This window comes from Vitis vinifera, chromosome 18 (genome assembly GCF_030704535.1).
Source record: "Vitis vinifera cultivar Pinot Noir 40024 chromosome 18, ASM3070453v1".
Classification (NCBI taxonomy): domain Eukaryota; kingdom Viridiplantae; phylum Streptophyta; class Magnoliopsida; order Vitales; family Vitaceae; genus Vitis; species Vitis vinifera.
Genome location: NC_081822.1, coordinates 30,674,327 through 30,746,415, shown reverse-complemented (window position 1 = coordinate 30,746,415; position 72,089 = coordinate 30,674,327). Strand labels below are relative to the sequence as shown.

Genomic DNA, 72,089 nt, shown 5'->3' with positions numbered 1-72,089 from the left:
ATTGATACTATATAAGAGCATGCAATAAATAAACGTACACTTACACTTTCAGTAACTTCTTTGATAATGAATTACTTACTATTTGAACCTGTTACAAAAATAATATATTATCAATGTAAAATGTTACAGATTTAATTTTTTTTTTTTTATACTAAAAATGACACATATCCATAATCAACTATCAAGTCATATTTTCAATAATACATTGTAACTTTTCCACTAAATATTCATCTCCATTAAATTAAACTAATAATCCAAAAAAATGTAACATTTCAAGTATGAACATGTGTATTAATATATATTACATGCTGAAAGTCATTTATATAACTTACAAATATTAAATTTAAGTACTAAAATTTTAATTTATAAATACTAAATGTCAACTAGCTACAACCATAAATTTGATAAATACTAAAATTTATCAAAAGTACTAGTCTTTTTGTTTGCATTAATAGACTTATCCGTAGTTGAAGCCGTGGGACCATAAATTCATAATTTAGTCCAAAATATTTATAAAAATATTATATCAGACTATATATTGAATTGACAGCTTTTGAGTTATTTTTTGACTGTGAAAACCACCATACATGGGATTTGGGTAGTTGGGTTATGTACCTCATGGTGAGAGGAATGGCCCCACTTTGAAATAAATATTTCTAGCTTATCATTTCCAAAGAGTTCATTAATAAGTATGTAATTGGTTGACATCATAATCATGTTAGGATAAAGTAAAAGGTTGATGAACACGATCATCTAAGACCTCTACTTGCCATGTTATTTTAATGGGTCACGTTTGCCCACAACCATAGAAATACAAGCTTGATTGGCAAATGTATTAAATATGAGTTTTTCACTCTCATCCTTAATAAACCAATGATTAAGTGAAGGTTTGATATTGTTGTAGCATGTGGCTCATATTTGAGTGAAAGACATGTGGCTTAGGGGTATTTTTGGAATTTAATTTCTAAGTGTTAGTTTTAACAAATATCACCTAAATTAAGGTACAAATAAATTAAATCCAATCGTAGATATTTCTAGCCAGCCTGGAGAAAAATAAAATAAAATAAAATTTGAAAAGACAATTCTATTTTAGTGATTCAGTGAGTAAAATGCCCAAGTCCCCACAAAGGTGGGGCAATTCAAAGGTTGTGCTGACCCGAGTCACTGCACTTTGAAATTGCGTTTTCAAGGTAGTACCAATAGAGAAACCACATGGTCCTCACCTATGTACCTAAGGAAATTCTAAGGTCTGGAAGTCATAAAAGAAGAAAATGATGGTTGATTTTCAAAATAATGGAGAAAATTGAAACGAATCTGGATTTTCTTTGGTTGAAATCAATGTAATGGTATGGAATTGGTATTCTAAGTGCAGGATTATACAGCAACAGGCCATTGATGGGCTTGTCATGACAGACAAGAGGATTTTTAGACACACAATTACAAGAGAGATAAAGGCGTATGCAATATGATCTTCATATTGATCAACATTTCCACTTAAAAAGAAATCACGAAATCAAGAAATCACAAAATCAAGAAATCAAGAAATCAGGAAATCAAGAAATCAGGAAATCAAGATCCATTCAATTTTATACCCACTGATCCATTCCAATTTTCCCATCACATTTAGACCCATTCAAAACTTCCACCACTGGCAATCGAATCGCAAAGGGAAGAACCTTAAGCACGGCGAGGTCGACCACGTCATCACCGCTGTTGGCCGATTTTTACACCGCCTCTATCATCCATTTCCCATCAATCACGCCACAGATCAGTCCCAGCGAATACAACTTGAACAACCACTCCAGCACCGGCTACATGACTTTCGCGGAGGCTGAATCAAGAGCCAGCAGAAGAGGCTGCAAACGATAATCCCAACATCGGCGAGTTTGAATTCGGATCTGATGAATCTGAGAGGGTTTCGATCTTGTTAAGCACAGATTTACAATCTCAACCAAATAGCACCCATTCTCCTATAATGCATGCCTGGACTACTTCCGAAGGAGCTACGAGGATCTCTGGCCATGGGCGGAGACCGGAATCACCAAAGAGATGATGGAAGTAGTGAATGACCTAGCATTCTTCAGGCCAATTATATTGGATGGAAAGGTTCACATGGAGAAATACAATGGGGCATTTCAGATTTCAGACAAGGAACATGTTCACCATATGGGGGATTTTTGTACCTTCATTCTCACACAATTAGTCATTAAAAATCATTCATTTTTTCATGTTTTTCACTATTTTTTAAGGACTTGATCATGTGTTTGGTTTAGATTAAAAAATCAATTAATCTACAGTTTTTTCTTCTATGCTAGAAGATTAAACCTAAGTTTTTCTTCCCCACAACTCAAGAAAACACAATTCACAAAAAACATAGTACAAAGATGTTGAAACAATTAATATAATGACATTAATTAAAGAAAAAAAATGATAGATCTAAGAGATTTTGTGTTACCTGGGAGTCCACAAAGTGAAGAATGTCGATTGTGAGCGTGTTGACTATGGTTGAGAGAAAATGTAGAAGAAGATTATGGTTTTATATATAGGGTTTATATATTGAGATTTTTTTTATTGTAGGTGTGTGGACCCTCACCCGATCCACTCGGATGGTGCGACTTGCTATCTTTTTTTTTTTTTTTTTAAAGAGTGGTGTGGAATGGAATGGAAAAATGGTTTTCGAGTTTTGAAAAAAAATCCGTCCCCAATGAGGAATGGTTTTGTTTGGAGTCGCCACTTACTTCTTATTTTTGTTTTTTAAAGGGGAAAAATTAAGTAAGAATAAAAACCCCTGATGACTCTAGTATGGAAAAAGTGGTTTACGAAACTTAAGTCTTGGTCCGGGGATCAGGTTACCTATCGGGAAGGTACCTCATGTGAGGTAGCACCTCTCTAGGCCTGAAACTCGGTCTCTACTATTGAATTGGGCATGTGGGAGTATATAGGTCAAGGATCAAATAGCCTCTTAGGCTAATCATAGACAACACGAATCACACAAACCTAATCGATATCTAGCATGCATAGGCACTCAATAAATCAACAAATGGCATACCTGAGGTCCCTAGCCATGCGCTGTAGAAAAGATCAGTCAATAAGCATCAATGCACAACAAGAATTGCAATCCAAATGCCATGTGGGCAAACTAACACAAAATCGAACAATCAAACACATACCTGTGGTCCCTAGCCAAGCGCTGCATAAATGATTAGCCAATAGGAATAAATACTCAACAAGCATGCATGGCAATCACATGTCAAAACATCAATCACTAGATACCAAGGCCTACAAATGAGCTCAAACCATGGGTCAAAGTACGTACCTTGGGTCCCTAGCCAAGCGCTGCAATGAGGGGTTAGTCAACACGTGGCAAACATTTTTTAAACAAACATCAAAATGTGCCCAAGCCAAACATTCACAATAACCGACCCCCCCCCCCCCCCCCCCCCCGATCTTCCTAGCCAATAATACCCTTAACTCATAGGTGGGCCCACATTAATTCAAACCAAATCTGGTTTCAAACCCTAAAGGTGGCCTACAAGTGCCTTGGAGCCTAAGTGCCCAAACCATAACAAAAATAGGGGCCAAAACACGCTGAAACTGGAACTACCTAGCAGAACCGGTTGAACCGGTTTCCAACTGACTCAACTGGTTGATAAAAGATCTGAAACTTTACCAAAATATTCCTCAGAGAATAAGAAATCCAAAAAAACAAACGGTACTCAATTCCAAGCCCGGATGAGGGAGAGCCGGCCGAAACAATGCAAAGCATTTAAAAAACAGGGCTGCCACCAAGCCACCTGTTGAACCGGTTCCCAACTGGTTCATTCGATTGAAAAAAAATTTGAAACTTTACCATAATATTCCTCAGAGAATAAGGAATCCAACAAAATAAACAACACTCAATTCTGAGCCCGGATAAGGGAGAATCGGCAGAAACAATGCGATGTGTTCCATAAAAGGCCAAACCCGAGCCACCCAAAATGCATTGTTTTCTCGAAAATTCGCCACTTAAGCCAATGCTTTAGTAGATGCAATTTTTCCATAAGCCTTTAGCATGCATGCCTAAAAGGGCAAGGCCACAAATGAAAGGGCCTACTTCCCAAACAAATTAATCGTATTTCCTACAATCAAAGGAAATGAACACCATGTCCCCTCCCTTGCCAAATCTAGGACCAACGAGGCCCCAATGGCTGAATGATGAGCACAGTGGCTCAGCCAATATGCCATAACCTTTAATCCTAATTGAAAAACTGAAATGGTCTACCCCAAATTCCAAACAAAACAGTCCAAAGAGACTTTTTCTCAAATAAAAACTAGTTGCTAATGAGAGAAATACTTGCTTTGTTCACAAAACAAACCACACCATACATGGGAGCTTAAGCATGCAATAATGAAAATGCAAGGATCCCAGCCTTATCTTTCATATACCTCCAATGACCGTTTTGAATGCTCAAAAAATAACAGACTCACTCTCAGTTGAATCAGACATGCATAGTCTCAGACAACTTACAAACTTGACCCAAAGACTAATCAGCAAAGGCCCTCATTTTCTTGTCTGAACAGATTATTGCAACAAACCTCAAAAAGAAAGAGAATATAAAATAGTAGAAAGCAGGATCAAAGAGTTACCTATGCATGCGTTGAAGATGCCAAGGTAGAAATGAAGTCATTGGGGTAGCAAACGTCCAAGTTCCGCTTCCAGAAATCAAGGTCTTCCTCTTCAACAGCACGAACAAGAAACTACTCCCTCTACAACCAGAAAATCTCTCAAAACCTCCGTCTCCTTCACTCTTTCCTCTGTTCCTTTTTTCCCATTTTTTTCTCTCTTCTTTCTTTTCCTTTCTCTCCCAACACACAGAACTTTCTCAGGTCCAAAACTCTTCCCCCACCCTCTCTCTTTTTTTTAAGCTCTCCATCCTCTTCTCATTTGGCTTTCACTGTTTTGACAAAGTTTCCTCCTAGAATCTAGAGAGAAGTCCCCCTCTTCTTCCCCTTTTTTGGCTTTTATATCAGACCCCTTTGTTCCTCCAGCTTCCATTCATTTTCCTATGCATTCAGCTCTGGAAAACAATCCTTCAACCTCGAAACCACACTCCCCAATAACTCTCCTCACCAATTCTCCATGCAAGCTGACACCTTTAAGTTTTCAGCTTGCTTCACCACCAAGGATCCATATGGATTCATGGTGGGCTACAAGGAACCCAAACCATGGCCCAAAATGGACCCATAATATAGCCCAAGACCGATCCGGAGCTTATGGGCCCAAGCCATGTAGGAATTAGGCTTCAAAATCATCAAAACCAATGCTCCATACAAGCTAGCTTGATGAACCGGTTGAATCGAACGCCAACTGGTTGAACTAGTTGAGAAAAATTATGAAATTTTGATAGAATTTTTCATGAAGAATAAGGAGTTCACAAAAAAAAATGGTGTGTGATTCCGAGGTCGGATGAGGAAGATATGGCCAAAACAAGCTCGAGTGCTTCGAATTCAGACTTGCTCCCATGCATTCTGCCTAAATTGAAACTTTGGGGACCGGTCGAGTTGGTTGAGAAAAATTATGAAATTTTGACAGAATTTTCCCTGAAGAATAAGGAGTCCACAAAAAAAACGGTGTGCAATTCTGATGTCGGATGAGAGAGATATGGCCAAAACAAGCCCGAGTGCTCCGAATTCGGACTTGCTCCCATGCATTCTTCCTAAACTGAAACTTTGGGGACTGGTCGAGCCGGTTGAGAAAAATTATGAAATTTTGACAAAATTTTCCTTGAAGAATAAGGAGTCCATGAAAAAAAAAAAAAAACAATGCGCAATTCCGAGGTTGGATGAGGGAGATATGGCCAAAATAGGCCCAAGTGCTCCGAGCTCAGACACACTCCGATAAACTCCAACTGAGCTAAAACTTTGGGATGGCCCCACTTCCTTCCTATGGCATGATGCCAACAACTAAGAAAATGGCCACGATGACACTCCAAAATGAACCATACTCGCACCACAATGAACCACATACAAACCTAAACAAGGCTAAAAAAAAAATTGACTAAGCCCAAAAGGAGGCCCTAATAGTGCCATATGAAAGCATGGGTGCATGTGACACTTACAGGATAAATGCAAGTGTCAAGGGACAAAATTGAGGGTCTACAAGGTGACATATGGAAACAATGGACTTTTTATATATTATCCCTCATTATTAATTCTAAAAGTGAGCTCATTAAGTTATAATACTTAAAAAAATTTATTTTATATGATGTCACTTCCCGATAAATGACACTATAAATATAAAACTAACATCATCTAACTACCTCAATTGAAGATTTTTTATATGATGTGTCACCTTTATTAATTATAAACTCTATGGTGTCATTATTTTAAAAGTGACACCATAAATAGTGACACCATAAATTATTTTTGTAGTAGTGTTTTTAAAAGGTGAGTTTCTCGCACATTCTACTTTGCACAAAACATGATAGTTTTAGAAATATTTTAAGGCGAAGATTACTTTTGTTGTAAAGGTAGAGAAATTAGGGAGAAGAAAATAAGAGAGCGTATAAATTTCCAACCCCTATTCATAGGGTTATGATCATAATGAATAATAAATGCTTTGATAATTAGAGTTACATGCATAGTTGAAAAGTTTAATATGAGAAATGGTGACATCTATAATTTTTTGTACTTATTTCTATTACCGGAGAGTATGCATTCTCGTAGTCAACACTTCGTTTGTACAAGAAACCTTAAGCTATAAGTCACACTTTATATCTTGTAATTTCATTTTTATCATTATACTTTCTTACGAATACTCATTTGTATTTGACTGGCTTGAGAACTTGAAGCAAACTACATGTCTAAATATTTCTCATTTTGTCAATGAGTCTAATTCTACCTAAGTAACTTCTTTCCATTTTAACCAACCTTTTCTTTGTGGACAATGTTTCAGACGTAGTTTAGGGTCATCATTTTTAATGATATCAATAGTCACTTGAAAAGAGAATATATTATCAAGAATAAAAGTATTTCAATTCCATTTTTCTCATCAATGTAAATTGTCAAGTAACTATACCTTTTCAAGAGTTAATTATATAATTTGTGCATTTTTAGGGCCTATTTGTTTAATCTATTACTCTTCGGACTAATCAAGATTAATTTTTCATTTTTAATTTTTAGATGAAATTTGTTTTATGAAATATAAAAGATTTTAGGTAAGCAAAAAGTTAGAACCACAATCAAGCTAAAATCATAAGAGAAAAGATAAAAGCACGATTACTTAGGTGACGTTTGTTTTTTTGGCTTAATTTTAAATATAACTTATATTTAACTTAATACTAAATAATGCTTAATAGTATTAAGTATTAAGTTGTTTGTTTTTTTATATACTAAAAACCAATATCTTAATATTTTAATGTACTAAAAAAATATAATTTAACGTATTTCTAAAAAGTTCAAAATAATAACATTGTTATAATAAATAACTTATCATTGTCATCCTTACAAAAAATCATTAATATATTTATTTTTTATATAATTAAAATAAAATATTTAAACTTAATAATCTAAAAAATAATGGATTGATAAAAGCTAAATTAAATTAAATAAAAAACATAACAATTCAAGTACATATTTTCAAATATCCAAAGACATCACATTTTATGCTAATATCTAAACATTGCATTTCTTACAATGGTAAAAAGCTAAAAATGGCAAGTTAATTAAATACTTGAAATGATTCATTTGTGATTTGGTCTCAGAACTGTTGCATGAATTCTTGATCAGATGCTGCAAAGAAACTGCTTGTAGTTGAGTTTTGATTTTGATTTGCATTGCCACTTTCCAATTCCACTTCATTGTCATATTCAAAAAATAATCTATCCGCAATTGAGATTTTTCGAAGAAAATTGTGAATGGAGAAGCATGTCATGATAATTTTTGTCTGAGTAGTAAACGAATAAGGTGTCATTCTCTTCAATATTGGGAAATGTGCCTTAACAACACCAAAAGCACGTTCAATGACATTTATTAATCTTGCATGGCATTGGTTGAATATCCCCTCTTTTCCTACAACTTTACCACTACTACAAAAATCACTTAACTAATAGCGTACATTACAATATGGTGCCATAAAACCTCGAGTGTGTGTGTATACTGCATCTACTAAATAATATTTTTCTGGAAAAAAAAAAATTGTGTTGATTATTATAATGAATAAATAAAAATTATATTAAATAAAATGAAAATAAAATATTTACCCAATGGGGGCATTGGAAAATTATGTTGTGGGTTATGGATAGTTTCTGTCAAAACTCTTGAATCATGAGTTGTTTTTGCCATCCAACAACAACAAACCTAAATATCATGTCAAAATCACAAACTGCCATAACATTCTGAAAACATTCTCCTCTCCCATGACCTCGATAAGGTACTTGTTGATTAGTAGGAATGCATGCATGGATAAGAGTTCCATCAATTGCACCAACATCCTACGTGGTAATAATTCTTTAAAATATAGATAATTATTTCTATATGAGAATAATACAAATATGATATCAATAATTAGAAATAAAAAATAATATACCTTAAAAAATTTGTCTTAGCCGACAATTGGAGATACCGTTTGAACTATCATTGAATGATGAAGGAGTGATCATCTCTTTTGAGAAATTCACCATGGCCACTAAAACCTCATGGTAGTATTTGTGAATTGTTTGACTTGAGTGTTGGAATCTATTCTTAATCAATCGATTCCAAAGATTATGACTAATAGTCATAAGAAACATGACCATTTTCTCTTCAACATTCAAATGTTTACTGTCAACAAGCAATCATTTTTCTTGAAACATGTGATATAGAGAAATAAATCAATGTTTTTCCACCCGCATTAGTTCATAACATGTGCTAGATGAACCATCTAAAAGCTCTTGAGTGAAAAGTGAACCTGTAAATGATGATGTAGAGACTTGTTCCTTATTAATAGATGAGTCACTTAATAATTGGAGCAACAACACAACCAATTTTTTTTAAAAACTCTTGTAATTTCTAACTTTGTATCTTCATCTTCACTTGATGATGATGAACTTGAACTATTTGAGTGATGTGAAGGATTCTCCATAAGAATATCTATTATAAAAAAAATAATAGTTATGAAATATAAGCATAACAATATAATCAAATAGTTATAACAATATATGAGTAACAAATATCCAAAACAAATATCCATAAAATGTAGAGAGAAAATCTTATAATTGGAAAAGTTTAAATGTATCAAATATAAAAAAAAAAAAAAACAAACCAAATGTACCAAATTACAATCATCAAATAAGCCATATACCATATGCATTCCACAAATCTAAAACAAATATTTAAAAAGTTATTTTCGCAAGCTTTGAATCCATTCCATTCGCTCTTTGTCACTTTCCATCTCCACCCACACCTCTCTATACTCTTTCTTCTTGCAAAACGCATTAATTGCTACATAGTATAATGGATCCTCATAAGTCAAGTGCCTCTTCAAAATCTTCATGCATTATTTGACTGAGGATCCTTCAAAATTCTCCAACACATTCATTATTCTATTCATTTCTTCTTGAGTTTGCTATTTCTTTCATTTCTTCTATTTTTTCTTAAAACCTTCTGCTTCATCATTAGTATTTTTTGGCAAATTCTCATCTTCTTCTAAATTAGTTGAAGTTTCGCTAGGCATAGATGTAGAATGTGTTGATGATTCCTCAGCCCCAGAAGCTATCACTCCTCCAAAGCTCCAATTTTTAGACCCAGTAGCTAGCAATCCTCCAAACAATACCTCTAATTCTTCCACATTTGCTAATGGTTTAAAACAAAATTGTTTAGCTTCTAGATATTTCTATTTTACAAGATAAACAACAAATTAGTCATGCATACATATATAAGACAATTATTTTTAAAATTCACTCAAATCCATAAGAAAACTACCTATAGATATTCTTCCCATTTTTCAGTTGGCCAATCAAAAGTTTTGGTTACAGAGTTGTAACCATGTCCTATCATAGTCATCATTTTACTCCAAATTAAATATTGTCTTTTCATGTAATCCTAAAACAAGATATGAAGAGAACATTACAAAGAGGACTTCTTATCATTCTCAAGTTTTTGAGAATGTGCTTAATTGCCATAATAATACCAAACTCAAGAAAACAAGGGGAATTACCTTGGAAGTCTCCAACTTTGAGAGATTTAATTGCAATAATTGGAAATTTATCAGCATTATCCAACAATTCCTACCCTACATTAGTAGCATGATCATTCCACAAAGAGACCACAACACTCTTCTTCCTACAATTGAAACGTCCATAAGTTCAATATGAAGCAACATTAGACCAAAGTGACCAGTGCAAAAAATAAAATATACACTCACGTCTTGTCCGCAATAGTAATATCACGCTTAGGAACAATCTCATTGTTACTCTTCCTTCGTATGCTCATTGTAGGAGAGACACTTTGAACAACTCCACTAACATCTGGAATTAATAATGATATGGGTCATATTAAACAAAAGAACAAGTGAACAGGAAAATAATCCTTCGTTGATTCTAAGATTGGTTCTTACCTACAAGCTCCTTCCCATTGACATAAGGACCCAACTCTTCAATGTCAACAAATTTGAATTTTGCTTCAGGGATAAAAGTTTCTTCATTACTGGCCTCCTCAACCTCTGAATTTTCATTCAGGGTCATTCCATAATCATTTTGTACAGTTTTAAACTGCTTGTTGGCTACTTTTAGAGCTCCTTTTCATATGTAATAGACCTTCCCCAATTGTCTGTGTTTTCTCTATATGATCATCCATTGAAATTTTGGAATTTCGGTTACAAATTCCTAGTATTGCCAATATAGAAAAACTACAAACCCCATCCATCATAAAAACAGACAACTCTGTTCAACACACCTCAGACATGTCTCTCTATTACCATAGGAAAACAATCATTAATTAAATCAAAAACGAAAAAAATGGGAAGGGATGCAAAACTTTGCATTGGAATCTAGAATGACCTAGTTGCTGAGTATAGCTTAACATATTAAAAAAGGAACCAGGAGGGAAAAAATGTGGGTATAAAGACCTGGAAAGATTGATCACAACTGCCTCCACTCTTCGCCAGCATAAACCGCTATTTCCCCAAGCTCTTCTTCAATCTGAATCAACTGAAAGAAATTTAGCAGTTAATTTCATATTTTCCTTGTTGTACATCTAAACCACATGATTTCACAAACTTGCGTTTGTGATCAAAAGCTAAAAACTTTTTGAACTGTTGACTATATTAGCTAAAAGACTAAAAGATCATGAAAGAGCTGAGTTTTGGGGTTTCATGCGATTTTTTTGTTCAGGAGTCAGTGATTCACGAATGTATACTACAATAATGACTAGGGAGAAACTAAATCAGGATATGTTAATTAGAGTTCTTCCGACATTGCATTATATTCTCCTGCTCATTTGGAGCCTGCTTTTCTGTATGTGCAAAAGCTTTATCTCCCTCTAAAGCTAGGGAGAAACTGCATTGTCAAAGCATTTTTCAACCCAAAAAGACCCAGTAAACGCTCCGCTTGTTTTTATGGAAAACAAAATCTTGGAAAGAGAGGACACTATGCCATCAGATGAGCATTATATCACAACTATGGTAATATCTGCAAGTTACTTGAATATTTGCAAAATATTACACAAATGAATTATGAACATCCTTCCCATTTTCTGGAAAGCAGTCTCCTAGATAATTAGTTTTTTTTAAAAAATCTAGAGATCAAGAGAAAGCATTCTTTATCCTAAAAATAACCTTGACAGTTAACATAACCTGGAGAATTATGTAGTAGTGCAATATACAAAACTACAAATTAAATTAGCAAAAAATACAAGGGTCAGAAAGGAGGAAGATGCATATTATTTTCCAGTTGAAAATGAAACAGATGAAGGTACATGACTAATTATGCAAAACAAGTACTTCTTAGTTTAAATCACCATCAATTTCATGCCAAGGAAGAGCAAATCAGAGAAAAGTCAAATTGTTATAGGGTGTAACATACCTTTGAAATAGTGTAAACTGCCAAGCTTAGTACCGGTAGACAATTCCCACATGTACACAAGTCCTTCATGTGTACCAATGATCCCATGACTAGCTGAAGCACCAATAGCAGCTGCCCTGCACAGTGAGATGATTTAAATACTGACTACATCAGTCAATCAGCCTTTTAAAATAAGAAAATAAGTTGTGGATTCCTGGCCAGACTTCAGTTGAAATAATAGTTTCAACACTAGTTATTGTCCATCAGAGCTTCAAGTGCATGATACGTTTTAGGTTCATGCTTAATGTTCCAGAAGTATATTCCTCATACTAGTTTCCCAGAAAAGAACATTCACTAGTACTTGTCTTATTAACCCATCTCCTTGTACTAAAAGGATTTAAAGTAATGAATAATAATCTATTAAGTGGGGGCCACTTAAATGTTCCTTGGAAATCAAATCCACCTTTAAGGTGAAACCCATAACAAGACCAAAGTGGCACAATAATGATTTATGTTTCCAAAAACCTGGACTCACATCATTCCTGAAATCTTAAATATCATCCTATGCATGCCATGAAACAATTTTATTACAAATGCTATTAAAACATTCAGAAGGTCATGCAAAAACACAATGGAACCACTTCTTTTCTATGGAACATTTAAGTGCCCCTCAATGTTTAGAACTAGGAAGCCTTCATCCCAATGCTTTAAAAAGACATAAAGCAGAATCATTACATGAGATACAGTATATGTTGTATTTAGATACTGTTTTAAAACACTAGAAAGCACCTTGGATCTAATGCACTTCCCAGGATGACCATATTTTTCACCAGGAGAGCTGGTCTCCACCATCCAACTGGATTTGTTTGGCAATCATTCATTTGATTGTCATGCTGAGTGTCAGAGTCAGAAAGAGTTGCAACAAGAAGCCACACAGCAATGCTTTCCCCCCCTCATGGAAGAAAGGTGTAATTTTCATTGTGCTTTGAGAACCACATTTTTGTTGCAGCCATTATTTTGTTGATGTGAAAATCCACATCAGGATAGCTGGAAAGAGGAACCTCACTTTGGAAACTAAAGAAGCTGATTGGAATGAACTCGAAAATTGAAATGCTTGGCATTGCGAACCTTGATATGAGGATGCGTTGGGAAATGTCCCTGAAAGAAGTAAAAACAGGTGTGCATCATCAAATAACAAGAATAACAAGAATTACAGGACAGGCTGATGCAGCTTAAATGTTGATAAACTTTGTAATAAGAGAATTTAATGAAAGTACAAAAAAACTTTAAAAAAAAAATTGGAATTTATAAGAACCATGAGTGGCAATAAAAACTAAATAGTCAATCACATTAAACTCACCTGGGGAAACGTTGTAATAAGATACAAACTGATTCCACATTCCAGAAATTGTAGAGGTAGTAATTACAATGAAGCACCAGAACATAACAAATTGGATGAAACAAAAAATACTAGCAAAAGATAACCAAAGAACAGAAAATAAAATCCTGGAGTGCCAGACGTAAAAGGCCATATTTTGACTAAATTTTTTTTAAAAAAAAAAATTATCATGAGAAGGACTTGTTGACCCTTAGAATAATTGAATGCTGCTGGTTGATGGTTATTCCGTGTTTGTGTGTGTTCCATCTTTGTTTCCAAGGCTTATGGTCCAGGACTTCCTCACTTTAGAAGAGGGAAAAAACAATTCACTAGTCACAGTGGCTGACCTTTTATCAAGCTTATTATAAGTTCACATTTAGATCAAGTTAAATCCTTTTTAAATGACTGATCATTACAGGCATTTTCCTTCACACAATTAAGAGTATCTTGATGATTTTTCATGACCTAGTAATACGTTTCAGTTTCCACTAGAAACAAAATTAAGTAATAGAAGCCTGATCTTTATAATTTATAATACAGAAGAATCTGCAGATGATATGAATATGATAATAGAAGTTATAACATTAAGAAATTGATCTAGACAACAGAGTTCCTTAACTTTTCAATTTCAATGAATTGACAGATATCAATTAGAGCCCTATAACTTGGTAGCGGATTGGAAATTCAAAAAAATTTCAATTGCACATGAAGGAAAAAAACAAATATCACTGCTCACCATGTGATTTAAGCATACTGGGCTACACCTATGCCTAATTTGAAATGCAGGAAACAGAAATAATTGGATCCATTAAGGTAAGACAGGGAAACTAAGAAGTACAAGAAGCTGGTTACCACTCAAAAAATGTAGAGACAGTTCAGTTAGCAATCAAAATTCCGAACCAAAAAGAAATTATGATAATTTGATATTTGTTTCTATTCAAACCATTTCAAAACTTTATTCACGCATTTTCCTAAGGACAATCTTAAGTACTTTGCCGAGACTTGATATTAAGTATCAAGTGCAAATAAGTCAAAACCAGTGCAGAAAATCAGATAGAACCTTTTTATCCAGATAATACTAATGATGTATCTTAATAAACCTGAATTATGCTAGCCAATTAATTCCCATATCAGTAGCCTTTCAATGGATGGAAGAAACTAATATGCAAGCAGAGAAGGCAGCATACCATAAACTAAATTCCCCAAAACCATGCTGTCTGATGTGAAGCTCTATGCATTAAAAAAGGAAAAACAAATTATAAACTTAATTTTTTTAAAAAAATTAAAAAACAGCTCTTTAGGTGGCAGGGGAGGTGGGTTTTGGTTCAAATAGCTTATACTGCCTCTGGCATCTGTTCTTGAATTCTCCAACTTTGTCTCCCAAACATGTCCTAATTCCCAAGAGCTCATATTGTCGGACCTACTCATTAGGGTTTGCATCAGTTTCCATTAACATTTAACTAAAAAGAGTTAAAAAATTCAATCAAGGTCAAACAAAATCAACCATCCCACAGAGCAGAAGTTACATAGATATTCGAGAAAATCAGTCATGTCACAAACTAAGCAACTAATCACACAGCAGAAGTTCAGAAGTTCAGCTTTCCTCAATCCAACCAGCTTTGAATACATGTTCACAGGCTTATATAATCTGCTCCTTACCACCTTTAAACAAAACCCTCGAACGAATTAAACCAAAAAACCCAGAAAAAAAAAAACAAAAAAAATAAGAAGAAGCACAGAAAATTAGGATTACAATCAATCAATCCACACAAAGTGCTAAAAAAACATTAATAAACAAACACCCAACAAAAAAACAGCAAGCTTTTATTAAAAGAACACAAAAACAAATAAAATAAAAACATACCCACAACTTTATCTTACCTCAAGAACCGAATCCAAGAGCGAAAAAAGAGTTTAAAAATTCAATCAAGGTCAAACAAAATCAACCATCCCACAGAGCAGAAATTACATAGATATTCGAGAAAATCAGTCATGTCACAAACTAACCATCTAATCACACAGCAGAAGTTCAGCTTTCCTCAGGTGCTAAATTGCAATTAAAAATAAAAACAATAATTAATTGTCAATCTCAAGAGAACCTAAATTCCAAAAATTAGGCCAGAAACCTAAATTACATGCACTCAATAGTTCCAGATGCATGAAATCAATGAAAAAAATTCCCAAACAAAAATAGTAATCAGGAAAGACCAAGTAAAGAATACACAAAAATGTACATATTTATCGTTCGTTCGTGTGGTCGCCGGAAGAAAAAAAAATGGGAATAAAGAACAAAGCTCGAGATTTACAGTTGCGCCTAAACATTTGCTCTCTTTCATTGCAAAGAAACCAACAACAATACAAAAAAAAAAAAAAATCATATAAGTTTTGCCTCATATTTTCCTCATTTACCTCAGTTTTCTGAGCAACCAAACAGAAGCTAAAAGAAGGACTAGAAAGCGAATCTAACTTGAATAGTGTAAGAGAGCTCATAACAGAGTGGAAATCTCTAAACGAATGCGAGAACCTGGAGATGAAATCACTTTATCTGAAGAAATTTGCGGATCAATAGTACGGCTACACGCGTGAATCGATTACAGCTTACAACCTTTCGATTTTTCACTGAGAAATTCACACAACAGAAAGAAAAGAGAGAGAAGAGAGCGAAGTGACTTTCTCTCCTTTTGCCCTAACCTGGGTTCCCCAAATTTTAGAGTCGGGTGTTGCGTGGGCTTTATCTGAAGAAATTTGCGGATCAATAGTACGAAGACACGCATGAATCGATTATTCGATTTTTCACTGAGAAATTCACACAACAGAGAGAAAAGAGAGAAGAGAAAGAAGCTAAGGACTCTCTGTGACTTTCTCTCCATTTGCCCTAACCTGGTTTCCCCAAATTTCAGAGTCGGGTGTTGCGTGGGTTTTGCTAATTTGTTTAAGATTTTTGTGTTTATTTATTAAAAGCACAACCGTGACACGGAGAGGGAGATGGCTGCTGACATGGATGTGGAGGGGTAATTTTGGAAATGAAATTATAAAACAGTACATAGTGCATAAAAAGCATAATTTTTTGGGTAATAGTGGACATATATTGGGTTATGCAAACTTGGGTTCTGAAAAAACTATTAAGATTTTTGTGTTTATTTATTAAAAGCACAACCGTGACATGGAGAGGGAGTTGGCTGCTGACATGGATGTGGAGGGGCAATTTTGGAAATGAAATTATAAAACAGTACATAGTGCATGAAAAGCATAATTTTTTGGGTAACAGTGGACATATATTGGGTTATGCAAACTTGAGTTCTGAAAAAACTATTAAGATTTTTGTGTTTATTTATTAAAAGCACAACCGTGACATGGAGAGGGAGATGGCTGCTGACATGGATGTGGAAGGGTAATTTTGGAAATGAAATTATAAAATAGTACATAGTGCATGAAAAGCATAATTTTTTGGGTAACAGTGGACATATATTGGGTTATGCAAACTTGGGTTCTGAAAAAACTATTAAGATTTTTGTGTTTATTTATTAAAAGCACAACCGTGACATGGAGAGGGAGATGGCTGCTGACATGGATGTGGAGGGGCAATTTTGGAAATGAAATTATAAAACAGTACATAGTGCATGAAAAGCATAATTTTTTGGGTAATAGTGGACATATATTGGGTTATGCAAACTTGGGTTCTGAAAAAACTATTAAGATTTTTGTGTTTATTTATTAAAAGCACAACCGTGACATGGAGAGGGAGATGGCTGTTGACATGGATGTGGAGGGGAAATTTTGGAAATGAAATTATAAAACAGTACATAGTGCATGAAAGCATAATTTTTTGAGTAACAGTGGACATATATTGGGTTATGCAAACTTGGGTTCTGAAAAAACTATTAAGATTTTTGTGTTTATTTATTAAAAGTACAACCGTGACATGGAGAGGGAGATGGCTGTTGACATGGATGTGGAGGGGTAATTTTGGAAATGAAATTATAATACAATACATAGTGCATGAAAAGCATAATTTTTTGGGTAACAGTGGACATATATTGGGTTATGCAAACTTGGGTTCTGAAAAAACTATTAAGATTTTTGTGTTTATTTATTAAAAGCACAACCGTGACATGAAGAGGGAGATGGCTGTTGACATGGATGTGGAGGGGTAATTTTGGAAATGAAATTATAAAACAGTACATAGCGCTTGAAAAGCATAATTTTTTGGGTAACAGTGAACATATATTGGGTTATGCAAACTTGGGTTCTAAAAAACTATTATAATTTTTTGGGTAACAGTGAACATATATTGGGTTATGCAAACTTGGGTTCTAAAAAACTATTATATGCCCAAATGGGCGGGCCAAAACACAACTTTCCCGGAAAAATATGTGGGCACGCACTTTGATGCAGACCATTCAATAATGCGCTATTGCAATATTTTTTTGACTAAGCTTAACATTGAGGTGACCTGAAAGTTCTCATTCTGAGCTTGTCCAATCCAGAGATCCAACACTGAGCAACAATGGATGATGCAATAGTCCTGTATCCAGGTCCAGGCATCGGCCATGTGGTGTCCATGATAGAGCTAGGCAAGCTCATCCTTCGCCGTTACTCCCACAGATTCTCCATCATCATTCTCCTCTCTACTGGTCCTTTTGACACCCCGGCCACCACCTCTTACATTGACCACATCTCCCAAACCAATCCTTTCATCTCTTTCCACCGCTTCCCCTATCTATCGGTTGACACCTCTTCTTCCACTTGCAATATCGTCGCTGTCATCTCTGAGTTCTTCCGTCTCAGTGCCTCTAATGTCCTCCATGCTCTCCAGCAACTCTCCAAAACTTCCACCGTTCGGGCATTCATCATCGACTACTTTTGCGCTTCAGCTCTTCCTGTTGCTCGTGACCTTGGAATTCCCACTTACCACTTCCTCACCACCGGTGCTGCTGTTAATGCGGCTGTCCTTTACTTTCCGACAATTCACAAACAGTATGAGAGCAGCAATAAGAGCTTCAAGGACATGCCCACTACATTTTTACACTTTCCTGGGTTGCCTCCGCTACAAGCCACTCGAATGCTTGAACCATGGCTCAACCGAGACGACCCCGCCTATGATGATATGCTATACTTCTCAGAGCTTTTGCCAAAATCCGATGGACTTTTGATAAATACTTTCCATGATCTTGAGCCAATAGCCGTTAAGACAATCAGGGAGGGGACATGTGTTCCCAATGGGCCAACTCCGCCAGTTTACTGCATCGGCCCTTTGATTGCGGATACTGGTGAAGATGAAAGCAATATTGCTGGTAGTGTAGCTCGCCATGGTTGCTTGTCCTGGCTTGACACACAGCCAAGTCAGAGTGTTGTCTTCTTGTGCTTCGGGAGCAACGGAACGTTCTCGCCCGCTCAGGTGAAGGAGATAGCTAATGGACTGGAAAGAAGTGGCAAGAGATTCTTGTGGGTGGTGAAGAACCCACCATCCAACGACAAAAGCAAGCAGATTGCAGTGACGGCCGATGTTGATTTGGATGCTCTAATGCCAGAGGGGTTCCTGGAAAGAACCAAAGATAGGGGAATGGTGGTGAAGTCATGGGCGCCGCAGGTGGCGGTGCTGAATCACCCATCTGTGGGAGGATTTGTAACTCATTGCGGGTGGAACTCAGTATTGGAGGCAGTGGTCGCAGGGGTTCCAATGGTGGCCTGGCCTCTATATGCTGAGCAGCATATGAATAAAGCAGCTCTGGTGGAGGTCATGAAGATGGCTATTGGAGTGGAGCAGAGGGATGAGGATATGTTTGTGAGCGGAGCTGAGGTGGAGAGGAGAGTGAGAGAGTTGATGGAGTGTGAAGAGGGGAGGGAGCTGAGAGAAAGAAGCAGGAAGACAAGAGAGATGGCTTTGGCAGCTTGGAAAGATGGGGGTTCATCCACCACTGCCCTTGCCAAATTGGCTGATGTCTGGAGTCAAGATTGATTGGAATGTGTCTGAATCTAGCTTGCTTTTATCTTTCTAAGTAGCACAAATCTATGTTTGAATCTTTCTTTCTACCTATTAATGTATTGGAGCAGTTGGACGAGAAATATTGTGTAACTCATCATCAAGAAAAGTTATTAAAAGACTCAAAACACAACCACTTCTAAAACTAATGATTGGTAATGAATGGCAAAGGAGAAGATCATAGGGTAACTCATCATCAACAAAAGTAATTTAGATTTTCAAATATTATTGACATTTCAAAACATGATATTTCTATACAATTAGTAGCTGATAATGGATGATCAAAGGATAGTTTGACAAAGAATTGATAAAAAAAAAAAAAGGCAAGTAAGGTCTTCTAAGGATAATTATAAGGACTTTGGTATAAAAGAAATGGTTAGATGGGCAAAGGATAATCACCCTTGGTCTTGTATCAACTTTATTCCAAGGATAATCACCCATATTTGTCAGACTTTATAAAGTTGCTGGAATAAAGGATGATGACCCTTATAAGGCTGATAAAGAAATGGGTTGATGGCAACAATGTAGGCTCGGGCGAGTCGTCCCGTCCCACCACATCCCACCTCAATTGTTTAGATCTATTAGCTCATCATCTCGAAGAAATAATAATAATAATAAACACAAGGTAACACAAGTTTTTTCAATTCTTTTTTTTTTTTTTTAATTTTAACTAAATTAAAAATAAATATAATTGATAAATAATAAATATTATAAACTTTTTATAACTTAATTTTATGAGAAATACTTTTTTATTTTATGTGTTAAAAAAATGAATTAGAATAATTTTTATTTAATTATATATATAAAGAGGGTGCAGAGGCATAGGAAAATGTAATAATTAAATCCATTTCAAACTTGTCCCAGATTTGAAAAACTTTCCTACATCCACTTTAAACTTGTTTATCTTTATTTCACTTTAAATTTGTTTATCTTTATTTCAAACTTATATTATTAAGAATAGGAGAAAGAGGGTAGAATAATTGAATTTGCCATAGTGTATATAACATTTGTTTTATCTTAATAGTGATGAAAAGAGATGATATTTGTGTGCTGTTTAACAAGACAGGTTTGGAATGGTTTAAATGGCTTAGTGGTGGGTTAGTAATTTCCCTATATGTTAGGAATATGGTTTATTTATTTCCTTGTACACCTCATCTATATTTGTATATAAAGTTTTAAAAGAAGTAATAGAAAATATAACTTTAATTGTCAAATTATCAAACTTTACAAACATACTAATTTTCATAACCTAAAAGCAAATGACGTTAAAAATTAAGCTAGTGTGATGAGCAATTTCTCATGCACTGTCGTAAATAAATAAATAAATAAAAACCCAAAAATAAGTAAAAATGATTTTAAAAAGTATTTAATATTAGTGATCTAATTAAATTAGAAGAAAATTTATGATTTTTACTGAACTACCATTTTATGTTCTTCTATAGTAATTTGACGTGGGAAGGTGGACATTTGGAGCTACCGAAAGACTAGTTTTGGCAAATCTAGTTTCCATATATTAATTTTTTAGAATTATAATCAAATTATTATACTTTTAGATAATTAGAATTCTCCAATATGGTTAACATTAAAGTAAAAATAAAAATAAAAATAAAAAAAACTGCTACTTCCTGTACAACCTCATTTTGAATTATTCAAGATGTTCTTTCATATTTAATAAATTTCCTTCAATACTAATATTGACCTATTGAAAAAGTTCTTTAACATTTAATAAAACTCCTTCAGTATCAATATTATCCTTGAAAATTTATGACTTTGATTTTAATTTCATTATCCATTAAAGGCAAAAAAAAAAATCCTAGATGAGGCTTTCTGATAGTTTGGTCAAGCTCAAGTTTGTCTGAGTCATGATCGGGCTAAAAAGTAGGCGAACCCTTGCCTTAACGTGGTCAAGCTAAGTTGAGTCTGGCCAACGCATGCAATAATGTTAAGTCAGGCTTTGGTTCAAAATCTTCGAGTAGGCAAGACCGGATTTAGATCACTTGCTTGTGTATGAATGTTTGTGAGTGGAGCTGAGTTAAAGAGGAGAGTGAGAGAGTTAATGGAGTATCAAACAGGGAGGGAGCTGAGAGAAAGAAACAAGAAAATGAGAGAGATGGCTTGGGCATCTTGGAAAGATAGGGGTTCATCCACCACTACCCTTGCCAAATTGGTTGATGTATGGAATCAAGATTGATTGGAATGTATCTGAATATTTCTCCTACATGAATAATGAATCTTGCCTTAAACTTTCTAATTAGCATAAGCCTATGTTTAAATCTTTGTTTCTTCCTATTGATCGTGTATTGAAGCAGTTGGATAAGAAATATTGTGTAACTCATCATCAAGACACAATCGTACAAGACAAAATTTTTTACACAAAAATCACTCTCAAAATCTAGCTCCTAGAGACTATGAGGATGTAAAAGCCAAGGGGTAAGAAACCATTGATCACAAATCTACTATCGAAAGAAAATTAAATATATAGATTTATCTAGGGATGCTATTCCAAAGTCTTGCCCCCTAGTACCTATACTAGTCTCCATGCTCATGAAGTAGCACCACACATGCACCGAGTGGACTATAATAACACTTAACGGGATGTAAAGCTCTCTCAAGAAACCCAAGAATGAGAATTATCAAACATTTGAGCATTTTGGGATGCGAGAAAGCTAGCACTTGATTTTTCTAAAGTTTACATCACACACAAAAAGATTTTTAGGCATAGTATTTATATAGATGAAACCATAATGGACATAATCCTAAATTTCCAAAAAATCAATTTTTAGAAGGTAGAAAGAATTAAAACAAATCACAATTTGTAATTAGAAAAAGCATGTTATGAACACTTGAGTGCTTGAGCTCCTTTAACGCTTGAGCGTTTTTAAGAAGCGCTTGAATGCTTTCAAGAAGCACTTAAGCACACAAAGCACTTGAGTACCAAGTAAGAGCTCTTGAATGCTCGACTAATTTTTTAATTTAATTAATTAAAAAGCATTTTAACTCAATTTAAACCTAAAATCCACTTTATACCATATTTTAATCAAATTAGTCTTTCTTGGATCCATGGTTTTAAAAACCGGACCGGACCGGCCGGTCGGACCGGTCCAACCGCCGACAGGTGAACTATCCGGTTCGGTCCGCTCAATGAGCCGTTTTGTTATCAAACCGGCATTGAACTGTTCAAACCGACGGTTGGACCGTCGAACCGGATGACCCGTCCGGTTTTTTGCAAACCGGTCATAACTTAAACAGTTTTTTTTACTATGAAAAAGCCATTCCAGGCCCAGCTTGGTGGCTTTTTTTTACTATGAAAAAGCCACTAAGGCCCAATCCAATGAAAAGACTAAAACATATAATTTGGGCCATGTCTACAAGCCCAATATGCAGCATTCTTTATTTAAAAATAACACTTGCAATTCGGGCCATGCTTCCAGGCCCAGCTTGGTGGCTTGTTTGGCTTAGAGGTTGGAAGGCATTTATAGAGCACATGGAGCACATAAAATTCTTGTGCTTCCGATGTGGGATTGGGAATGAGACTATTAGAGGAAAACATTGCTTTGGAGGCATGGAAGTTATGGAACTTTGATTTTATTTCAAAATTTTATCATATAAAATCTTTAAAAAAATATAAATATTTAAATTCCTGTTTATTTTGATAATAATTATAAAAAATAATATAAATTATTTAATAGAATAATTTAAAAACAATAAAATACAAAGACAAAAGGATAAAATTAAATGTTTTAAATTTTTTTATCTTAAATATATCTTCTTTCTTAAATATTACATATTTCTATTTAATAAAATTTAAAATATTAAAATTTATCATTTAATTTAATATACCAAATATAAAAATCAAACATTATTAAAATTTGTAATTTTATATATTTTTAATTTTTATAATTATTTTTAATTTTAATAATATATAAATTATATATTTATGACGTCACCGGTTCGATACCGGTTCGATAGCGGTCCGACCGCCGGTCCGACCAGTGAACCGTGAACCGGTAACTTTTCCGGTTCGATCACCGGTCCGGTTCTGAAAACATTGCTTGGATCTCTATACTTGCCTATGTTATTTTGAGTTGATTACATAACAACCTTGAATCTTTAATAGATAGTAAGACACGATTAACTAGAAAAGTCATAAGCCAAGATGAATGGAACAAAATTTTCAACTTAAACTAAACAACCTAATGTACTAACAATCTATGAGTTATTTTCAATAAATATGGGTCAACTTTTCATACCCATATGTATACCCATTTTAATAATTAAAGAATACTAAGAAGTGCACAATGTTTTATGTACCTTGGGAAATAAAAATACATGAAATCCTAGTAACTTTAGCATAATAATTTACAAATCAATACCCAAAAATTTTTGTAATGATGTGGTGATTTAGTGGTGACCGTATTGACAATCTATGAATATTTATGTTTTTTATTTATAACATTATGGACTCAACTTTTTTATTTTTTTATTTTTTTTATTTTAGGAGTAGATTAATCGGTTTAAAGGAGCGATTTGTATTTTAAAATATTGTAGCCAATTATGGAAAATTTATGTAGTAAATACTTGTGATATTTAGAGCCCATTTAGGATAACTTCTTATTTTTTATTTTAATTAAAAAAATAAATAGAAAGTTATAGTTAAGGTTTTGGAAGGATAATATTGATTTTATCAAAGTTTCATTAAACATAAAAAAAACTTCTTGCATAAACCAAAATATAAATTCGACAAGAAATAACATTTTTCTAACTTTCAAATCAAGCAATTTTTTCTTTTTAATTATGAGCTCTTTGAATAAAATTAATCAAATAGGCATAAAAACGCTTATTGAGCTCAAAAAAGAGCTTGTGACTTCAAAGTAATCAATCCAAACATATCCTTAATAAATTATAAAGAGAATGAATAAACAATGAAGACAAAAGTTTCCATCACTTTTAACATATAATAAATTAAATAAAAAATGAAATTCTTTGTCCACAATTTCAAATAAACAAAAATTAACTGCTTATGATCACATGCTTTGTTGTGTAGGCAGAAGCTTCAATGTTGATACAAGAAACAAAGATAAAACCAATCCACATATAAAAGGGATGTGAGGTTGTTGAATAACCAATTTTTATAAAAACTTAAACTTGTAGAATTTGAGCTCACAATGTATATCAAGCATTTTAACACCCTCCTTCACATATAGTCTGCACTTTTAGGCGTATAGATGGGCTTAATAAATTGAGAAGATAAACATACAATGGTGATGTTCGAATGCTTGACCTTCGACTGAACAAGGCTTTGATACCATGCTGAACAATCAATTTTTCTAAAAGCTTAAACTTGTAGGAATTTAGGTTCACAGTGTATGTCATGTACTCTAATAGAGGTTTTAATGTGGTTCAACCAACCATACTTATGTTCATGGATGAGAGAGATTATTCTACTACATTACAAAGAACATTATAAAAGATATAAACTCGATACAACTATTGGATTTCAAAACATTCAATGTTTCCCCACTTCCTATATCTACACCTTGAACCACAAGTCTCCTTAATCCATCAAGTGTCTCTAATTCTTTCTCACATTTTTATCTACCACATAATGTTTTCACAAACTCATCTCAATTTTTTAACCTCTTTCCCCTCATGGCCTAGAATATTTATGGAGATATTCATGATGAATTTCTTTATTCTATAAGAAAATCTAATATTATAATGACATATCAATATATGAAATATATGCAATATTTTTTAATAAAAAAATCCATACTAATTAAGAATTTGATACAATTTGCAATAATTTCCACATCCAATCAAATTCCATTACATAAATCTTCTATCACTCTCGATACATGCTTTATAAATCACACCCCAAAGAGAGAACAATTAATTCCACCTTCAATTAAAATCCGTTTTGTTATTCTATTATGTGTTTGTGCTCTCTTTAACTCTTTTAGAAATATTTAATCAAGGCTCAGATACCAATTTATTGTGTCAATAGAAGTTTTAATGAAATTATGTTAATACAAGAATCCAAAGATAACAAATCCACACACAAAGATATGTGAGGTTTTAATATGGTTTGACCAACCATGTTTATATCCACAAATGAGAAAGATTATTCCATTATTCTATAGAAAATATTATAAAGAATAGAAATCAGGTACAATAATTGAGTTGCAAAACATTTCATGTTTCCCCACTCCTTATATCTACACCTTGAATCATAAACCCCTCTCTCATTCTTCCTCATATCTCTATCTACCACATGTAATCTTCACAAGTTCATTTTCATCTAATAACCTTTTTGTCTTTATGACTAAAAATATTTATAGAGATATGCCTAATAACTTTAATTTCTTATTGTATTAAAAAAAGTTAATATTATATTAGCATATTGATATAAAAAAAAAATTATACAATATTCTTTACAAAAAGAAACATGTACTTATTAGAATTAAATGAGACAACATGTTTGCTAATAGAAAATGAAATTATCTTGAAATTTATGCACTTAACCATTAAACCATTATGATATGAAGCACTCTAAATGTTACAATGTCTACTTTTTAAATAATTATACTAATATTATTACATAGCAAATTTCATTTTTCATTTTTTAAATTCATTATTGAGGAAAATATGTTAATTGCCTCAAAATATATACTTGATTTAATCTACAAATATTTTTTTAATGCCATTTTTTTACACATACACTCTTTCTCTCTTGCGCACTCTAAACTTCAAAAAAAATTTGTTTATCTTATTATACATCTAAACGAGTAGCTTAGGTGATTCATTATTAGTCTATGTTAAGGGTTCTCCTAATCGGGTTTTGATGATAACAAACCACGGTTAAGTGACTAATTGGTTTAATGGTTAAGAATCTCAGGCATAAACTCGAAAATTCATCAAATAACCAAATGGATACAAGATTGAGACGCTTGGAAGACTTGCGATCATAGGAAACTAATGTAAAATGAATGCATGAGTGCATTTAGGATTTTCACACATTTCATGCAACTTAGAAAACTCGGTTTATTCTTTAAAACTTCGATTTCATTAAAACCTGAGTTTTTAACAAATGTACCTTAGGCAAAATGTTTTATAATTGGCTTAATAATTCTCCTAAAGACCTTGCCTAAGTGTTAGAAAAGAAAGGAATTGAAAAAGATAGTTTTTCGGGGCCAAAAGGCTCAACCGATCGAGGCTATGGCCAACCGGCTCAACTGGTTGAGGAACCGGTTGATCGGTTGCCCTCGTCCGGTCTAGGACCGGTCGAGGGATGCACAAAAACTTTCTCTCTCTCCTAGTGGCCTTCTTTTCCCTGTTGAGGTCCGGTCGAGGCAATAATAACCTATCAAGCATTAAATGCTCTAACGACTAGTGAACTGGTCGACCCCTAGCTCGATCGGTTGAGGTTACCTTTTACTGTTTTTGACTCCCAAGCTTAGAAACCTATAAATTAAGAGTTGCACTTCATTTATTGACAAGAGAACACTTGCAATCAATTGTCTACCTACCTGTTCTTGACCAAAAAGCTCTCATTTCTTTCTTAGTGCATTAAATCATCACTTGCATATCCTTTAGTGCACTCTTGTGTGTCATCCTAGCTTTGTCTTGTATTTGAGTTATCCTTAAGCTAGGTTGAGGGATTCTTTCTTGTAAAATCTGAGTGTTAAAGCCTTCAAGAGATTTGAATCTTGAAAAGATTGTGTAAGAGCCCATTGGAGCTGGAATCCAAGTGTAAGAAGATTGGAAGCTTGGTTGAAGCTTCAAGTTAGTAGAACCCTCACTCGGTTAGGAGATTGAGGAGAGTGGACGTAGGCAAGGAAGTGTCGAACTACTATAAAACCCGAGTTTGAATTCTCTAACTCTATCTCTTTATTTTGTTTATATTGTGCTTGAACTTGCTATGATTGAAAAGATTTTTAAAAAAACCTAATTTACCCCCCATTTTGGGTGTTTTTCTTAATTAAACATAGCATTTATTTTCTCAGTCTAGTTCAAATAAAATGGTTTTATGATAATAGTAAAACCTAAAATTTCTTTTAATTTTTTTTTCTCAAATGTGTGTTGGAGATTAGGATTCTTTAAATTTATTTTCATCTCCATCCCAAATAACAATTTAAACATGGTGGGACAAATTACTTTATATTGAAATATAATAATAGGTTTTTGTGCAATTACTCATAATATGGGAAAAGTTCACTACTCCCATTCCACTATTAAGGTGGGTTCAATATTTAGACGGCGAAGATTGTTATAAGGCTTACAAATATCGGTCTAGTAGTTGGGGTCTTTGGCCAGTTGTCATGAAATAATTTAGGGAAACTTGTGTTTTGGGTTGGTAATATGAAAAATATATGAAATTGGAAACCCAACTTTTGACCTTTCTAATATAACTATTCTAATCCCAAAAATAATATGAGATTCATGCACTCTCAACTTAGTTGTTAGTTTATATCCAAATTGCCCTCTTCTTTCCTCCAACTCAGCTTCCATATCAGATAATAAATAAATAAATAATATAAAAAAAAACTGAAAAACACCCTACACTTTTCTTTCTACCCTGGTCAACACTAACGTTGAATAGACGATTCCATCCTCTATCTACTTCTCTTTCTCTTGAAACCCAAAAATCAAGAAACCCTAACACCTTCTCTTGTGTTGATCTAAATCTGAAAAATCCAAATCCCATAAATAAAAAATAAAAAAAAACAAACCTCTTATTTTACCAAATATTCCCGGAATCACAAGAATACGGTGAAACTTAACCCTAACCTTTTCTTGTCAGAACAAGACGATTTCGAAGGGCATGGGATACCCATCATCATCAACTTCCTTACATGTGTTTCAGTCGCACTGCACTTTCCAAGCTCCTTCATTTCCAAACATAAGTTTCCCATTGGGTATTACCCAATTTCAATTTGGTAGCATCGTCTGTCCCTTCACAAACAATGCTTTCTCTATAATAAAGAGACGAAATGGTGGCTTAAGCTATATCAGTTTCCTTGAGTTTCTCTATTGTTTCTTACAACATGCCTTCATCTATTTCATTCTTTTATCTCAGGTTGAATTGAATTTTGTTTTGTCCACAACTTCGTTTTTTTTTTTTTTCCTTTTGTTTGCTAACAATACTTTTATGATATCTTGTTAATTGGTTCTATTGAGATCGAGGTTGTTGTACATGGTGAGAATGTAAACCTAGATTAAGATTCATTTGGGGTTCGACTAAATGTTCATTTGATTCAATAACAGTTCTTTTCAGCTCATTACCCCCAATTTGTAGTATACATTGTGTTAATTTGACTTCATTGTCCTAGTTTCTTGAGGACTACGACAAAAGCAAAAATAAATGATGATATTGATCAAGTGATCATGCTAACTACATATTGATTGAATTTAGATATTTATTTTAAAAGATGTTAATTAGCACCTAAACATGACTTCTTCTTTTTTCCCTTTCAAATTGAGAGTATATATGGAGATAGTAATTATTCAGGTTAAATATGGCGTTGTTTCTAGGATTATCTAGTAAAACTTTTGGGTTAAGTCCAAAGAGGAAAATATCGCGATATGATTTGGGGTACACTCCACTTGCCATCCAAGCAAACTTGCCCTTGTTATATATTGTGCACTAAACTTACATATACTTAAACTCATTATATAAAGAAAATATTAAAAGAATATTTTAAAGAGCAAATTAATTGTAATTATTTTATAATTAAATGCAAAATTTTCTATTATATATATATATATATATATATATATATATATATATAATTTATTTTATATTGTTTAATACAATTGAATTAAATGGATCATAATTTTAATATTAATAGATATTTTAAAATTAGACATATTATAATCAAATATCATAATATTAGATGTAATTTAATAATAAATGTACACTTATAAAATTCATATTTTTATCGATGCATATGATATTATTATCAAATATGATAAATCATGTTATACATATATCAAATTTTTCAATAAAATAACTTTAAAATGTCTATTATACTTCTAATTATATTATTATGAGGTTTTCCTTACATTTTCATGAGTTTTTGACAATTTCAAGCCTACCGATATTTTTTTCCAAAATATCCACCGATATATCTCCGATATATCCGTAAAATCGAAGTACCAATATATTCGTAATTACAGATATTTTCATCATTGGTTAAGTCTAAAGGTTGACAAACGGGATTGCCATATTGGTAATCCGAGGTGCACTTATTTTATCCTTCTGCTTAAATTGTTGCATCATGCATTATTTTAAGACTTTTCAACAAATTGAAATTATAAAAAACATTTTTAATGGTGGTGGTGCTAGTTATTTGTTTGGTGTTGTGAGTATGCTACTTTCATGTTGATGGTTTCACTCAGAAAAGTTATGTTTACACATGAAATTGAATTCTTTCTAAAGGTAGTGTCACTTATCATTATTGCCATGACCATCATTTTTATCATTATTTAATATTTGTTGTTGTGAATATCACAATCTCTATTACTACTTATTATGGGAAACCTAGGCTATATTCACTAAAGAGTTGGAGTAATCCTTAGTTGCTTAGAAACTTTTGGAAGATTATCATCAATAGACTTAGTTATAGGAGGTTTTAAATTGTTTTCTTTATAGCCTATTAAAGTTGAGGAGGGTTACATTTTGCAAATCTTTGGTTGTTGAACCATTGGTTTTGTAAATTTTATAAGATCATTGGTTTTGTACATATAAGCATGAGAATGAGAATTTTCATGGTTGGAGAAGAAACAAAGAGGAAAATTCCTAGCCAATGACTAAAAAATTAGAATTTAAAGGGTGTTGAATAAATATAAGGGATCGAAGTGTATGTGTGTGTTGGAATTGCATATATACCTTGTGAGCAGTATAACTATACATGGAGTTCAAGCTTCATTTTGATGAATTTCAAGTTAAATAACATGCTTTTGCAACGTGTTAATTGAAGGTCAACAATTTTGGAATTAATTGGGCTTAAGGAAAAGCCATAACTGCACTACACATGATGTGTGGAGTTAGGGAAAATAGATGATGATTGTAGGCCTTGTGACACATCTATTAAATGATGGGGCACAACTAGATTGAGGCAAATTATTGTATTTTTATTATTTTTTCCATTAAATTTGCCAAAATCAATGATGTATACTTTAATGCACTATGTGTTTAATTAGTGTGGTCAATCGGTTAACATATGGTATAGTGGTGATTATACCTTAGGTACTACCTTAGTAACCTTTAGGTACTACCTTAGTAACCTTTAGGTACCATCTTAATCTACTTTAGCTACTATCTTACTTAAACTTGGGTACTAACCTATGTGAAGCCCCAAACTTCATTTATGAGCCATAATCACAACATTTGTAAACATTGGGTAGCTTTTTTGCCAACCTTAGGCAATCGGTTTGTGGAACCATATGACCCACATGTGGCATTCAATCTTAATGGAACTTAGAACATATTTGATGCCACATAGAACTGAGCATGGCATTAGATGCTAAATTAGTGAGGTCGGTTGGTTCACCTTTGGTCTAGTGCTGACAGTCCCTTAGGTACTCCCTTAACCATCCTTAAGTACTATCTTAATCAACCTTAAGTACTACCTTAGTGAACCTTAGCTACTACCTTAGTGAACCTTAGGTACTACCTTAGTGAACCTTAGGTACTACCTTAACATACCTAGAGTACTACTTGTGTAAACCTTAGCAAACTTCATTTTTGAACATTAGTTACTTCATTTGTGAACATTTGGTGTTCATTTGCCAATCTTAGGCAGATAGTTTGTTAAGCGTAGGACCCATAAGTGGTTTTCAATCCGAACGGAACTTACAACATATTCGGTTCCACATAGAATTGAGCATGGCATTATGTGTTAAATTGGTGTGGTCAGTTGGTTCACCTTTGGTATAGTGGTTACTATACCTTAGGTACTACCCTAGTAACCCTTAGATACTACCTTAAGCAACCTTATATACTACCTTAGTGAACCTTAGGTATTACCTTAATGAACCTTGGATACTATCTTAGTGAACCTTAAGGACTACCTTAGTGAACCTTGGGTACTACCTTAATGAACCTTGGGTACTACCTTAATGAACCTTGGGTACTACCTTAGTGGACCTTAGATAATACCTTAGTGAACCTTGGATAGTATAGTGAACCTTGGATGGTACCTTAGTGAACCTTAGGTACTACCTTAGTGGACCTTAGGTACTGCCTTGATGAACCTTAGGTACTGCATTAATGAACCTTAGATACTGCCTTGGTGAACCTTTGGTATTGCTTTGATGAACCTTAGGTACTGTCTTGGTGAACCTTAGGTACTGTCTTGGTGAACCTTAGGTACTGCCTTGGTGAACCTTAGGTACTGCCTTAATGCACCTTGGTTACTACTTTAATCAACTTTGTGTACTACCTTAATGCACATTGGGTACTGTTTTAATCAACCTTGTGTACTGCCTTAATGCACCTTAAGTACTACCTTTGTGCACCATAGGTACCTCATTTGTGAACCTTACGTAGTTCCTTTGTCCACCATAGGACTTATCTTTGGCATTCAATGATGATACAATCCATGATTTCAAGATCAATTAAGAAAGTGTTTAAGTATTTAATTATGATTGTGGAAATATCATAGTTACTACAATTTTAATTATGATTGTAGTTATATAGGCTTTGTTCTACATCACTCATACTATGACCCCACACAGAATGCCTTGCTTTTTTGTTGTAAATTGGCTACTATACTTGATTTCTACTTGCATATAATTTATTTTTTTTACCTAGTTTTTAATTATCTTAAAAATATTGTTTTTCACAGCCTTCTAGCACTATGCATATGGTCTTGTTTGCATTCTTCTTAAAGTAGATGACGTTTACCCTATGAGTCATTTGAAAATTTTATGCAAATTTCATTTTCATACCCTACAGCTGCAAGGATGGTCATACTATTGGGAATAAACTTCTAGATTGTTTGGTCATGGTGGTATGCAAACTTATGTCTTCCCCCTTAAAGTAGGAACTCATGAAATGTTCAAAAGTGTTTATTTCTCTACATTACTTGTGCCTATGGTGCATTCCTCTACAACACAATATTGTTAGTCATCAAGAGTATATCATTTACTCTGTAGTCATCTTGATCCACACTTCCTGAATTAGACTATTTTATTTTGTGATGATTGATAGATAACATTTTTTTTTGTTCATTTTTACCTTTTAGCTGTTTTTCAAAGCAGAGGTCCATGAGGGTGGCAAAAATGCAAAGACAGCAGATTTGTGGAGTATTCTTTCAGAAGAATCCGGCGTTCAAGTGAAATCAATTATTGACACTTGGATAAAGCAAAAATAATATCCTATTATTTTTGTAAAATCCAAACATGCTTTTGTTATAGGTTTTTACATTATATTTACTTTTAAATTCATATATTTGATGTATTGCTTGAGTAGTGCAGTCCTAGGTTATGTTATCTAGTTTGTTTGTTGAGGGACAATGGATTCTTCCAATAAGCTTATGTATTGGTTCACATAATAGAAGCAAATATTTCCTTGTGGAAAAACAAGTTAGAACAATGGATATATCTTAACCGGTTTATTCTTATTATTTTAATTCGAGTTCATCCAAGGGAAATGATCATTGCAAATGCAAAAAGCACTCATGGGTTAAAATTAACATTTAGTATACTATTTTCTATAGTACAAACTCTAAAATAGTTATTTTGTTTGATAATCCCGCTTGGCATAGGTTAAGAATTCCTAACCCACTCTCGAATCAGACATATCGATAGATAAATAACCTACCCAAATTGCAAAAATAGTAAGATTTGATCAATTTGTAAGGGAATCCATTATTTAGCACAATTTGCACTTCTACATGTAGCTTATCTCTAAATTCTTAGAAGTTAGATTTGAAGAATTATTACGAAAAATTTATGTTCAAATCACTAGTGTTTACTTCAAAAGATTTTATCAATTTTTAGAATTATATGTTTTTAAGTTATCATCCTTTAGATGTGTAAAAGAAGGCATTAGGCAACATGTTCTGCATTTTTAAGTCATATTCCATGCTTTTATTATGTCCAAAAAGTTGCAGAGCGTGATTGAATAAGAAAAAATAGGTTGTCTTGATAGTTGGTTAATCTTACAATGGACAATGGACAAAGAACAAATCTAAACCAAAAGAAATGAAATCATGTTTGTTTTGCAAGAAATGAAATGTCGTTCCTTATAAAATGGGGTTATTTATTTTTGGCAAAAATTGATGATGATGCCTTAGTGACATCTGGTTTTTGAATATTGGTGGCATGGGAAATGTTATTTTACTAACATTCTTTTATGGCTTCATCTTCTAGATTCCAAGATCACTTTAGTCTAACCGTTAATCTTTTCCTACCATCCATTTTTTTGCAAGGAAGATTGAAGAATCTGTAAAAAGGTGGAACAAAATCTTAAAATTTCCTTTTCTTTCAACCAAACAAAACACAATAGAAAAAGTATCTCTTTTCTCAAACTAAGACCTTTTCAAATATTTATTCCAACACACACCTAATGAACAAACCAAAAACACAACCAAAACAAACAAGCTCTTGTGTATCAATACATTCATTCAATCTTATTTTATAGATGATTCGATCACATATGTGTAAGAGGACAACTTCATCTCTGATTTGATAGTAGGAACCGACTAATCATTAGCTTGTTGGTGACCACATTTCAGGAACTGCTTCCTTTATTGTTTCCAACAATGCAAACTTTGTAACCTATATGATCCGAATAATTTATTTTTTGGGTTAAAAAATTGTTTGCAAATCATTAAATTGAAAGAGTTATAGCATCTTGAAAATTTCATATACTTTATAATAACTATATATACCTCATAGTGTTCATCAAGGACACCAGATTTGTAGTGAACAACACCTAATTTCTTTAAGGTAGAGTCTTTCATTGTCACTTTGTTGGCTTTTCGATGTTGAATAGTTGATTCACAAGTTTGCACGAAGTTACAAAAAGAATCAAATGTGGAAAATTTGTTAAATCTTGCAGCTTGTAATTTAATATTTTGATATGCAAACATGTATTTTTCATGGTTGAAGTTGGTTGGATGGGAATAATGAGAAGATTTGTTTGAAAAATATTTTCAAAGATTATCCCTCTTATAAACTATGTAAATTTTGTATGACCATGTTGACTACTTTGTGATTTTCAAATGACAAGAGACTAAAGAAAAGGTAGTTGAGGAAGACCAATAATATGGTCTTTGGATGGTTGAAGGGGAGGCATGTTAGACCACTAGAAAATTATTGGAGGGCACTTTTCATTTTTTGTAAGAACATTATAAATTTATAATATAAGATCCAATAGTTATATAATTCACATATTCTATCTTGGTGGGGTTTGGTTCAAAAGCTCACCTATATTTTGAGCTATAAAGGTTCACACCTATAGATGATTAGAATTTTTTTTTTCCAAGTATTGTAATGTTCATAATCCTCAAATTTTGTATATGGTAATCTTTAATAACCCATTTGGAGGTGGGGAGAAGAGTAACCAACCATAAAAAATAAAAATAAAAAACAGTCATGGCATAGGACTTGAGCTTTGGGTTCTTCTCCAGGGGAACCTTTGAGTCTTTCAAGAATGAGAATAGTTTTTAGCTTATGGAGCAATCTCAATTATTCTACAAAAATTGAATCCAACACTTCCCAATCAAAAACCAAAGCTTTATTCAATTTTTATATATCATCAAGAAATAAGGTAATTATCAATGTGTAGAGAAGAATAAGGAAAATTTGAATTACTTCAAGAAGAATTTTAAACCCAACTCTCCAGCATTCTTCTTCATTGAATTCCATGACTTCACCACCAAAGCTTCTTGCTCCTCTATGAAACCTATTATATTGCAGAGGAGTTTGTTCGTCAAAGAAAGATAGGCATTTTGAAAAGAAAAAAAAATCTCAAAAAATCTCTTTTTTCTAAGAATTATCAATATTTGAAGGTTGGCATCTTTGAAAATCTAAAAAATAAATTTGACTCTTTTTCATTTTCTAAAAATAAGTTCAATTTTCATAGGAAAAAAAAAGGTTAAGCCATAGTTGCAAGATTACTCCATTTAAATATATTTATTTTGTCATTTAAATAGTCTCTAATGGCAATAAGTTTTCTTCATTGACTTTTATAATTGGAATTCACAAAAGCAGTTCCTTCTATCAGTTTAATTTTCCATTTTTTTACGAAGAATGTATTAAGAAAACAAATGAAAACTTAGAATTATATGACAAGTCAAGTGGAGACTAAAGGGTTGGTTGTTTTAGTTGGTGGGTTCACAAGTAAATGGGTGGAGTGTGGTCGTGTGGGGCCTTATAGTTAAGGTGATATATCACTCCTAATTTCCTATCATTTTTAGGTGCATCTACAACCAAATTCTGATAAAATCATCTATTTATACTAGAAGAAAAATCAAACAATCCAAAGTATGCTGAAATTTTAGTTGAGAAAATCATAAGAAAGCTATAAAGAACCATCAAGAAGCATTCTACTCAACATCATAAGCTATTTTCCTTCAACATGCTTCTACACAAAATCAAGAAAAATTGACATTCACATTTGGGATGGATCACCATCTTTGGGATATAATAGAGTTTGGGGCAAACCTAAATTGCTCAAATTATCTCAAACGTTTTGTGAACATAAACCAATCCTCAATCCCCTCCATTAAACACTAAGTTCCTTTCTCTTTACTGTAATAATCACACCAAACCCATTACAAAAGTTTCCCTCCAAAGATGAAAAAAAATCACATAAAAACTATTCAGCAGGTTAAAAATGGAAAATGAAAAAAAAACACCACCACCCCTCGCCAATACTATCCAACAAATTAAATCTTAAAACAACAGCGACCCGCACTACTTTTAGATTTCAAAACGACGACCTAATCTCTGACCCAAATATTCAAATCACATAGCAACAAATGCAAGAAATAAATCGAAAATAAAACCATATACTAATTATAAAAAATAAAAATAAAAAAGGAAAAAAAAGACTACCAAACCCTAATCGATCATGTTTTAAAAAATCTAGCACCACAAATAAAGAAAATAAAAAGAAAAAAAAATAGACACAAAGAACCTTATTAGATACACTCTAAATCAAAGAAGAATCACCTCAAATGTGGTGGACTCCTTTGTTCTTATATTTTAAGATTATCAAATCAAGACAAAGTGTTCAACTTGGCGCACACCTCTACAGGTGAGCTCAAGACAAAAAGCGGTGCCTACAAAGTCGAGACCTCCAATCACTACGAGGAGAGGTTAGGGTTTCATGAAGTTGGGTTTCTGACTGGGAAAATAGGAGATGGAGAATTTTTTTTTTTGTTTGGTTCAGTGCTCAATGGAGAAAATGAAGAGAAAAAAACGTTGATGTTTTGTTTTGCCCCTTTTTTTTCTCATGTGGGCAGGTTAGTTGGAGTCTTGCATGGCAAAGGGAGGACATTTTTTACATTAAAAAACAAATCAGCCAAGAGTGCAGGAAGACCCAAATATTTTTGGGAATAAAGTTGTTAATTTGAAATAAGAATACTTGGGTTCATATTTTCATAATAATATTTTCATATGAGAGGATAATAACCAAAGTTTCCAATAATTTAATGGAGCTGTTGACAGGCAACGTGTGGCACGGGAACAAAATGTCGGCACGTACTTTGATGCAGACTATTGGTTCAATAATGCGTTGACTGAGCTTAACACTGAGGTCATCTGAAAGTTCTCATTCTAAGATTGTTCAATCCAGAGATCCAACACTAGGCAACAATGGATGATGCAATAGTCCTGTATCCAGCTCCACTCATCGGCCATGTGGTGTCCATGATAGAGCTAGGCAAGCTCATCCTTCGCCGTTACTCCCACAGATTCTCCATCACCATTCTCCTCTCCACTGGCCCTTTTGACACCCCGGCCACCACCTCTTACATTGACCACATCTCCCAAACCAATCCTTCTATCTCTTTCCACCGCTTCCCCTATCTCTCGGTCGACACCTCTTCTTCCACTCGCAGTATCGTCGCTGTCTTCTTTGAGTTCTTCCGTCTCAGTGCCTCTAATGTCCTCCATTCTCTCCAGCAACTCTCCAAAACTTCCACCGTTCAGGCATTCATCATCGACTACTTTTGCGCTTCAGCTCTTCCTGTTGCTCGTGACCTTGGAATTCCCACTTTCCACTTCCTCACCGGCAGTGCTGCTGCTGTTGCGGCTTTCCTCTACTTTCCGACAATTCACAAACAGTATGAGACCAGCAATAAGAGCTTCAAGGACATGCCCACTACCTTTATACACTTTCCTGGGTTGCCTCCGCTACAAGCCACTCGAATGCTTCAACCATGGCTCAACCGAGGCGACCCCGCCTATTATGATATGCTACACTTCTCAGAGCTTTTGCCAAAATCCGATGGACTTTTGATAAATACAATAGATGACCTGGAGCCAATAGCCGTTAAGACAATCAGGGAGGGGACATGTGTTCCCAATGGGCCAACTCCTCCAGTTTACTGCATCGGCCCTTTGATTGCTGATACTGGTGAAGATGAAAGCAATAGTGCTGGTAGTATAGCTCGCCATGGTTGCTTGTCCTGGCTTGACACACAGCCAAGTCAGAGTGTTGTCTTCTTGTGCTTCGGGAGCAACGGAGCGTTCTCGCCCGCTCAGGTGAAGGAGATAGCTAATGGACTGGAAAGAAGTGGCAAGAGATTCTTGTGGGTGGTGAAGAACCCACCATCCAACGACAAAAGCAATCAGATTGCAGTGACGGCCGATGTTGATTTGGATGCTCTAATGCCAGAGGGGTTCCTGGAAAGAACCAAGGATAGGGGAATGGTGGTGAAGTCATGGGCGCCGCAGGTGGCGGTGCTGAATCACCCATCGGTGGGTGGATTTGTAACCCATTGCGGGTGGAACTCGGTGTTGGAGGCAGTGGTCGCAGGAGTGCCAATGGTGGCATGGCCTCTATATGCTGAGCAGCATCTGAATAAGGCTGTTCTTGTGGAGGATATGAAGATGGCTATTGGAGTGGAGCAGAGGGATGCGGATATGTTTGTGAGTGGAGCTGAGGTGGAGAGGAGAGTGAGAGAGTTGATGGAGTGTGAAGAGGGGAGGGAGCTGAGAGAAAGAAGCAGGAAGATGAGAGAGATGGCTTTGGCAGCTTGGAAAGAGGGGGGTTCATCCACCACTGCCCTTGCCAAATTGGCTGATATCTGGAGTCAAGATTGATTGGAATGTATCTGAATCTAGCTTGCTTTTATCTTTGTAATTAGAACAAATCTATATATGTTTGAATCTTTGCTTCTTCCTATTAGTGAGCAGTTGGACGAGAAACATTGTGTAACTCATCATCAAGAAAAGTTACTAAAAGACTCAAAACACAAACACTCCTAAAATTAATGCTCGATAATGAATGGGCGAAGGAGAAGATCATAGGGTCATTCATAATCAACAAAGGTAATTTGGGTTTTCAAATATAGTTGACATTTCAAAACATGATATTTTTATACAATTAGTAGCTGATAATGGATTATCAAAGGATGGTTTGATATAGGATTGATAAAAACAAAAAATTAAATTAAATTAAATTAAAAAAATAAAAATAAAATAAAATAAAAGAGGAAGGGCAAGTAAGGTCTTCTAAGGATAATTATAAGGACTTTGGTATAAAAGAAATGGGTAGATGGGCAAAGGATAATCACCCTTATTCCTGTATCAACTTTATACGAAAGAGTTCAATTTCTCCATCATATTTGTCAGACTCATTGAAGCTGCTGGAATAAAAGGATAATTATCCTTATAAAGTTGATAAAGAAATGGGTGGATGGCAACAATGTAGGCTCGTGAGTCGTCCCGTCCCATCCTATCACATCCCATCTCAATTATTTAGGCTTATTTTCATTGTCATCTCAAAAATAATAATAATAATAAACATTGGCAAGGTAAGCCAAGTTTAAGGCAAGTTTTTTTAATATTTTTTAAATTTTATCTAAAAAAAATTTATAAATAATAAATATTATAAACTTTTTATAACTTTTTTTTTTATATGAGAAATACTTTTAATTTTATATGTGTTAAAAAGGAAAAAAAAAAAGTAAAAGTTGAACCAATTTTACCTCGAACTTGAAAAACTTTTTGAAATTGGCTTCAAAATCATTTATTTGTATCTCTGGATTGTCTTATTAAAGATATACGTGTATATAACATTTGTTTTATCTTAACTAGTAATGATTAATATCCTTTGTTGAATAGTGATGAAAAGGGATGATATTTGTGTGGTGGGTTAGTAATTTGTTTTTTTTTTGGAAAAAAAAAAAATCTAGGTCGGGTTTTAATACTATACTATTCCATCCATTTAATTAAAAATTAAATAAAAATATTTTAATATCAATTCTTTCCATTTTTCTTTTTATGTTGTATAAAATAAAATATAAGTTTTATCACTCATAAAAATAAAATATTAAATTTATGAAATTTTGTTTTATAAATTATACTTATTTTAGTATGATTAAAAGTTAAAGAAATAATAATAAAAAGCTTTTAAACAAGGTGAAATGGGCATGAAACCCCAAACCCATTCCATCTCGTCCGGATATGGATTTGGAACAAACATAAGAATATGTTAAAAAAAAAATGAGAATATATTTAAGAAAAAGTCAAAATGGGTTTGACCAACTTGTTGCTCTCCAACATCCAATATCCATGTTGAAGTCTATTAAAGGAAATATTCAAGGAGATATATAGAATCATGCACGTAAAAAGTAGAAAGGCACTCTCATAAATATTTTCATAAATCTAGAGGAATAAAAAAAATCAAATATTAACAATATTTGATTCTCACAATATTTGGAAATCAAATATTGATAATATTTAATTTTGATAATATTTGATCAAATATTCATAATATTTGACTCTCTTAATTTAAGAATATTTTCCTATAAGTTAGAAATATTGTTTATTTCTTCCCTTGTATAAACCATCTATATTTTTGTATAAAGTTCCAAAGGAAGAAATTGAAAATATAGTTTTCATTGCCAACTGATCAAACTTTACATGGTATTAGCCAAAAAGGAAAAATGTCTTCTTCTTTATCACTTTCTTCTTTCCTAAACATAGAATCTGAACTCAATATTCTGGCATTTTATCAATGCTCTAGTTTCATCTCTATCAAGTTAAACACCACAAATTTCCTATTATGGCAAAATCAAATCACTCTCTATCATCTATTAAATGGAGAAAAACCTACTAAAGAAATTAAGGATGATGAGAGAAACAAAAACCCTAACCCGTACCAACTATAAATGTTTTGAGTATGATCTTTGATGTTGAAACGGCATATAGAGTGTGGATGTCTCTTGAAAAGCAGTTGTTTCACATTATAATGGAGCAAAAAATGAATCAGAAAAATACGTTGATGACTCTCAAAAATGGTCATAGTCTCTTAAAGAATATTTAAGAAACTTTAAAAATATATGTGACAATCTCAATGCAATCAAAAAGTCAATTTCAGACCAAGACAAAGTTTTCCAGTTTGCTATGGCTTAAGACAAAGGTATGGAATTTTTTGACTTGCTATGTTTACTAAACTACCTATTCTTCCTTTAAACAGTTTGTGCTAGCTCTTCAAGGATATGAACAATCACTCATCACTTACAAGGAGGATGAGAAAATGTTCTTAGAGCATGATGAAGTTTTCTTTGGATAATGAGGTTGTGGCCGAAATGATCGAGTGGGTAAAAGAAATTTCAACTCGAAGGGAAGAGGATTCACACCTACTAGCTCAAATAATGGCTATAAGGTAACTTGTCAAATATGGAAAAAAACCAAACCATTTTGCTATTAATTGTTGGTATAGGTTTGATTATTCCTATCAACCTAATGATTTTCCACAAGCCCTTGCTACTTTTGCTATGAACAAATCAAAGAATAAGTCCTTTATTGTTGATTCTAGTGCTACCTCACATATGATAAAGGATGTAGGCAATTTTTTTCATATTAAATTATATGATGAGAATGATGTTATTTATGTTAGAGCTGGAAATAGTCCACCAATTTCTCATAATGAATATGCTTGTGTTCTTACAAATGAAGGAAAATTGGATTTAAAAGATGTATTAGTAATCCCTAATTTGATGAAAATGAAAAAAAAATGGTTATCTATTGGAAAATTTACCACGAATAATCTATGTACCTTTAAATTTTCTTCATCTACCATTATTGTTAAAAACCAAAATCAAAGGACGGTAGTGAAGGGCTATAAAAAAGGATGACTATATACTCTGAATGGAAACCATCAAGAGATATTTAGTGCAATAAAGAAAGGTGGTTCTTCATCAATTTGGCATCAACGACTTGGACATCCAAATTCGAAGATTCTTTTCTTGTTAAAGGAAAAAAAAAAAGTTATTGATATTGGGTAATTAAACCTTCTATCTACGACCATAGATTTTATGATTATGTGTCCTTAAAATTACCCAAAAGGACACACTATAAAAAATGGGACAAATAATGTGAAAAATGGTGCGAAGAATATGAAAAATGATACAAACATTGTGAGGAAAGATACAAAGAATATGAGAAAGAGTATGAGCAATGTAAGAGAGGGTGTAAAAAAGGGTACTCTCTCACATTATTCATACCATCCCTTATATTGTTTGTATCCTTTCTAATAGTCTTTGTATCATCTCTCACGTTCTCTATATCCTTCCTCACATTGTTAGTATTTTTTTCTCATATTTTTTTATATATTCACGACATTATTGGTACTCTTTCTCATATACTTTGTATCATCTCTTATATTATTTGTATCATTTTTCACATTATTCGTACATTATCTTATATTTTTCATACTCTACCTCACATTTGTTGTACTCTTTCTCTCTTATTATTCATACCCTTTTTTACATTGTTTGTACCATTTCTTATATTATTCATATCCTCTCTCACATTATTTGTAGTTTATCTCACATTATTTGTATCAGCTCTTACAATTTTATTTTATTTTATCATCTCTCACAATATTCATATCATCTTTCACATTATTCATACCATACCTCATATTACTTGTATCCTCTCTTACATTCTTTGTACCATCTTTCACATTGTTCATACCTGTCTCGCATTTTCCATGCCCCCTCTCACATTTTTTGTATTTACCTCACATTATTCATACCTTCTTTCATGTTCTTTGTATCATCTCTCATATTGTTTGCACCCGTCTTACATTATTTGTATCTTCTCTCATATTATTTGTACCATTTCACATTCTTTACACATTTCCTCACATTATTCATACTCTTTCTCACATTTTTCATACCCTCTTTCGCATTATTCATACATTGTTTCACATTTTTTTATACCTTCTCTAACATTAGTCGTACCCTCTCTTTCATTTTTTGTATCCTCCCTCATATTATTTGTACTCTTCCTAATCATATTGTGCATACTCTCCCTCATATCTTTTGTCCCCCCTGTCACATGGTTCATATCATTTCTTACATTCTTTACACCCTTTTTTCACTTATTTGTTTTATAATAAAAATATGATTTAAAATTTAAAAATGTCATGAATAATATTTTAGAATCCTTAAAGTACAAAAAAAAAATGATATAAAAAATTGAAATTATTACAAATATGACTAAGTTAACTCAATTTGACTAATAATAAAATTATAAAAAATTCTTAAATCTAAATCAATTAAATATTCAAATACTATTTAACATTTAAATAGCACTTTTATCAAATATTATCCAGACACTTTTAATCACTTCAAGAGTATTCTTCAAGAAATACATTTTTTTTTTATTTCCTTCTTCAAAACATGTCAAACTTAATCTTCTAATTTAATCTATAAAAACACTCATATCACATGTTTTCCAAACAATATGCTAATCATAGCAATTTAATTTTCATATTCAATTATTATCCCTTTTTGTGTATTTAATTAATGAGAATACAATGCTAGTTTGTAGAATTTTCTTATTTTAGACCAGGGTTTGACATCCTATTCAATAGGAGGCAATATATTATGAGATGCATCTGATTTTCTCTCTTCAAAATATTGAAATTTGTTAAAAACAATTAATTGATAACAAATACGACTAAGGCATCTCAAATAGACTAAGGATAAACTCATTAAAAAAAATTCAAAATTTAAATCCTATTAATCATTAAATATTCAAATACTATTTAACATAAAACTTCTACCAACAAAAAATATCAAATATTACTTTAACACTTTTAATCACTTGAAAGCCTTCCTAGGGATGGCAATGAAGCGGGTTTTTTCGGATACCCACCCCATCCCGCCCCTAATGGGACGAGTTTCAATTTTAATAAATGGGTTTGGGAATTTTTTTTTAAAACCCAAGGCATCAGATGCTAGTTCGAGTATTGCCTTGTCTCGTCCCACCCGATTATATATATAATTAATTTTTTTAATTAATTTAATTTAATTTTTATTTTACTATTTTTAATATATAAATAATAATAATAAAATAAGTTCTAAAAAATATAATAATTTAATTATTTATAAAATATATTTATTTTAATATAATTAAAAATTCAAAAAAAATTAAACAGGGCAAGTCGGAGCGGGTATGGGAATTTATCATACTCGCCCCATTTAAGTTTTTAAATGGGACAGAGACGAGAATTATTTTGAATAAATGGGATGAGATTGGGATGGGGGCGACCTGTCTCAAACCCACCCCATTGTCATCCCTAATCCTTCCTACAATATCTTCTTCAAGATTTTATTTTATTTTTTCCCTTCTTCAAAACATATGAAACTTGATTTTCAAATTTAATCAATGAAAAAAAATATAAAAATATTGAATTAAAAACAAATTAATAACAAATATGACTAAATTATCTCAATGATAAACTCATAAAAAAAATTCCAAAATCTAAATATTATGAATCATTACATATTAAATACTATTCAACATAATGTTTCTACTTACAATGTTACATTTAGATGAAACAAAAAAGTATCAAATCTTCCTAGTATCTTTTTCAGGTGATACAATTTTTTTTGCTTTCCTTTTTCAATAAATATCAAGCTTGATATTCAAATTTAATTTATCAAGACTCAATATTTTAACATATTTTCAAACAATACGATAGCCGGAGCTATTTAATTTTCATATTAAATTATTATCTCTATTTTATCTTTAATTAATGATAGTTGATGAAATTTTCTTATTTTAAATAAGTTAGATATTTCATCAAATAACAAATGATATTTGATAATAAATTACAAAGAAAAAAACTAAAATATTTATATACATATGAGATTGCATGTGATTTTTTTCTCATCAACGAGTAATGTTTACCCATTTAATAAGGTTTTCTTTCAATTTTTTAACCATATATATTTTACATGTGTAATCTTATTAGTGGGTCAAACATGGATATATACTCCCAAAGTAAAGAGTGGATACCAAAGAACAACCTGACCGTAGCTTTTCTTTTCAAATTCATTTCACCATACCTTAAAATATATGATAGAGAGCATGGGAAATGTGTAAACCACTCTTTTTAATAGTTTTTTAGCAATTGGTTAAGTAATGGGTTCTTTAGATTCTTTTAATTGCAACAAAGTATATATTATTTTATTACGCTAATTAATCTTTTTAAATTCCAACTTGCTTCAATTCCAAACTCTATTTATTTGTTTAGTATAGTTTTCGTTTTCTTATTTTTGAAAATATTAAATAATTATAGCATTATATAAAATATAATAACCCTTATACACAAGGTATAAACTTGTCTTACACGCTTAAAAATTATTTTCATTGCCAAATTCCAATAAAGAGTCATCAGGTTAAAGATCCCAAAAACAACAATGGAGGATGCAATAGTCCTGTATCCAGCTCCAGGCATCGGTCATGTGGTGTCCATGATAGAGCTAGGCAAGCTCATCCTTCGTCGTTACTCCCACAGATTCTCCATCACCATTCTCCTCGCCCCCGGTCCTTTTGACACTCCGGCAACCACCTCTTACATTGACCACATCTCCCAAACCAATCCTTCCATCTCTTTCCACCGCTTTCCCTATCTCTCGGTTGACACCTCTTCTTCCACTCGCAGTCACTTCGCTGTCTTGTTTGAGTTCATCCGTCTCAGTGCCTCTAATGTCCTCCATTCCCTCCAGCAACTCTCCAGAGTTTCCACCATTCGGGCATTCATCATTGACTACTTTTGCGCTTCAGCTCTTCCTGCGGGTCGTGGCCTTGGAATTCCCACTTACTACTTCCTCACCTCCGGTGCTGCTTCTATTGCTGCCGTCCTCTACTTTCCGACAATTCACAAACAGACTGAGATCAGCAATAAGAGCTTCAAGGACATGCCCACTACCTTTATACACTTTCCTGGGTTGCCTCCGCTACAAGCCACTCGAATGCTTCAACCATTGCTCAACCGAGACGACCCCGCCTATGATGATATGCTATACTTCTCAGAGCTTTTTCCCAAATCCGATGGACTTGTGATAAATTCATTCGATGACCTTGAGCCGATAGCCCTTAAGACAATCAGAGAGGGGACATGTGTTCCCAATGGGCCAACTCCGTCAGTTTACTGCATCGGCCCTTTGATTGCTGATACTGGTGAAGATGAAAGCAATATTTCTGGTAATAAAACTCGTCATGGTTGCTTGTCCTGGCTTGACACACAGCCAAGTCAGAGTGTTGTCTTCTTGTGCTTCGGGAGCAAGGGAACGTTCTCTCCCGCTCAGATGAAGGAGATAGCTAATGGACTGGAAAGAAGTGGCAAGAGATTCTTGTGGGTGGTGAAGAACCCACCAACCACCGACAAAAGCAAGCGGATTGCAGTGACGGCCGATGTTGATTTGAATGTTCTAATGCCAGAGGGGTTCCTGGAAAGAACCAAGGATAGGGGAATGGTGGTGAAGTCATGGGCGCCGCAGGTGGCGGTGCTGAATCACCCATCGGTGGGGGGATTTGTAACCCATTGCGGGTGGAACTCGGTGTTGGAGGCAGTGGTTGCAGGGGTGCCAATGGTGGCCTGGCCTCTATATGCTGAGCAGCATCTGAATAAGGCAGCTCTGGTGGAGGTTATGAAGATGGCTATTGGAGTGGAGCAGAGGGATGAGGATATGTTTGTGAGTGGAGCTGAGGTGGAGAGGAGAGTGAGAGAGTTGACGGAGTGTGAAGAGGGGAGGGAGAGAGAAAGAAGCAGGAAGATGAGAGAGATGGCTTTGGCAGCTTGGAAAGAGGGGGTTCATCCACCACTGCCCTTGCCAAATTGGCTGATATCTGGAGTCAAGATTGATTGGAATGTATCTGAATCTAGCTTGCTTTTATCTTTGTAATTAGAACAAATCTATATATGTTTGAATCTTTGCTTCTTCCTATTAGTGAGCAGTTGGACGAGAAACATTGTGTAACTCATCATCAAGAAAAGTTACTAAAAGACTCAAAACACAAACACTCCTAAAATTAATGCTTGATAATGAATGGGCGAAGGAGAAGATCATAGGGTCATTCATAATCAACAAAGGTAATTTGGGTTTTCAAATATTGTTGGCATTTCAAAACATGATATTTCTATACAATTAGTAGCTGATAATGGATGATCGCAGGATGGTTTAATATAGGATTGATAAAAATAAAAAATTATATTAAATAAAATTAAAAAATTAAAATTTAAAAAATTAAAAATTAAAAGAGGAAGGGCAAGTAAGGTCTTCTAAGGATAATCATGAGGACTTTGGTATAAAAGAAATGGGTAGATGGGCAAAGGATAATCACCCTTATTCCTGTATCAACTTTATACGAAAGAGTTCAATTTCTCCATCATATCTGTCAGACTCTTTGAAGCTGCTGGAATAAAAGGATAATTATCCTTATAAAGTTGATAAAGAAATGGGTGGATGGCAACAATGTGGGCTCGTCCCGTCCCATCCCATCACATCCCATCTCAATTATTTAGGCCTCTTTTCATGGTCATCTAAAAAATAATAATAATAATAAACATTGCAAGGTAAGCCAAGTTTAAGGCAAGTTTTTTTAATATTTTTAAAATTTTATCTACAAAAAATTTATAAATAATAAATATTATAAACATTTTATAACTTTTTTTATGAGAAATACTTTTAATTTTATGTGTTAAAAAGGAAAAATTAAAAAAAAAAATTGAATTAGAATAATTTTTTATTTAATTATATACATAAATGGGGTGAGGAGAGAGGAGAAAAGGTAAAAGTTGAACCAATTTTGCTTTGGACCTCAAAACCCAAACCCATTCCATCCCGTTCGGATATGGATTTGGAACAAAAATAAGAATATGTTAAAAAAATGAGAATATATTTAAGAAAAAGTCAAAATGGGTTTGACCCAACTTGTTGCTCTCTAACTTTGAATATCCATGTTGAACACTATTAAAGGAAATATTCAAGAAGATATATGGAATCAAGCTTATAAAAAAGTAGAAAGGCACTCTCATAAATATTTTCATAAATCTAAAGGAATAAAAAATAATCAAATATTAACAATATTTGATTCTCACAATATTTGGAAATCAAATATGAAAGAAAATAGAGCAGAATAGAGTATTTGGAAATTTGGAAATTTATTGTATATTCAATCTGTCAACTTAATAAGGGAAGAAGATGCATATATACAAAACATTGGTTAGCCTATTCTAGGAATCTATGTGCAAACGAATAAGTTACAATCAATCAAAAATAATCTCCTATATACGATCAATCTCATCCTAAAATTATGGGATTCTTGATTATTTTCCCATAATACTTCCCCTCAAGTTGGAGCATGTATGTTAAGAACGCCAAACTTGTTGAGAAGGGAATGAAAAATTGATGAACTAAATGGCTTAGTGAACAAATCAGCAAATTGGCAAGCAGATGGAACATGAGCAGTTACTATGGCACCTGACTGAATTCGTTCTCGAACAACATGGCAATCGATTTCTATATGCTTGATACGTTCATGGTAAACTAGATTAGCAACAATATGGAGTGTTGCTTTACTATCATAGAATAGTTTGGTTGGTTGTGAGTGTTCTACTTGCAAGTCATCCAACAAATACTTGAGCCATATAAGTTCACACGTAATGGAAGCCATTGCTCGATATTCTTATTCAGCTGATGTCCTTAACATTGTTGTCTATTTCTTGGTTTTCCATGAAATAAGAGCTCTTCCAAGAAAAATGCAATATCCAGTCATAAATCGTCTTATGATCGAACATCGAGCCCAATCTACATCACAAAATCCCCTTAGTAGCAAATTTCCTTTGGCAGGAAAATATAATCCTTGTCCAGGTGCACCTTTAAGATACTGTAGAAGATGATGAACAACATCTAAATGAAGCTTTCTTGGTTCTTGCATAAACTGGCTTAAAATGTGAATTGGATAACTTATCTTTGGCCTTGTAATGGTAAGATAAATGAGTTGTCTAACCAATCTTCTGTAAATGGATGGATTCTTCAATAAATCTCCTACTGTCGGCAGGAGTTTATTATTTTCTTCTATAGGTGTCGATAATGGTTTGGCCCCAAGCAAGCCTGCTTCATCTAAGATATCAAGAGTGTATTTTTGTTGGGATATTGAAATACCATCAATAGAACAAGAAACTTCAATACCAAGGAAATATCGTAATTGACTGAGGTCCTTGATGAGAAATTTGGTGTGGAGAGACTCCTTAAGAGCTACAATTACATTCTCATCATTGACGATGATGATCATTTCGTCTACATAGATGAGCATAGCTGTGAAGGAAATACTAGAGATCTTTGTGAAAAGTGAATAATCAACTCTTGATTGATGGAAACCATCTTGTTGAATTGTGGCAGAAAATTTTTGAAACCAGCTACGGGAGGCTTGTTTAAGCCCATATAATGACTTGTTGAGTCGACATACCATAGGTGTCTCTCCCTATCGACGAAAACCAGGAGACAGTTGCATATAGACTTCTTCAAGCAGATCAGCATGGAGAAAGGCATTTTGAACATCCATTTGGTGAAGTGACCAGTGTCGGACAACAGCTACAACAAGTAAACATCGAACTATAGTTAACTTAGTCACAGGAGAAAATGTCTCCTTATAGTCAATCCCTTTATGTTGAGTGAAGCCTTTTGTGACCAACCGACTTTGTATCGCTCAACTATGCCATCAGAGTTATATTTGATCTTATACACCTATTTGCTCTCAATTGGACGATGATCGGAAGGGAGAGGTGTGAGTGTCCAAGTGTGATTTTGTTCAAGAGCATGGAGTTCTGCAGCCATAGTTTCCTGCCATTTTAGATCCAATATTGCTTGTTCATAAGTTTAGGTTCCACATGAGTGGTGATGGCATAAACAAAATTCCGATATTTTGGTGAGAGTTTTGCATAGGAAATATACCAAGTCAAAGGGTGACGCGTACCTGAAAAAGAAGAAGATTGGTTGGAAGCAACCTTGGCTGTGTGGTAAAGATGAAAATTTGAGAGTTGGACATTTGGTTGCTTGATACGATTAGAACAACGAGTAGTAGCAAGTGGAAGTGACACAATGGTGCCAAGATCAAGTGTAAATTCATTGGACATAGACTCGGGGGATGAAAGTAACAGTGGTAAAGACAAAGATTGATCATCAGCTTAGGGTTTGGTTGTCTCTATGGTTATGGGTTCATATGAGGTTTGTGGTCAAGGAAGAACGACCACATCATGTTGCTCTTCTTGTGGATTATTGTGGAACGGAAATATATGTTCATGAAAGACAACATCTCGGGAAGAAAAAAATTTATTATTTTTAATATCATAAACCCAATAACCCTTTTAACCAAGAGGATAACCAACAAATATGCAGCGACGAGCTCTTTTATCAAATTTATGTGTGGGTAAGAGATTGGTGGCATAAAAAAGACATCCAAAAGTTCATAGATGATTATATGAAGGTAGCTTGTTATATATAGAGAAGTTGGTATGACGATTTGTAAGAAAAAAAATGGTGTAGGTAAGTGATTGATTGTTTGAACACTTTCCTCCCAAAATTTTAACGGTGGGTTTGCTTGAAAACGAAGAGTTCTTCCCACATTTAAAAGATGACGATGTTTCCTCTCAACCACCCTATTTTGTTGGGGGGTGTAAGCACATGAATGATGGTAATTGATCCCCTTAGTATCCAAATACTGTTTCATAGAGGAAATTTTAGTCTCATTATTAGTTCGAAGAGTTTTAATGCAACAATTAAATTGTGTTTCCACACAAGAAATGAATGATTGCAATATCCCTTGTGTTTCAAATTTAAAACTCATGAGATGTATCCAAGTATATCGAGTATGATCATCAACAATTGTTAGGAAATAACGAGCCTCAGAATGAGAATTTATTCGATGTGGTCCCCAAATATCACAATGTATCAAATCAAAAGGCGCGTGAGAAGAAATGAAACTAGATGGAAAAGACAAATGAGTTTGTTTGGATAAAGGGAAAATTTCACAAACATGCTTGGAATCAAAATAAATTTCAGGATTAATTTTAGCAAGAACTTGAAGATGACCAGATGATAGGTTCCCAAGACGTTGATGCCAAAGATCAGAATGTTTGTGAATGGCATAAGCCAAGGCTGGATTTTGGTCTTGTGCGAGGTAGTAGAGGTCATTATGTTGCTTGCCCAAGCCAATCGTCTTCCTCGTAGTAGTGTCTTGCACAACACAAAAATAAAAAAAGAACATCACTATACATTGTAATGTCTGTGTTAGTTTACTAACTGATAGTAAATTAACTTGAAATTGTGGAACTTTGAGTACATCATTAAGTTTAATGTGGGGGGTAATATGCAATGAACCAATTGACTCAATATGTTCTTGACCACCATCTGACAAACTAATGGTAGTGGTCTTGGGCAAATTTTTTGGATCTAATAATTCAGTTGAGGAAGTCACATGATCCGTTGTTCCACTATTAATAATCCAACACATATTTAAGTGTAGGCAATCCAGAATAATTTTGGATGATGGCATATTTATACCCGTGGCATTTGCAAAATGTTGTGAATTACCACCATTGTTTTTCCAAATCATAGCCATCAATTGGTTATATTCCTCAGTTGTGAGCCTTGGTCTATCACTTGTTGGAAGAAATTTTGTTTCTATCTCGACAGCCTTATTTGTTTCCACTTTCATATTGTTTGCATTTGAGTGACATTGATTGGGAGGCTTCACGTTCTTCACATGAAGCTTGTGGCCAATTGGAAAGCCATGTAGGTAGTAACACTTCTCAATGTTGTGATAATCACGGTCACAATAAGAGCAGTGCAGCGGAGTCTTTTGCTTTTGAACCTGGTGTGCTGAAGTCACCTTATTGTCTTGATCTGCAAGCATGGCATAGAGGTTCTTGTTCCCATTACTGAGAGAAACTTCAACCTGTTTTTCTTGTTGAAGGACAAGTGAGTAAACTTGATGTGTATCGGGTAAAGGTTGCATCAATAAGATTTGTCCATGAATAGAAGCATAACTACCATTCAATCCCATGAGAAACTGCATAACTCTCTTTTTCTCATCATTTTCCTAAAATTTCTCTAATCCTCCACAAGAATAGGATAACACTTCATGATAGGATGAAAGTTCATCTCAAAAAGCTTTAAGCTTTGTGTAGTAAATCGAAATTGATTGTTGCCCCTGCCTATGTTCCACAATGTCTCGCTTGATCTGATAAATTCTTGAATCGTTTCCTTGAAAAAAAACATTCTTGTAGATCTGCCCATATTTCTGCTATAGTTTTTCTGCATAAATCACATTGTTGGCTATGTCTGGATGAATGGAATTCAATAACCATGAGATCACCATATCATTGCATTGTTGCCAAGAAGGAAAACTATCATTAGTCGAAGAGGATGGCTTAATGGAACCTGTGACGAATCCAATTTTGTCTTTAGCACTCAAACTGATTCTCATAGCTCGACTCCATGTGTTGTAGTTATCTCCTTCAAGTACCTTGGAGACAAGTACCATACTTGGGTGGTTTGAGTGGTGTAGAGAGACGGGATCTAAAGTTTCTATGGTAGCCTTAGATGATGTCAATCCCATTTTGTCGATGTTCATGGCAGCGACTGTAACAAGGAAATAGGTTGCGGAAGCGCTTGGAAGAATTCAAAGTCACCAGGTTTGGTTCTCTAATACCATGAAAGAAAACAGAGCAAAACAAAGTATTTGGAAATCTAGAAATCTGTTGTATATTCAATCTATCAACTTAAGGAAAGAAAATACATATATACAAAACATTGGTTAGCCTATAAAAAAATGTGCAAACGGATCAGTTACAATCAATCAAAAATAATCTTCTATATACAATCAAATCTCATCCTAAAATTATGGGATTCTTGATTCTTTTCCCATAATAAAATATTAATAATATTTAATTTTGACAATATTTGATTTTCAAATATTAATAATATTTGGTTCTCTTAATTTAAGATTATTTTCCTATATGTCAAGAATATCGTTTATCTCTTTCCTTGTATAAATCATCTATATTTTTGTATAAAATTACAAAGGAAGAAATTGAAAATATAGTTTTCATTGCCAACTAATCAAACTTTACATGGAATTAGAGCCAAAAAGAAAAAATGTCTTTTTTTTTAATCATTTTCTTCTTTCCCAAACATAGAATCCGAACTCAATATTCCATCATTTTATCAATGCTCTAGTTTCATCTCTATCAAGTTAAACAACACAAATTCCTACTATGGCAAAATCAAATCACTCCCTTAGTTTGTAACATCGGTGTTCTCTATCATCTATTAATCACTTGAAGGGTATATCCTTCAAGAAATACAATTTTTTTTGCTTTCCTTCTCCAAAACATGTCAAACTTAATCTCACAATTTAATCTATAAAAACTCCCATATCACATGTTTTCCAAACAATATGCTAATCATAACAATTTAAGTTTAATATTCAATTATTATCTCTTTTTGTGTATTTAATTAATGAGAATACAATGCTAGTTTGTAGAATTTTCTTATTTTAGACAAGGGTTAGGCATTCTATTCAATATGAGGCAATATATTATGAGATGCATCTGATTTTCTCTCTTCAAAATATTGAAATTTGTTAAAAACAATTAATTGATAACAAATACGACCAAGGCATCTCAAATAGACTAAGGATAAACTCATTAAAAAAAATTCAAAATTTAAATCCTATTAATCATTAAATATTCAAATACTATTTAACATAAAACTTCTACGAAACAAAAAAAAAAAAATCAAATATTACCTTAACACTTTTAATCACTTGAAATCTTTCCTACAATATCTTCTTCAAGAATTTTTTTTTTTTTTTTGTTTTCCTTCTTCAAAACATATGAAACTTGATTTTCAAATTTAATCTATGAAAAAAAATATAGAAATATTGAATTAATAACAAATATGACCAAATTATCTCAATTTGACTAATGATAAACTCATAAAAAAAAAAATCCAAAATGTAAATATTATGAATCATTACATATTCAATATTATTTAACATGATATTTCTACTTACAAATGTTACATTTAGATGAATCAAGTGATACAATTTTTTTTGCTTTCCTTCTTCAATAAATATCAATCTTCAAATTTAATTTATCAAGACTCTCATCCCCAATATTTTCACATATTTTCCAAACAATACGATAGTTGGAGCTATTTAATTTTTATATTAAATTATTATCTCTCTTTTATCTTTAATTAATGATATTAATAAGTTTTTCTTTCAATTTTTTAACCATATATATTTTACATGTGTAATCTTATTAGTGGGTCAAACATAGATATGTACTCCCAAAGTGAAGAGCGGATACCAAAGAACAATCCCGAGATTGTAGCTTTTCTTTTCAAATTCATTCACCTTACCTTAAAATATATGATAGAGAGTATGGGAAACGTGTAAATATCAACCTTTCCATTAAATAACAACCAATATCATTACGTAATTAGTTGTTATGACTTGTACTACATTTAATCTACTAATAAAACCACTCTTTGGATTTGGTGCCTTTTTCTCTTTTTGTTCTACCACTCTTTTTATTAGCTTCTTAGCAATTGGTTAAGTAATGGGTTCTTTAGATTCTTTTAATTGCAACAAAGTATATATTGTTTTATTACGCTAATTAATATTTTTAAATTCCATCTTGTTTCAATTCCAAACTTCATTTATTTGTTTAGTATAGTTTTCGTTTTCTTATTTTTGAAAATATTAAATAATTATAGCATTATATAAAATATAATAACTTTTATACAAGAGGTATAAACTTGTCTTAGACACTTAAAAATTATTTTCATTGCCAAATTTCAAGAAAAAGTCATCAGGCTAAAGATCCCAAAGGTTGTCGAGACTTCTATGGATTAAAAAATGATTTGGGAATATCCAAATTCACAAGTATGAGGTTATATCAACCCCAAAAGTATCTAGGCCTTGGTTTGTTTTTTTGAATGATCCAACATCCTTCATCTCCACTCGCCACCAACCATGGCTTCCATCCTAGGCCCTCCAAGAATATGGATAAACCCTTCCTTCTTTTAGCTCCACGTTAAAAATTATGTGGGGTTTAGTCTTTGGGCTTTCTTTAATTTGGATATTGTTGGTATTGGCTTTAGGCTTGGATTGTTTATTTGAGTTTGGTTACTTCAATTAAAACTTTTAGATTTAGATTATTCATTGGACTGTTGGCTTGGATAAATATCTTCATTTTGGGCTTTGCATGTTGTATTTATGAGATTGGGCTTTACCTTTAATTTGGGTTTGCTTTTTAGTGACTTGTATTTTGGGTTGAACCTTGTCATTGTCATATACTGCGGTTCACTTCTATACTCATTTGAGGGTTATTTTTTGGCTTAAACATGAAGCTGAGGATAATCTATAAGGTGTTGAAAAAGCAAATTCAAAAAGGGGGACTACTTTCTCCCTCCTTGGGTTCTCTCCCTCAATCCTAAGGTATTACACTTGGACTACATGTAGTTGGTGGAAAACAATAAGTTAAGATATTTTTATTCCTATGACATCATATTCCATTAACTAACAAATACATATTCTAAAAAATCATTTTTAATTAAATATAATATTTTTTATATTATATCCAATATAAATGAAATCGTATATCTAAATAATTACATTATATTATGTCTATACTTAATTTGTAAAATAAATAAATAAAAAATGAAATAGAATATATATTATTTTTTAATATTCGATATTCATTTAAAATAAAAATTTTATTACATTGCAATGTTAAAAAAATACATATATTTAAAATGCGAAATTTTTCTTAGGTTTAAATAGATTCATTATTAAATATTTAAAAATTATAACTAAATTTTTTTATATTTTCTATTTAATATATAAAAATAATATATATATATATATATATATATATATATATATATATTATAGTATTATTTTATAAATATATTTTTAGTTCTTTTTGAACTAAAATTTTAATTTTTTTTTAATCAAAATTCGAAATTAAACAAAAAAAAAAAAAGCCCTTCCATCTAATTGGAAAATAATCAAACTCTGCAAGTCTAACAGCTGAAAGGAAGAAAGAGGAAAGAAAGAAAAAGAAAAAAGACTGAAAGAAAAAAGTCACAACATACACATGAAGAAAAACCCATCCTTTTCAGGTCATCATCATGTGCCAGAAAATTCAACCTGAAATGAAGAAAATGAATCCAATTTAATTTTTTTTTATAATTTATCTCCCTAAATATTAACTTTAGAGCTTGAATTCATGCTAAAGTTAAGGAAAGTGTTGAAATTTTGACAAGTATTCATAATCGACAAAACCAATGAAAGAGATAATTTCAGAGGTAATTGACTTCATCTTAGGAATTAATCAACTTTTTATATCTTAGGAATAAATATGTTCCAGTAACTTCGTCTTCCTTCTACTCAATGGCCTTTGTTTATAAACGTACTAATCAAATATGAACAAATATAAACACATCACCATTATTTTTTAGTAGATTAAATTATCAAAATTATAATTCTTTAGTTTAATAAAATTTGGGCTCGATAATTTACCCAGGTATATATATTCAAAAGGTGGTACTTGAAAAAATTTAAGAAGTTACAGATAGGAATGGCAACGGGGCGGGTTCGGGACGGGTCGCCCCCATCCCAACTCCGCCCCGTTTATTTAAAATAAATCCCATCCCCGTCCCATTTAAAAACTTAAACAGGGCGGGGCGGGGCGGGTACAATAAATTCCTATACCCGCCCCGCCCCGCCCCGCCCGCCCCGTTTATTATTATTTTTTTTTGAATTCACCATTGAAACCGGCGAGACAGGGCTTACTGCCGCAGTGCCGCCGCGATAAGGTCTCTGTGGGTAAAGCCAACCACCACCCCTCCTTCGTGTACTGCTGCAGCACCGCCATAATCAGATCTCTGTGGGTAACGTTGCCGCCCCTCCTTCGCTTACTGTTGCAGATTATCCAAACAATTCACACGCCCCAGAAAGACTCAGAATCAAAAGCAACATTATACAATTAACCAAACAAACTGCACTAAAGCCCAGTAGTTGTACAAACTGAAGTTAACCCCATGTGTGTCATTCAAATTCAAAACAGAAATCAGTTAAATATTTTCCCAAATGCTCTGTTTGGTTTCCAAGAAAATGTGGGAAAATAAAAGATGGCAAAATCTTGGAATCTGCATTTTTCATCATTTGGGACCTAGAGACAACAATGGGGCTTCCATGTTACCTCTGTTTAGGTTAGTCCTTCAGTTTCTGCGAACCAAAACATCATAAAAACAGAAGCTTGACAATTTTCTTTCAGAAAATAAAGAAACGAAGAAATTGGAATCGCGACTCATAGAAAAGGCGTCGGAACTGAAATTTCCAGCGGCAGACAGAAGGCGCTTAGCAGCCTGAAGAGCATTGGCTACTTCAGACAGGCAAGTCAAGGGAGACGCCGACGAAGTCGACACATCCAAAGGCCTCAAACCAGCCCCGAAATCTCTGATCTCCTCAAACAAATGCGTCAAAAGCGCGATCCTACGGACAAGATCCGTGCAATCCCGCTTGAACACACCTCCATGGGTAACGCCAGTCGTCGCCCCTCCTTCGCGTACTGTCGTAGTGCCGCTGCGATCAGATCTCCGTGGGTAACTCCAGCCGCCGCCCCTCCTTCGCGTACTGCCGCAGTGCCGCCGCGATCAGATCTCCGATTGTTGAATCTGACGACATCACAACCTGGACTGGCCAGCTTCCCCTTCCGGTTCTTCTCTTCGTGTCCTCTCCGGTGAGTCTTGGAAGTGGAGAAGAAGCTCTTTGGTTTCTGGCGACAGGAAGCTGCCATACCTAGAACGGTGGAAGAGTTCAAGGGCAAAAATGTGATGGAGGATCGGGGCGGGGCGGGGCGGGGTGGGGCAATACCCGCCCCCGCCCCGAACCCGCTCCGGGTTTTTTAAACCATTCCCAAACCCGCCCCAAACCCGTTTAATAAAATTTAACCCTGTCCCATTAGGGGCGGGGCGGGGCGGGTACCCGAAAAAACCCGCCCCATTGCCATCCCTAGTTACAGAAGTTAGGATTGCAAATAACATGCCATCTTCTGATCTTAATGTTGCATCTCCGGAAGGAAAAGATGGCTTTAAGGCTTAGGTAAATGGGTTGTTCAGGAATAATTTAATGGAGCAGTTGACAGGCAACGCGTGCCCGTGAGAACCAAATGTGGGCACGTCTCTTGATGTAGGATATTGGTTGAATAATGTGAGTTTCTGACCGAGCATTATCATTGAGGTGATACAAAGTTGTCATTCTGAGTTTGTCCAATCCAGAGATCCAACAATAAACAACGATGGAGGATGCAATAGTCCTGTATCCAGCTCCAGGCATCGGCCATGTGGTGTCCATGATAGAGCTAGGCAAGCTCATCCTTCGTCGTTGCTCCCATAGATTCTCCATCACCATTCTCCTTGCCCCCGGCCCTTTTGACACTCCGGCCACCACCTCTTACATTGACCACATCTCCCAAACCAATCCGTCCATCTCTTTCCACCGCTTTCCCTATCTCTCGGTCGACACCTCTTCTTCCACTCGCAGTCACTTCGCTGTCTTGTTTGAGTTCATCCGTCTCAGTGCCTCTAATGTCCTCCATTCCCTCCAGCAACTCTCCAGAGCTTCCACCATTCGGGCATTCATCATCGACTACTTTTGCGCTTCAGCTCTTCCTGCGGGTCGTGGCCTTGGAATTCCCACTTACTACTTCCTCACCTCCGGTGCTGCTTCTGTTGCTGCCGTCCTCTACTTTCCGACAATTCACAAACAGACTGAGAGCAGCAATAAGAGCTTCAAGGACATGCCCACTACCTTTATACACTTTCCTGGGTTGCCTCCGCTACAAGCCACTCGAATGCCTCAACCATTGCTCAACCGAGACGACCCCGCCTATGATGATATGCTATACTTCTCAGAGCTTTTGCCCAAATCCGATGGACTTGTGATAAATACATTCGATGACCTTGAGCCGATAGCCCTTAAGACAATCAGAGAGGGGACATGTGTTCCCAATGGGCCAACTCCGTCAGTTTACTGCATCGGCCCTTTGATTGCTGATACTGGTGAAGATGAAAGCAATATTGCTGGTAATAAAGCTCGTCATGGTTGTTTGTCCTGGCTTGACACACAGCCAAGTCAGAGTGTTGTCTTCTTGTGCTTCGGGAGCAAGGGAACGTTCTCTCCCGCTCAGATGAAGGAGATAGCTAATGGACTGGAAAGAAGTGGCAAGAGATTCTTGTGGGTGGTGAAGAACCCACCATCCACCGACAAAAGCAAGCCGATTGCAGTGACGGCCGATGTTGATTTGAATGTTCTAATGCCAGAGGGGTTCCTGGAAAGAACCAAGGATAGGGGAATGGTGGTGAAGTCATGGGCGCCGCAGGTGGCGGAGCTGAATCACCCATCGGTGGGAGGATTTGTAACCCATTGCGGGTGGAACTCAGTGTTGGAGGCAGTGATTGCAGGGGTGCCAATGGTGGCCTGGCCTCTATATGCTGAGCAGCATCTGAATAAGGCAGCTCTGGTGGAGGTTATGAAGATGGCTATTGGAGTGGAGCAGAGGGATGAGGATATGTTTGTGAGTGGAGCTGAGGTGGAGAGGAGAGTGAGGGAGTTGATGGAGTGTGAGGAGGGGAGGGAGCTGAGGGAAAGAAGCAGGAAGATGAGAGAGATGGCTTTGGCAGCTTGGAAAGATGGGGGTTCATCCACCACTGCCCTCGCCAAATTTGCTGATGTCTGGAATCAAGATTGATTGGAATGTATCTGAATATTTCTCCTACATGAATAATGAATCTAGCTTGTTTTATGTTTCTAATCAGCACAAACCCATGTTTGAATCTTAGTTTCTTCCTCTTGATGTATTGTAAAGCAGTTGGGCAAGAGATATTGTAGAGCTCATCATCAAGAAAAGTAAGTTCAAAGACTCAAAGCACAAACACTTCAAAAATTAATGGTTGATAATGAATGGGCAAAGGAGAAGATCATAGGGTAACTCATCATCAACAAAACTAATTAATCTGGGTTCTCAAATATTATCAAGATTCCAAGACCCGACATTTCTACACAATTAGTAGTTGATATGGATGAGCAAAGCATGGTTTGATATAGGATCGATAATAATAAAAAAATGGGCAAGTAAGGTCTTCCAAGGATATTATAAGGACTTTGGTATGTGTGATGGGTAAAGGATAATCACAATTATTTCTTTATCAACTTTGTATAAAGACTTCATTTGTTGTTGATAAGAACAATTGACTTTATTCCAATATATCTAGCATTTGTTTTCTCTTTATTTGCAATGATACATATCCTTGTTGAGTAGTGAGGAAAAGGAATGTTTTTGGGCTGTTTAAAGTTTGGAAGTGTTTAAATGGATTAGTGGTGGGTTAATAATTTGTTTTTTCTATTTAATCTTAGCGGGGTTTTGATATTATTCTATCATGCCCATTTATATATACTAATAAGTGTACACGTGTCAGTGTCACGTCACATAAGATAATATAAAAAAAGTCTAATAAATAAATAAATATATAAATTTATTTTTTTTCAAATAGAGATTTAATGTCAAATAATTGAATTAGACATGCATGAAACCAAATTGAAAAAAAAAATTAGGAGGGGATATAAATAAGATTATACTTTTTCATAACAAAATTTTAGATAGTAAAATTCTTTTCTAGTTAATTTTTCTAAATCGTGAATATTAGTTAAAAAAATAAATTTAAAAGAAACAAAATAAGACAAATTAAAAGTATTAGATTATAAAATAAAAAAACTGCAATCTCCAATTCCTACAAGAATAATAATTTTAATTTAAAAAAAAAAACAAATCAAAGATTTTATTCTTGAGAAAATTATAATCATCCTAATATTGAAATTGAGAGTACCGATTTACAAAAACCTCTAAATTCTCTTCAAAGTTACAAACATTATGAGAAATTTGAAATGTTTTAAAATTTTAGAGATTAAAAGTGAAATTGTTAGTTTGATAATATATTAATTATAAATATTTTATAACATTAATTAATAATAAAATGACTAAATTATATCAATTTGACTAACGATAAAATAATAAAAAATTCCAAAATCTAAATATTATGAATCATCACATATTCAATATTATTTAACATAATATTTCTACTTACAAGTTTTACATTTAAATGAATATATATATATATATATCAAATATTGCATTTTACATTTGTAATCATTCTGCAATATCTCCTTCCATAAATACAATTTTTTTTCCCTTCTTTAATAAATATCAAGCTTGATCTTCAATTTGATTTATCAAGACTCTCTCATCCCAAATATTTTCACAAATTTTCCAAACAATATGATAGTTGAGCTATTTAATTATTATCTCTTTTGTATATTTAATTAATGATAGTTGATAGGATTTTCTTATTTTAAATAAGTAAGATATTTCATCGAATAACAAATCATATTTGATGATAAATTACAAAGAGAAAATTGTAATATTTATATGTATATGAGATGCATGCGATTTTCTTTCACCGTCCGTTAATATTTACCCATTTAATATTTATATAGATTCCTTTAATTGCAACAAAGTATATACTTGTTTTATTACACTGATTAATCTTTTTAAATTCCAATTTGCTTTAATTCCAAATTCTATTTATTTGTTTAGTATAGTTTTTGTTTTTTTATTTTTAGAAATATTAAATAATAATAACTCTATATAGAATATAATAATTCTTATATAAAAGGTATAAACTTACCTTAGACGCTTAAATATTATTGTCGAGACTTCTATGGATTGAAAAATGATTTGGGAAGATCCAAATTCACATGTACGAGTTTCTATCCACCCTAGAAGTTTTAAAGGTTAATTTTTTTCCATTGGACCTAGGACCTGTTCACGTGGACTATGGGCTTGGATAAATATTGTATTTGGGCTTTGTTTATTGGTTGTAGATCTTCCTTTTGGGCTTTGCATGTTGTATTTGTGGGATTGGGATTTACCTTTAATTTGGGTTTGGTTTTTTAGACTTTTAGTGACTTGCATTTGGGGGTTATTTCTTTTGGCCTTGATGAGCACCACATGAAGGATTGGGTTTTTGGGCTTGAACGCAAAGTTGAAGACAAGGTTTGAAATATCAGTAAACACGGATATATCAGTACGGATATATAAAAAATATTGGAGAAATATCGATGAATATTTTGACTAAAATATTGATAAGGTAAAAATTATTTAAAATTCATGAAAATATTTTTAAAAAACTCTAAAAAAAATTATAAAATAAATAAAAAATCACATTTTAAAGTTATTTTATAAATATAATCGGCATATATATTGTTATGAAAAACCAAATAATCCAAATGAACATAAACTTATAAGCTAACAATATCCAAAAATAACATCTTAAGCAAAATCCTAATGATGATCGTTCCCCGACCTAGCCATCACTCCTCGCCCGAAGTAAGGGTACCTGAAAAATTATCAACAAAAGGGAATGAGCTTAAAACCCAATAAGGAACATTAATACAGTTCATAGATCAAATATTTCAAGTTCACTTACAAAATATGATATATTATAAGTAATTATTTTCATAAAATTTTGAGTCAGTTTTGTCAATACATTCAAAACTTTTAATTGTACACTTTCATTTTTTATTTAAACATTTTCATATCAAATTCAGTTAAAACATTCAAATCATTTATTTACTCTGATTATCAAATATCAAATAATGCACAATTAGGTAGGACTTTTCAAATGGGTGACTAGCCTTAAATTATTTATTTAAGGTGGACGGAATCAAACACTACTAATACTAGTAACCTCTAACCAATTTATTCTACTAATTAAATTTTATGCTACTTATTAACTTACACTCATCATTAGTATAATAATATTGATAACTTCTATTCTCTCACTTTCAGTTTTTTTTTTCCACTAAACGTAAATTGTATCCCCAACAATTCTCCCTTATTGCAAACATAATATATATATATATATATATTTTCTTTTCACCATTCTCCATCTTCCACAAGCACACATTTTTATTTTATTTTATTTTTTAAATTTCATTACTTAGATCTATTCATCTAAGAAATTTTGAATTTCCTTATTTTCATCAATAGAACAATCTATATTCCTAATTTCAATATTTTTTACCTAAAAGTTTTAATTTAATTCAAATACAATAAATAGTGTGAAATAAATGATAATATATTTATATAATTTTTTTAATATTTATATTTTTTTATATTTAATTATCATATAAATAATATAAAAAAAACTTATTAAAAAAATTATAATATTGATTTTTATATTTTTATTAATCAATTAAATATAATTTAAAATAAAATAATTAGAATTAGGTTTTTTTTTCAACAACCTTAACAAATTTAAATTAAATATATATTATCAAAGAGTATCATAGTATGGTAGCCAGGGATCGAACTCAAAAGGCCACCCACTTCTCTCACTCGAGGCATCAAGAAGCCCTTGTCTGAAGTTGCCCTCCAGACGAGAGAATCCCTAAAAAGGCCCTATTTTCCTCTGCCATTCTCAATCCTCGCAGGTACTAATCTAATCATGTTATTTATTTATTTTTGTTTTTTTGCAACCCCCTTTGATTCCCAAGAAAATCCATCCCCCATTTGATTTCCGGGAAAATGCATCCTCGTTTGATTTCCGTGAAAATCCATGCCACTGGATTTAAATTTAACTGAAAAAGCACAACCTTTGCCTGCAAATCATGATCAGATTACCAAACAGCATCTTATTTGTTTTTTTTTAAAATAAAAAAAAAATGGACAGATTTTGTATCCTGTGCGTGAGCTGGATTGGTAGGAAATATCGGGGAATTTCCCAAAAAATCGGTAAAAATACCGATAAATACAGAAATATCGGTGATATTTCCGAAATATTACCGAAATTTCCGTCGACCAATAATATCAAGTCGGAGCCGGACGATAAGCGAAATTTCGCCGTAATTTTTTTATATTTCAAACACTGGTTGAGGATGATCTATAAGAGGAGATGAAAAAGCAGATTCAAAAAAGGGACAACTGTCTCCCTCGTTGGGTTCTCTTCCTCAATCCTAAGGTTTTGCTCTTAGGTTACAATTTGGCTATTGGAATACAATAGGATAGAATGGAAATGAAAACTTAAGATGCTATATACAATAAAATCTATTATGTTATATTTATATTTAGTTTGTAAAATAAATAAAAGGAAAATAAAATAAAATATATATTATTTTTAATATTTAATATTTGTTTAAAATAAAATTTTATTACAGTCCCATATTCTAAATTTCTCTTGTGTATAAGTATATTCCTGAATAAAATATTTAAAATTTATAACTAACAATTTTATATAATTTTATTTAATATATATATATATATATATATATATATATATATACATTTATAGTTCTCTTTTAGCCACAAATTTAATTCTTTTAATCAAAATTTTTTACTTTGAAAAATAAGTTTGAATGTAAATAGCTTAATCTTGTTGTTTTTAGTTAAATAAGCTATTATTAATTGTCAAATCTTTATTTTTATTTTATTTTTTTGCTTTTCTCTCATTGCTTCTTAAATATATACAACTACTCAAGAGGAAAATATATATGTTTTTCTTCTTTATAATTTTATATACAATGGTTACAATTTGTTCTTTGAATACATATAATTCAAGATACATATAGGGCAAGTTGACCAACTCGAGAGGAAAGTATATATACTTTTCTTAATCATAATTTTATATACAATGCTTACAATATGCTCTGAGTTGTATATATTTAAGGAGCATAATATATTATATATAAAATTATGACTATGAGAAACATAGGTTGGTGCAACTTGTCCTATATCTATATCTATATATATATATATATATATATATAGGACAAAGTTGCGTAGGATAAGTTACACAACCAATATTTAATTTTCTTAATTATAATTTTATATACAATGCTTACAATATGCTACGAGTTGTATATATTTAAGGGGCCTATATTATACATAAAATTATGACTAAGAGAAACATAGGTTGGTGCAACTTGTCGCATATATATAGGGCAAGTTGGGTAGGATAAGTTACACTATCTATGTTTATTTTTTTTAATCGTAATTTTATATACAATGCTTACAATATGCTTCGAATCGTATATATTTAAGGAGCATATATCATATATAAAATTATGACTACGAGAAACATAGGTTGGTGCAACTTGTCCTAGACATACATATATATAAGACAAGTTGCATAGGATAAGTTACATATATTTAATTTTCTTAATTATAATTTTATATATGATGCTTCTTAAATATGTACAACTACTCAAAAGGAAAGTATATTTATTTTTCTTAATAGTAATTTTAAATATAATAGTGAACCAGTCTCTTATATAACGAGTAGATCGATGCAACCTAATTACCAATGAGCAAAGGATTAACTCAAAAACTATTAGCAATTCAATCCGGAATGGGCTCACTCTTACCTATATTGACCTGCAACCTTAATCATGCTTCCAGATCTCGGCCAACTTGGCAAGGGCCGTAGTGGATGATCCCTCCTCTCTCCAAGCTTCCACCGCCATCTCTCTTATCTTCTCGCTTCTCTCTCTCAGCTCTCTCCCCTCTTCAGAATCCATCAACTCTTTGAGTCGCCTCTCCAACTCAGCCCCACTCACAAACCTGTCACCATCTCTCTGCTCCACACCAATGGCCATCTTCATATTCTCGACCAAAACAGCCTTATTCAGGTGTTGTTCGGCGTGGAGAGGCCATGCCACCATTGGCACTCCCGCAACCACCGCTTCCAACACTGAGTTCCACCCCACGTGAGACACAAACCCACCCACGGATTGGTGTCTCAGCACCGCCACCTGCGGCGCCCATGACTTCACCACCATTCCCCTATTATTGGTTCTTTCCAAGAACCCTTCTGGCATAAGCTCATCCAAATCAAAGTCGTTCCACACCAAATTTTCTTCCTTGATTTCCTTGCTTTTGTTATCCACAGGTGGAATTTTCACCACCCACAAAAATCTCTGGCCGCTTCTCTCCAACCCATTAGCTATCTCCTTCACCTGCTCCCTCGAGAACGATCCACGGCTGCCAAAACACAGGAACACAACACTCCTACTCGGCTGCTGGTCCAGCCATGACAAGCAGTCATGCTTATGAGTTGGAGCATCTTCACCAGCATCTGCAATCAATGGTCCAATGCAATAAACAGACGGACTTGGTCCATCGGTAACGCATTCCCCATTTGTAATAGCCATAAGGGCTATTGGCTCAAGGCCATCAAAAGTATTGGTCAAAACCCCATCACATTTTCGTAGATCCAGTGAGAACTGTAGCGACTGGTGATAAGTCCGGTCCTCTCGGTCAAGCAGTGGTTCTATCATGTGAGTAGCTAGCAGTGGAGGCAATCCAGGAATGTGAAAAACAGTGGTGGGGAGATCTTTGAAGCTCTTGGTGGTCTGTTTGTGGATTGTTGGCAAGTAGAGGATGGCAGCGAGAGCAGCAGCAGAAAAGGAAGTGAAGAAATAAGTGGGAATTCCAAGGCCACGAGCCAAGGGAAAAGCTGAAGTGCAAAAAGAGTCGAGTATAACAGCCCGAATGGAAGAAGCTTCCGAGAGCTGCTGAAGAGATTGGAGAACATTAGAATCATTGAGACTCAGGAACTCGAACATGTTGGCCAGGCGACCAAGAGTTGGAGATGCGGTGAATGGGAGATAAGGGAAGCGGTGGAAGGAGATGGAAGAGGTGGTTTGGGAGATTCGATCGATGTGAGAGGTGGTGGCTGGAGTGTCAAAAGGGCCAGTTGTGAGGAGAATAATAATGGAGAATTCGCAGTTGTAGCGGCTAAGAATGAGCTTACCAAGCTCTACCATGGACAACAAGTGGCCAATCCCTGGAGCTGGGTAAAGGACTATGGCATCCTTCATTTTTGGTACCAGCTTGGATTCTTGGAATTGGGAGGAACTAAGAATGAGATCTGCAGATGAAGTCGATGTTAGAGATGATATACATATATGATGTGGATTGTGGAGCGACATGATGGTAGATGGCGACAACGTGCCCATCTGCTCCTTTGAAAATTCATTCATCTCTAAATATTAAAACAACTTTTTCAAGTTGCGATAAATTAATAATTCAATAAACTTATAAGATAATACATAATAGAAAAATATGTATAATTTCAAATAGATTCCACTTACCATATATATAAATTAATAAATTCTTAACATGCAGCTAAATCCATATGATTTGTCTAGGAGACTTTTGTAAAATATGCGTCATTTGTTGCTTATTTAAATTTGTAATGTTATATTTTTGGGAAAAAAAATACTTCTTTGAAAAATAATTAGATTCATGAATTTTATTTATTTAAACAAAATACATGAAAAATAGTTAGTTTGTAAAACAATATTAGATACAATATTTTGAAAAAAGAAGGGATACTTTGATAAATTAATAATTTATCAATTAATAAAAAAATTATTAATAATATTTTCTTAATTAATAAATTTTCCTTTCTCTCAAGGTTATTAATTTATATATATTAAAATTTAATTAAAACTTTAGCTTAGTTTGGATATACTTCTTATTTTTTGTTTATTTAAAAAAAAGTAACTTTTGTATAAATAGTTTTTAAAAGTCATTATCTTTGTAAAATCATTTTTAAACCCTTTCTTAAATTTATATATAATTTACTATCATTTTATATTTTTAATATAATTAAAAGTTAATTATCATATTAATAAGAGTAAAATATAAATATAAAATAAAATGAAGAGATAAAATAAAGCTAAAAATAAATTCAAATTATAGAAAATGTTGGTTTTTATTCAAAATTCATCATTTGGTCAATAATAAAGTATGAAAATTAAAAATATATATATTTGAAAGTAAAAAGTGAATTTAAAAAATGTAGAAAATTTTTAGAAGCTCAAATTTGACTTCTCCTATTGCTTCCATGATTAATATGTTAAAGGAACATGATCTGTATATTGAATCAAAATTCTAAAAACTTGGACTTTTAAGAAAATTGGTAGTTTAATCTGGTATTAAAGATTATTTTGACGACAATTTGTATTTCCTTTATTTACTTGTTGAATATGAATCCAAATTATGTTTATTGACTTCAACATATGAGAAAGGGTATTAAAAGAACATGATATGGATATTGAGCCCAAATCCCGTAAATACAAGTTTTAAAAAAATTGGTAGTTGAACCAATCCATGGTTTCAGATAAAGTTTTTAAGGTAATTGCATCCATTTTACCATATGAAAATGTCTCTCACATTAATTATATGAAGTTAAAATACAACAACCTGCGGTTATTGTCATCAAAAAGCAGCTAGAAGATCAGCAACTCCATTCATAAATCCACCAGCCAACTACACAACTAAAAGTTAGGGACCATTTTGGCAGGACAGCATACCAAACTCTTACGAGTGTTCATGCCATCCAGGGAACAATCAGACAACACAGGCCTATTGTAAATACTGTTCTTATATTTTCTTCTGTGGTTTGAAAAATAGATAATGATAGTAATTTATATATAAAATGTAATATCTCTTGAAAATCTATCTTATAAAACAATAATAATTTTTTAAAACTGTTTAAAAAAATTATTTCTAAAAATTGTTTTTATAAATATAAGGTAAGTTCATACAAATTATGAGGAAGTTATTATTATCTTTTATTTTTAAAAATAGAAAATTAATTAAAAGTGTGTAATAAAAAATCATAAATATTAGAAATATTTGATAGTAACAAATTAAATTTAACATCATTCATGAATATAACTAGAAAATAATATTAAATTAATGGGTTTGGATTAGCATTATTTTGTTTATATGTCATGTCATATCTATGTTAACCAGGCCATATAATTTATTTAATAAATATATAGCACATGTTCAGGTTGGAATACACAACTTATTTAAAGGTTTTGGAGATGTTTAATTTATTTAACCTCTTTGCTTAATCTTTTTCAAACGATATGATTATGATCAACCAAATAAGATGATAGGAATTCATTTGGTAGTAATTATGGAAACGGTTTTAGTTTAAAAGTGTTTTTGAAAAAAAAAATTAGAGACATATTTGGTAACCATTTTAAAAAATAATTTTTGAATATTTGATTTTTGTAGAACAAAAGTCTGTCTATAAACTTAAAATATTTTTAACATATTTTTAATATTTTTAAATATATTTTAAAATTAATTGTTATATCTAGTATTTTATTTTCAATGTTATGTTTCTTAATTAAAATAAAACAACCATAAAAGAATCTAATATAAAGAAAATATATAAGAAGAAATGCAAAAAAGAAGTGGATGTATATATTCATGGTTTTTAGTTTTATTTTTATTTTCCCTATTCTACATATCTTGTGGTTCACATAGCAATTGGATTTCAATGTAGATGGGTTTTTAGTTGTATTTCTATTTAATTTATTTTTATTTTATCTTTATATTTTCGATTCATATAATAAGTAATTTTGAGTAGAAATTAATATTTTCTACATTTAAAAAATTTTTACTTTCAATTTTTTTTCCATTTTTTTTATTTCATACTTTATTATTGACAAAATGATGGATTTTTCAATAAAAAAACAACATTTTCTACAATTTGGATTTATTTTTAGTTTGATTTTATTTCTTCATTTTATTTTATGTTTATGTTTTACTCTTATTAATATTGTAATTAACTTTTACTTATATTAAAATTATAAAATGATAGTAAATCATATATAAAATGTAAAACAAGGGTTTAAGAGGTATCGTGCAAAGGTAATGACTTTTAAAAACCATTTATATAAAAATTAGTCTTTTCTATTTTTAAAAATAAAAAACAAGAAATACATCCAAATTATACCAAAGTTTTATTAAATTTTAATATAAAATAATATTTATCATTATATATATTATTAACTCTCGATAAATTAATAACCTGGAGAGCAAGGAAAATCTAGTAATTAAGAAAATATTAATTAATAATTTATTGATTAATTGATAAATTATTAATTTATTAAAGTATCCCTTATTATATTTAATATCATTTTATTATAATTAAGTGAATTAAATATTTTGTATTACGAAATAACAATTTTTCTTGTATTTTGTTTCATGAAGTTAGTAAGATAGTATTTTTAAGGTAGAAATATAACATTGCATTTTTTTTAAATATACATATTTTTTTTTTCTTTTTTTGCAAAGACACATATCTTGCAAAAGTCCTTCCAACAACAAATCATATGGATATTGCTTTATGTTAGGAAATTATTAATTTATATGGTAAGTGGAATTCATATGAAAATATACATATATTGTGATATTAATGTGTTATCTTGTACATTTATCAAATTATTAATTTAACTTATTGGTTCTAAATTAAGACCCGGAAAAAATATATTATTTAATTGTGATTATTAATTTATCAAGGTTTGGTGAGATGTTACGGAGATGGGTAAGCTTTAGAAAAAAAAACTCTCTAATGGTACCTAGTCACCTAATTGTGTGACTGACTAGTAGCTAGGATTTTCATTGCTTTTAGAGTCAAAGTCATTATTAAAAAATATTAAATATTAAAAAAATTGAAAACGATTTCTAAAATTAGTATAAAAAAGGTCTAGGCAACATCTAAAACAAACCAATCATCAAATTGTGTGGTTGACTGGTAGTTGCTAGGATTTCCTTGCATATATATCCCTGTGGGCTGCTTCCTGCTTGTACGCACCACTTGAAAAAGTTCTTTTAATATTTAGAGATGTGAAAAATGATGCAATTGCCTTAAATGGAGGTGAAGCCGTGAATGAATTTTCAGAGGAGTAGATGGCACACTGTTGCCATGGCCCATTGCCATATACTACTCTGTCACTCTGCACAATCCACATCGTATATTTATAGCATCTTTAGCATTGACTTCATCTGCAGATCTCAAAGAATCCAAGCTACCAAAAATGAAGGATGCAATAGTCCTTTACCCCGCTCCAGGCATTGGCCACTTGGTGTCCATGGTAGAGCTTGGTAAGCTCATTCTTAGCCGCTATGACTGCGAATTCTCCATTATCGTTCTCCTCACAACTGGCCCTTTTGACTCTCCGGCCACCACCTCTTACATCGATCGAATCTCCCAAACCACCTCTTCCATCTCCTTCCACCGCTTCCCTTATCTCCCATTCACCGCATCTCCAACTCTTAGTCGCCTGGCCAACATGTTCGAGTTCCTGAGTCTCAATGATTATAATGTTCCCCAATCTCTCCAGCAGCTCTCTGAAGCTTCTTCCATTCGGGCTGTTATACTTGACTCTTTCTGCACTTCAGCTTTTCCCTTGGCTCGTGGCCTTGGAATTCCCACTTATTTCTTCACTGCTTTTTCTGCTGCTGCTCTCGCTGCCATCCTCTACTTGCCAACAATTCACAAACAGACCACCAAGAGCTTCAAAGATCTCCCCACCACTGTTTTTCACATTCCTGGATTGCCTCCACTGCTAGCTACTCACATGATAGAACCACTGCTCGACCGAGAGGACCGGAGTTATCACCAATCGCTACAGTTCTCACTGGATCTACGAAAATGTGATGGGGTTTTGACCAATACGTTTGATGGCCTTGAGCCAGTAGCCCTTATGGCTATTACAAATGGGGAATGCGTTACCGATGGACCAAGTCCATCTGTTTATTGCATTGGACCGTTGATTGCAGATGCTGGTGAAGATGCTCCAACTCATAAGCATGACTGCTTGTCATGGCTGGACCAGCAGCCGAGTAGGAGTGTTGTGTTCCTGTGTTTTGGGAGCCGTGGATCGTTCTCTAGGGAGCAGGTGAAGGAGATAGCTAATGGGTTGGAGAGAAGCGGGGAGAGATTTCTGTGGGCTGTGAAGAGTCCACCAGCGGATGAAAAAAGGAAGGAAATCAGAGATGAAATTGTGGTGTGGGACGATTTCGATTTGGACGATATCATGCCAGAAGGCTTTTTGGATAGAACCAAGGATAGGGGAATGGTGGTGAAGTCGTGGGTGCCACAAGTGGCAGTGCTCAGACACCAATCAGTGGGTGGATTCGTGACTCATTGCGGGTGGAACTCGGTGTTGGAAGCGGTGTCTGCGGGAGTGCCAATGGTGGCATGGCCTCTCCACGCCGAACAAC

At 33.3% G+C, this 72,089-nt stretch overlaps 7 protein-coding genes across 12 annotated transcripts in view; 5 read left to right on the top strand and 2 right to left on the bottom strand.

Annotated features, from left to right (window-relative positions):
* Nucleotides 1–9,289: 9,289 nt before the first annotated feature.
* LOC104882756 (replication protein A 70 kDa DNA-binding subunit B) lies at nt 9,290–16,435 on the bottom strand. Of its 6 annotated transcripts, XR_002028818.2 has the most exons (7): nt 15,920–16,435; nt 13,146–13,175; nt 12,807–13,064; nt 12,039–12,154; nt 11,084–11,165; nt 10,382–10,484; nt 9,291–10,299 (listed from the first exon to the last, which is right to left on the bottom strand). XR_002028818.2 is itself a non-coding variant. In XM_010667086.3 (3 exons), the coding sequence occupies exons 1-3, from the start codon at nt 10,698–10,700 to the stop codon at nt 10,245–10,247; spliced, it is 285 nt and encodes a 94-aa protein (XP_010665388.1). In that variant the 5' UTR covers nt 10,701–11,077; the 3' UTR covers nt 9,292–10,244. The 6 variants fall into 6 exon arrangements, 1 of the variants encoding a protein (XP_010665388.1); XR_009465088.1 differs by having other exon boundaries at nt 9,290–10,299; nt 12,039–13,064; nt 15,863–16,435; XR_002028813.2 differs by having other exon boundaries at nt 12,807–13,175.
* Nucleotides 16,436–17,885: 1,450 nt separating this feature from the next.
* LOC104878739 (UDP-glycosyltransferase 88F5-like) lies at nt 17,886–19,461 on the top strand. The gene has a single exon (XM_010649348.3). The coding sequence runs from the start codon at nt 17,903–17,905 to the stop codon at nt 19,352–19,354; it is 1,452 nt and encodes a 483-aa protein (XP_010647650.2). The 5' UTR covers nt 17,886–17,902; the 3' UTR covers nt 19,355–19,461.
* A 17,420-nt stretch (nt 19,462–36,881) lies between these two features.
* LOC100249347 (UDP-glycosyltransferase 88F5) lies at nt 36,882–38,741 on the top strand. The gene has a single exon (XM_002272309.5). It carries the CDS (start codon nt 37,208–37,210, stop codon nt 38,657–38,659), a length of 1,452 nt encoding a protein of 483 aa, XP_002272345.1. The 5' UTR covers nt 36,882–37,207; the 3' UTR covers nt 38,660–38,741.
* Nucleotides 38,742–45,069: 6,328 nt separating this feature from the next.
* LOC100264736 (UDP-glycosyltransferase 88A1-like) lies at nt 45,070–46,832 on the top strand. The gene is given in 2 exon segments (XM_002266380.5): nt 45,070–46,669; nt 46,672–46,832. Coding segments are annotated over 2 exon segments (1,446 nt in total). The 5' UTR covers nt 45,070–45,279; the 3' UTR covers nt 46,728–46,832.
* An 11,318-nt stretch (nt 46,833–58,150) lies between these two features.
* Nucleotides 58,151–59,780, top strand: LOC100254461 (UDP-glycosyltransferase 88F5-like). Its single transcript, XM_059734776.1, has one exon. The coding sequence runs from the start codon at nt 58,239–58,241 to the stop codon at nt 59,688–59,690; it is 1,452 nt and encodes a 483-aa protein (XP_059590759.1). The 5' UTR covers nt 58,151–58,238; the 3' UTR covers nt 59,691–59,780.
* Nucleotides 59,781–62,246: 2,466 nt separating this feature from the next.
* On the bottom strand, nt 62,247–66,960 carry LOC100259577 (UDP-glycosyltransferase 88F5). The gene is made up of 2 exons (XM_002271997.4): nt 65,420–66,960; nt 62,247–62,394 (listed from the first exon to the last, which is right to left on the bottom strand). Exon 1 carries the CDS (start codon nt 66,872–66,874, stop codon nt 65,438–65,440), a length of 1,437 nt encoding a protein of 478 aa, XP_002272033.3. The 5' UTR covers nt 66,875–66,960; the 3' UTR covers nt 62,247–62,394; nt 65,420–65,437.
* A 3,772-nt stretch (nt 66,961–70,732) lies between these two features.
* The window catches only part of LOC100247819 (anthocyanidin 5,3-O-glucosyltransferase-like), a 1,734-nt gene continuing 377 nt past the window's right edge, over nt 70,733–72,089 (top strand). The window contains exon 1 of the mRNA XM_002266313.5: nt 70,733–72,089. This exon is cut by the window's right edge and continues 377 nt beyond it. Coding sequence (XP_002266349.1) covers nt 70,901–72,089 — 1,189 coding nt within the window. The 5' untranslated portion in view covers nt 70,733–70,900.

Excerpts from the sequence above, each read along its gene's own strand:
- LOC104882756 (XM_010667086.3), bottom strand. The coding sequence starts at position 10,700 with ATGACCCTGAATGAAAATTCAGAGGTTGAGGAGGCCAGTAATGAAGAA. Across the intron at positions 10,485-10,573 it reads CAATGGGAAGGAGCTTGTAG|ATGTTAGTGGAGTTGTTCAA; the intron begins GTAAGAACCAAT and ends TATTAATTCCAG. Across the intron at positions 10,300-10,381 it reads ATTACTATTGCGGACAAGAC|GAAGAAGAGTGTTGTGGTCT; the intron begins GTGAGTGTATAT and ends TTTCAATTGTAG.
- LOC104878739 (XM_010649348.3), top strand. The coding sequence starts at position 17,903 with ATGGATGATGCAATAGTCCTGTATCCAGGTCCAGGCATCGGCCATGTG.
- LOC100249347 (XM_002272309.5), top strand. The coding sequence starts at position 37,208 with ATGGATGATGCAATAGTCCTGTATCCAGCTCCACTCATCGGCCATGTG.
- LOC100254461 (XM_059734776.1), top strand. The coding sequence starts at position 58,239 with ATGGAGGATGCAATAGTCCTGTATCCAGCTCCAGGCATCGGCCATGTG.
- LOC100259577 (XM_002271997.4), bottom strand. The coding sequence starts at position 66,874 with ATGAAGGATGCCATAGTCCTTTACCCAGCTCCAGGGATTGGCCACTTG.